The sequence below is a fragment of the Cebus imitator genome, unplaced genomic scaffold (assembly GCF_001604975.1).
Source record: "Cebus imitator isolate Cc_AM_T3 unplaced genomic scaffold, Cebus_imitator-1.0 Scaffold41, whole genome shotgun sequence".
Classification (NCBI taxonomy): domain Eukaryota; kingdom Metazoa; phylum Chordata; class Mammalia; order Primates; family Cebidae; genus Cebus; species Cebus imitator.
The window spans coordinates 8,077,620-8,149,708 of NW_016107356.1; the positions used below are offsets into that span (position 1 = coordinate 8,077,620).

The 72,089-nt window shown below is 40.8% G+C and overlaps 1 long non-coding RNA gene across 1 annotated transcript; it reads left to right on the top strand.

Moving 5' to 3' along the window:
- The first annotated feature begins 18,309 nt into the window (after window positions 1–18,309).
- On the top strand, window positions 18,310–43,872 carry LOC108302448. The gene is made up of 3 exons (XR_005199786.1): window positions 18,310–18,456; window positions 18,974–19,326; window positions 43,665–43,872. It is a non-coding gene; the product is annotated as an uncharacterized LOC108302448 (long non-coding RNA).
- Window positions 43,873–72,089: the final 28,217 nt, after the last annotated feature.

Below are 72,089 nucleotides of genomic sequence, written 5' to 3' on the forward strand. Positions count from 1 at the left end.
GGTTCTTACAGGATGGGCTTTGCAATGAGAACTTAAATTACAAAGGAAAAAAATGCATTAAATTAATACCTAGTTTCTAAGCTACTTGACCAAATTATTTGAGGCTTATTGGTTTTTTTCTTGCTTAGTGTTGATATAGTACTTACTTAACTTTGCTATAATCATAAACAAAAACAAACAATTACGGCATGCTCTTCAAATTGAAAAGTGGCAGGTAGCACTCCCCATCTTCAATAGTAGGTACCTGAATCTGTATCTCTCCATATATCCTTTGAAAGCAAACTGATCAAGGAGGGTATTAAGAAATATCACCCCAATCCTCATGAACAAGAAAACTAGAAGACAAAGAATAAGATAGACATTAAGTTTAATGGGAAGAACTTCTCAAACTAGCAGAGCCAGTTTCAGACTCCAGACTGAAGAGAGAGATGGACAAGGATGGAAGAGGTGTAACTGCATTTGGGGATGTAGCAGGGAGGAAAAGAGAAAGCATCCCCTCAAGAGAATAGGAGTGTCCTGAGATGGGAGATATAGAGAGCAGGTTGAGGCCTTGGGTATCCATTGGCTACTCTGGAATTGAAAAAAAGAGGCTTGATGTTTCATACAACCAGAAGCATAAGTCTTCTAGGAAAGAAGAGGGCAATGTGGAGGCTTGTTGGTAAATTGAAAAACATAGCAAAAACCAGAATTCATAGAAAGAAGTGTTACACATCAGAAAGCACTGTGGCCACCTCTGCACAGTAGAAGGCAATGAAAAAGTATACCCTGCTTAAGAGGGCAACAGAAAAGATAACATACTTAAAATAAATGTTGCAGCCAGGTGTGGTGGCTTACACCTGTAATCCTAGCACTTCAAGATGGAATAATAGCTAAGAAAACCCTGAAAAGGAAGATAATGTGGGTGAGGGGGCAGCCCTAACCCTATCAAGTATTAAAATATAGCACTAAGCTGCTGCATTTAAACCATTCTGGAAATGTTCTATGAATAGACAGACCAATGAAACAGAATAGAAAGTAGATCCAAGTATATAAAAAATTTGTGTTCGATAAAGATGAATGCATCCTTTGTTATATACAAACTTCCACTTGGGAATTTGTAAATTTGGGGAAATTATGAGCTTTCGTTAATTACTGGAGAAATTATGAACTTTCAGTATTTATTGGGGATATTATGAACTTTCTTATAAATGATGTTGAAACAACTGATTTCATTTGTAAGAGAAAAATGTGGCCCCATACTTCAAATTATACTTAAGAGGAAATTCTAAAATATCTAAAATACAAATGTAAAACTGAAACCACATCATAGTCAGATAAAACAAAACTTTGAGGGGAGGAAAATACTCAAAATACAGAGATAATAAAAATAAAAGAAAGAACTAATAAATTCTATTTTCTCTGTCTCTCTATATGTGTCCATATGTTTTAATATAACAAATAGAACAGGATAAATAATCAAAGCTAAAATAAAAGAACATGTTTTCACCTGAAGAATCTGAATCTGTGAATCAAAATACTTCATCTATTTTCAATTGACTCAAACCATAGATCAGTACGTGGACTCAGCTTGGTAAAATTTATAAATCTCAAGACAAAAGCTCACTCTTCAGGTATTTTAGCAGAAAAGTCAATCTACCTACAATTTAATAAAAATAATATTTGTCTCAGACTTTTCCATAGCAATGAACATCAGATATAAATAAAAGTAACATTTACAAAGATTTAAAAAAGAAAGGTTGTAACCCAGGAATCTAGACTAAACAAATTTTCACTCAACTGTAAAGGTAAAAGTAAACAGTCAAGGCTTTAGGAATTGGTTCACCTCCATGCCATTTTTAAAAGAAAAATGAAAAAGAAACCCAAAATTGAACATGTATTGCATCAAAGCAAAGTAAAAAACGTAAGAACACTCAGGTACATTTTTAAAAGTTGCAATTATTGGAAATACTCTTAAAACCATAGTGTAAATACTTTAAAAATGCTCCTGAAAAAGAAAGGAGTTTCCAGTCTTTCCTTTTCTCTCACGAACACACAGCTGCAAACCACAAACACATTTCTGCACTTTTAAAATGTTAGATTATTGCAACCGAAGTTAAAAATTAGACAGAGAAGGCCAAGGAATAACAAGCAGCCAGCTTCCTAATTTTATATAAAGAAGCATCAGAAGAAACTGTCTTATGTTGGCAATAGTAATTAGATAAATATTGGTTCAAATGCATGTTTTAAGATTTGAAGAAACTTATCAGATAATTAAAAACAAAATATACACCTATCTAGTTATTAGAGGTACAAAGACATTAAAAATAGTCAACTTACAAAAAGAGAAAACAAGAAGAAAAAATAACACAAGCCGGAAAATAAAGATATGAAATGGCAACTTCCTAAAGTCTATTTTTTTCTCATCTGTAAAATGTGGGTTATAATAAACCTAACCATAGGTTAATTTTGAAGATTAATAAGATAATGTTCAAAAGGTATCTGTCAGTGTCTGGCCCACAATCAAAGCTCAAATAATTTTTATTATTGCTATTTATAATAAAATATGACAATTATAAATTATAAAAGTAAATTTAAATAGTTAACATTTAAATAAAATATTTAACCTTTCTTATTAAAAGAAAAAATTAATACAATAAATAAAATAACCAAGACAATTAAAAATTTAGGCGTGTGATAAAATATCTCAAACAACACGAACCAAAAGAAAGTAACAGTGTAAAATTCTAAATAAAAAAGCATTGGATAATGCAAAGATGATCATTTTATATGGACACGTTTTAAAAAATCACAGTGACCATAAGATTGTCATGAAATTTAATTAATTAAAAATTATCTTTAAAATAAAGTATTTTAAAATACAAGGGATAAGAAAGAATTTTTAATGTTTTATTCTCAGTATTTATAAATCAAGAAACCAAAAATAAGGAAACCCTCTTTTGGGAACCATGTCCATGGTGGAGAGCTTTCTTCTTTTGCTCAATAAACTCTCGCTCCAATGTCAAAAAATAATAATAATAAATAAAATAAATCAAGAAGACCAAAAATATACCGAAGATGGCAGAGGAGGTCTCAGAGGCAACACAATGTATCTACAACCATCTGATCTTTGACAAACCAGACAAAAACAAGCAATGGGGAAAGGATTCCCTGTTTAATAAATGGTGTTGGGAAAACTGGCTAGCCATGTGCAGAAAGCAGAAACCGGACCCCTTCCTGACACCTTACACTAAAATTAACTCCAGATGGATTAAAGACTTAAACATAAGACCTAACACCATAAAAACCCTAGAAGAAAATCTAGGCAAAACCATTCAGGACATAGGCATAGGCAAGGACGTCGTGACCAAAACACCAAAAGCATTGACAACAAAAGCCAAAATAGACAAATGGGACCTAATCAAACTCCACAGTTTCTGCACAGCAAAAGAAACAGTCATTAGAGTGAATCAGTGACCAACAGAATGGGAAAAAATTTTTGCAGTTTACCCATCTGACAAAGGGCTGATATCCAGAATTTATAAAGAACTAAAACAGATTTACAAGAAAAAAAACTAAGAAGCCCATTCAAAAGTGGGCGAAGGATATGAACAGATACTTTACAAAAGAAGACATACATGAGGCCAACAAACATATGAAAAAATGCTCATCATCACTGGTCATCAGAGAAATGCAAATCAAAACTACATTGAGATACCATCTCACGCCAGTTAGAATGGCGATCATTAAACATCTGGAGACAACAGATGCTGGAAAGGATGTGGAGAAATAGGAACACTTTTACACTGTTGGTGGGAGTGTAAATTAGTTCAACCATTGTGGAAGACAGTGTGGCTATTCCTCAAGGACCTAGAAATAGATATTCCATTTGACTCAGCAATCCCATTACTGGGTATATACCCAAAGGATTATAAATCGTTCTACTATAAGGACACGTGCACACGAATGTTCATTGCAGCACTGTTTACAATAGCAAAGACCTGGAACCAACCCAAATGCCCATCGATGATACACTGGACAGGGAAAATGTGGCACATATACACCATGGAATATTATGCAGCCATCAAAAACAATGAGTTTGTGTCCTTTGTAGGGACATGGATGAACCTGGAAACCATCATTCTCAGCAAACTAACAGAAGAGCAGAAGATCAAACACCGCATGTTCTCACTCATAGGCGGGTGTTGAAAAATGAGAACACATGGACACAGGGAGGGGAGCACTACACACTGGGGTCAGTTGGGGGGAAATAGGGGAGGGACGGTAGGGGTGGGGAGTTGGAGAGAGATAGCAAGGGGAGAGATGCCAGATGTAGGTGATGGGGAGGAAGGCAACAAATCACACTGCCATGTGTGTACCTATGCAACAATCTTGCATGTTCTTCATATGTACCCCAAAACCTAAAATGCAATAAAATAAATAAATGGGAAAAAATAATGTAATTAATTAGATTTACCTAGTGCATATTAAACAAAATACCTTTCCAAGGTTTCGGAAAACCTTAACAAAAACTACATCTTACATAGTCCACAGGATTAAAAAAAATTTCATTTGTACGTAACATAATCTATCATCCTTACGTAATAAAAATAAAAACTAATGAGAATAAAACATTTCAAAAATCCAGTAATTTGAGAATAAAAAGCAAACCTTGTAAATATCAGCTAAAAAGAAAAAGCAAATGAAAGTTATTACTATGAGCCATTTAGAAAGTAATGACCATGTGAAACTTTATGTTAAAATTTCTGTACTCAAGACAAATCAATGGGAAAAGAAAAGGCCTTTTGGCAAGTGGAACTGGAAGAACTGGATAACCACACAAGAAAGAATGAGTTGAAGTCCTATCTTACATACAAACATTAGAATGGAGGAGCTGAAACTCTAAAACTCTGAGAAGAAAAGAAGTATAAATCTTCATGATCTTAGACTGGACAATGGTTTCCTAGATAAGACGTTGAAAGCATAAGCAACAACAACAACAAAAATACATAAATTGGACATCATCAAAATTAAAAACTTTTGCGTTTCAAAGAATGCTATCAAGAAAGAAAAAGGAAAATCCACAGAATGGGAGAACATTTTTAGGCATCTTATAAGGCAGGGGTCCCCAAGCCCAGGACCACAGACTGTACCCATCTGTGGCTTGTTAGGAAGCAGTCTACACAGCTGGAGGTGAGTTGGGGGAAGTAAGCATTACTGCCAGGGTTCTGCCTCCTGTCAGATCAGTAGGGGCATTAGATTATGTGAATCCCCATTGTGAAACTTCATTATGAACTGTGCATGCAAGGTGTATTAGTCCATTCCTACACTGCTATGAAGAAATACCTGAAACTGGATAATTTATAAAGTAAAGAGGTTTAATTGACTCACAGTTCGGCATGGCTGGGAGGCCTCAGAAAACTTACAATCACGGTGGAAGGCAAAGGAGAAGCAGGCACCTTCACGGGGCAGCAGGCTGGAGAGAGTGCAAGCACTGGAAATGCCAGACACTTATAAAACTGTCAGATCTCGTGAGAACTCACTCACTATCACAAGGACAGGATGGGGGAACCTCCCCCATGATCCAGTTACCTTCATTGGGTCCTGCACTTGACACATGGGGATTACAGGGATTATGGGGATTATAATTCAAGATGAGATTTTGGGCAGGGACATAGCCAAACCTTATCACGAAGGATCTAGGTTGCACACTCTTTATGAGACTCTAACGCTTGATGATCTGAGGTGCAACATTTTCATCCCCAAATCATCTCTCCACCCCCTGCTTCTTACCCCCAGTTCCAAGGTTGTGAAAATTCTCTTTCATGAAACCGGTCCCTGGTGTCAAAAATGCTGGGAACCACTGTTATAAGGGACTTGTACCTAGAACATATAAAGAATTATTACAACTCAATAACAGAAAGATAAATAACTGATTTTTAAAAATTAGGAAAGGATTTGAATAGACCATTCTTTTAAGAAGATATACAAATGGCCAGTAAGTACATCAAAAGATGCTTGACATCATTAGCCATTTGCAAAATCGAAATGAAATCACAATGAGATACCGCTCCACACTCATGATGATGCCTATAACAAAAAAGATGGATAAAAACAGGTGTTGGCAAAGATATGGTTGGAGAAACTGGAATCCTCATACACTGCTGCTATGAATGTACAATGGTGCAGCCACTTTGGAAAACAGGCTGGCAATTCCACTCCCAGGTATATACCCAAGAGAAATGAAAACATACATCCACATGAAACCTTGTATACAAATGTTCATAGTAGCATTGTTCATAATAGCCAAAAAGTGGCAATGACCCAAATGTCCATGAACTGATGAATGAATTAAAAAATGTGATATACTCTTATAGTGGAACGTGCTTCCATGATAAAAAGAAATGAAGCATCGACATGTGCTACAACTGAGACAAACCTTGAAGACAGGATGCTAAGTGAAAGAAGCCAGTCACAAAAGACCCCATATTGTATGAGTTTGTTTATATTAAATTTTCAAAATAAAGGAATTTATATAAAATGAAGTAGATTAGTGGTTGCCTTGGGCTAGAGGGGCTGGAGCAATTGAGGATGATGTTTCAAGGGATGCAAGGTTTATTTGTAGTATGATGAAAATGTTCTAAAATTGATTGTTGAAATGATTGCACAACTCTGTGAATATACTGAAAGCCATTGAATCATATATTTTAAATGAGTGGACTGTGTCACATATGAATTATTCCTTAATAGAGCTGTTAAAAAACAAACTTGTGCTATGATTTCAACTTCCAAGTGGAATGTAGATGTCACGGTCACCCAACGTTCCCAACACAATTACTGGACAAAAAGCCAGATAAATGACAAAAATCTTGTTTCAAGGCACCATAGAGTTGTAGAAACAATAATTAGATGAACTGGAATTTCACAGGAGGAGACTTCTAGGGCAGTAGGAATTTTGCTAATGCTTAGTAAGCCCTCATGATCAGATTTGGCCCACACCAGGGAGAGAAACCAGAGACATTTTTGTTGGTCACTCAGAGCAGGTACTGGCACAAAAGATTATACAACTTGAGAAGCACAGACTTAATTAGTCTTTTCTCCAAGAAATTTTCTGTGTGCTGGAGAGGAACATGGAGGACTCAAGAGCTAGGCTAAGTGTTCCTAAAAGACAGAGTAAAATCTGCTTTAATCTCCAAGTACTTGAGAGACTGTGTTTCCCTAGAGAGAGAGGCCTGCCATTTGGTCCTTCAAGAATTTTGCCACATTTTAAAGCTGCAAGATAGAGGAGCTAAAGATCAAAGCTCAAATCTAAGAGGTAGATTTGACACAGTCTTCCATGTTTGAGGGAAAGTGACCCACTGGTCTCTCAGTCCAAATCCTTGATGGGTATTCCTTAAGAAACAGGAAAGGACCAGAGATGAATGAATCCTAGTAAAACTACATATGTGTAATGGAACTAAGAGGGGAAGATAGCAAGGTGGGAGAGAGACAATGGGGCAAAAGCAGCAATTGAAGACATAATGGCCAAGCATTTGCCAAAATGGATAAAACATTAATTCATCAATTCAAAAATTCAAGAAACCCTAAGTAGCTCAGTAAACCCCAAGTAGTGTATAAGAAAAAAGATCATACTAAGGTACATTATAAACTAAAACTTAGCAGATGAAGTCAAAAGTTTTTTGTGAAGCAAATTCATATGCTTAAATGGCATTATTAAATAATAAATATTTAAAATTTCAAACTACTTATTCATAATAAGAAATTCAGAAAATAACAAAACCTAAGATTCACAGGAGATTGGGTTACTAAAATTAAATGCTGAAATTTAGTCATCAGAAGAAGAAAAAATAAATAAATTGACATTAATAAATCTGAAAGGTGGTTATTTTAATAATAAAACCCAACAAAAGACATACATTTACTTTCAATGTTTATTATTTTAATTAAATAAATTTGATTCCAATTAAAAAGCACAAATGTGAGAGTGATAAAATGACATGACTACAGATTCAAAGGAAACTACAGAAATAAAGGACAGTGTAAAAATGTGCCTTTCGTAAATAAATTTGAGAGTTTTAATGAAAAGCATAATTTCTGGCCAAGTATAAATTATAAAATTTTACTTGAAGCAGAATACCTGAATAGGCCTATTACTGTGCATATTACTGAAAGGATTATTGATAAATTTTAATATTTACTCTAAGACTTTACAAGTTCAGTTGTATCATATAAAATTACTTTATGCTATATACAATAGAGTGCATATGCGTGATAATTGGCTATGTTTGAATCTCAATTTGTTCTTGATATTAACTTGTTACCAACACTTGAGAAAGCACTGCAGCCATGCAACTAAAAACAATAGCACATGCTCCACTCTTACTTATGAATGTAGGTGCACAAATTCTAAAGGAAATTCTAGCAGCTCAATTTCAATGCTAAATAAAAATTAGACCATATCATGTTAAAGTAGAATTAGTCTAGGTATAAAGACTCACTTCACACTAGGAAATCTGTCAGTTTAATTGATATAGCTACAATTTAAAGGGAAAACTTCACAATTATTTCTACCCATACTGAAAATGCATTAATAATTAAGATACATTTAAATATCAGTAAGCCTTATTTTTTAGAGTAGTTTCAGGTTTACAGATATATCGAGTAGAAAATAGAGAGTTTCCATATACGCCCTCTCCCTACCACAGTTTCCTCTGTTATCAATAGCTTGCATTGATGTGGCACATTTGTTATAATTGATGAGCCAATATTGATACACTATTATTAATTAAAATCGATAGTTTACTTTGGATTTCAGTCTTGGTATTGTACATTCTAGGGGTTTTGACAAATGTATAGTGATGCGTACCCACCATTAAAGTATCTTGTATAATAACAGTGTCACTGTCCTAAAATTCCCTTTGATCTACCTATTCATCTCTCCCTGCCTCCAGTCCCCAGTAACCACTCTTCTTTTTACTGTCTCCATAGTTTTGCCTTTTCCAAAATGTCATGGAGTAGGAATCATACAATATGTAGCCTTTTCAGATTGGCTTCTTTCACTTAACGACATGTGTTTAAGGCCTCCTCCATGTCTTTTTGTGGCTTGATAACTCATTTCTTTTTATTACTAAAGAGTATTCCATTGTATGGATGTGGATGCACTATAGTTTATTTGTCCATTCACCTATTGAAAGGCATCTGGGTTGCTTCTAAATTTGGGTAAAAGGTAAAGCTGCTGTAAACATTCATGTGCAGGCTTTTGTCTGGATATAAGTTTCAAATGCATATGGGTAAATACAAGGGAGTGTTGCTACTGAGTAGGAGAATGTCTAATTTTGTAAGAAACTGCCAAAATCACTTTCCAAGTGGCCATACCATTTTGCATCCCCACTAGCGATGAGTCAGTGGGTCTGTTGCCCCACATTCTCATCAGCATTTGGTGATATTGAAGCTTGGGATTTTGGTCATTCTAAGGGGTGTGGCGTAATACCTGGTTTTAATTAGAAAGTCTCTAATGATGTTGAGCATCTTTCCATATGCTTCTTTTCCATCTATATATCTTCTTTGGTAAGGTATCTGTTAAGAGCTTTTGCCTTTTTTAAATTGGGCTGTTTGTTCTTATTGTTGAATTTTAAGAGTTCTTTATATATCTTAAATGCCAGCCTTTATCTGACATGTGTTCCACAAAATCCTCCCAGCCTATGGCTTATTTTTTTCATTCTCTGAACAGCGTCTTTTGAAGAGCAGAAGTTTGAAATTTTAACAAAGTCCAAGTTGTCAAATTTTTTATGGATTGTGCTTTTGGATCTAAGAAGCCATTGCCAAATTCAAGGTCACTGAATATCATCATATTCTCCTATTTTATCTTCTCAGCGTTTTACAAGATGTATTTTGAATTAAAAACAAATGGACACTGAATCAGTCATGGACCCCACAAAGATTTTTAATGGAGACTATGATGAAGGGACAACTTATAACGAGTGTGGCAAGGTTAAGGAGATATATAAGGAATAATGCTAGCAGCCATGATAAGCTATCACCATCCTGGTCAACAGGAAAAAGGGGAGGAGCTAGTGCTTGGACCCAGTGTGAAGGCTATGGTGGAGGGTCTATGACTGTGAGCTACCACTGCAGGTTTCACACCTAGGCAAGAAGAGTGTGGTGTCCTGAGAAGTTGATGGATATCAGAAAGGGGCCCTAGCTGGCAGGAACAGAAAAAAGGATGGGGGAGAGCCATCACTCTAAAAAATGACTGACAAGTCATTGTTCTGAGAAACAGTTAACTACAAACAACCCATCTGCACAACACCCTGTTTCCAAATACCTTGTTTTGCACATAAACCCAGCAGCATGACCCTATCAGCATGTAGCCTCTCCAGCACAACCCTTTAAAACTTCCCTCTAGCACCTGACTCTTTTCAGCCACCTTCCTCTCTGCTGTGCTGCTCATTGTTCTCTTGCAATGTATCTTTGAACTTTCTACGATAAATCTGCCTTTGTTTACTCATGACTGTTTTATATTCTTTCACAGCCTGCGATGCTGCACCCAGCCAGTTGCACCAGCCACATTTTGGTGGTCCACATGGGGACCTCTCCCCTATTCACCCCTTTTCCTCTTCTCCAACTCCAACCTCTTAGTGGACAGCATTCAAACCTGGAGACATCTGATGGTCCCCCAGAAGGTACAAGTGGAAAGACATTTGACCATCACTGCCCTGAATGAGTGAGAGTTCAGAGTTTCCTTTCCAGCCATCTGATGGACAAACTCTAGTATCCCTCTGGCAACTGATGGCAACTGGCCAGGGCCACTCCCCAGTGTAGCCTAAAGCCAAGGGGTAAACAGATTTGGCTGCCTTGCTTGGAGGAGAGGATGGCTGTCTCCTAACCTTTCTGGTCAGAATCCCCAGTCCCTATATGTAGCGCAATAGGCAGGGGCAGCTTGACCAGGGCAAGCCCATGCATGTTTTGGAGAACTCAGAGCCCCTCCTTCTTGCTCTAAATTTCTCCAGTGAAGAAAGCCAGCCATCCTTTTCTAGACATTTTAAGCAAGATGATGCCAAACAGCACCAGAACAGTGAGACTTCCCTCATCCTTTTTTTCTTATATTTGAATTCAGCACCCAGTATAATTCGTACCTGGACTGACCTGGGCCTGCTAACCCTCGGTTCATCCATCCAGTGTAAGGTTCTTGTCCTGGGACGTCCTTTCCAATAGGTGGGATGCTTCTTTGGAAAGTGTCTCTCAGGGCTCCTTAGTGGACATAAGTGGAACCCCTTTTCCTTGGCTGGAGACCCCAAGAGAAATTGTGGTTTGTGTCCTCAGTAGACATTTATTTCCAATCCCACCATGGGACAAATGCTTCCATTCTCTCAGACTCACCTCTGGGCTGCATTCTAAAACAATGGGATAAATTTGAACCCCAGGCTCAAAAGGAAACATTGAATTTTCTTGTGGAATACAGCATGGCCACTTTATAAACTTCCAGCTCAGGAATTCTACTGACTTCCAAATGGGACCTTTGTCCTCAATATTGTTTTACAGCCTGATCTCTTCTGTCATAATTCCTCTGAATGGCTTGACATTCCTTATGTCCTCGGTTGTATAACTCTTTCTAAGTCTGCTCTCCCCTCCCTTACATGGTTCCTTCCTCTACTAGGACCAGCTGCATTTATACTTCTACTTCTCCTCCTCAGTCCTTTGTCTCTTTAATTTACTGGTTAAGTTTGTTTCTTCCAGAATGTAGCAATTCCACTACAAACCCCTAATGATGCAAGGATATCAGCCAATCACTTCCAGAGACTCCCATGAATCTCCTCTAGACTTACTGGATATCAATCCCATACTACCACACTCTTTCTCCCTGAGTTCTGTCCTCCAGCAGCATCTAATAGCCTAAGTCCCATAACTCAGGACGATAATCCACAGGGTCCCCTAACATAACAACAACCATAGGTCAGACCCACACTATGCCTACAGTCAGCAGGAAGGAGTTGGAAGATAAGACCTCCATACAATGCCAAAGATTTGTCATCATTGTTCTCTCAGGCGGGAGCATGGAGTAAGTTGATAGATACAAGAATGGGGCTCTACCTGGCAGGAACAGGAATGAGGGCTGGGGAGAGCCGTTGTTTTAAGAGAAGGCTGACAAGCCATTTTTCTGAGAAACAGCTAACCACAAACAACCTACTTGTACAACATCCTGTTCCCAAATACATTGTTCCACATGTTAGCCCCAGCAGCATGACCCTATCTGCACATAGCGTCTTCAGCATGACCTCATCAGACTTCTCTGCTGTGCTGCCTGTTGCTTTCTTGCAACGTATCTTCGTACTTTCTCTAATAAATCTGACTTTCTTAACCACAACTGTCTTGGCAAATTCTTTTACCGCCTGTGACACCAGCCCCAGCCAATCACACCTGTGATGGATGAAGAGGATGAAACACCTTTACTTCCCTCTCATCACCCTCAATAGCATGCCAGTGACCCTCGCTGGCCAAACACAATCAGAGGGAAGCCAACAAGGGGGCCTGGGGGCTGTCGTCTGCATGGGCAGTCATCCCGGGGGCACAGGCAGAGCCAACACAAGTTTGCCATCCCTGTGATAGGGGGCTGATGAAGCATGATGACCACAGCCCTTTGTGTAACCACAAATTAGTTTGCCACACTCCAGACTCTTGCAGACCAAGGGTAAAAGCTGAATTCTAGCAATCATTGGAAAGTTGATGTCTTTAAGACTCTGCTTTTTATGTGTAATTAGGATTAATAACAGTGCTACATTACAGATACTGAGATGATTATTTATATTAAATGTTTGTGAAGTATTAATGAGTGGTCAATAAATGCTAGCTGCTATTACTACGGCTACCACTATGACCAAGACTACTACTGCTATTGCTACTACTAAAACCATAACTACTACTATCATTACTATTACCACTACCATTAGTACTACCACCACTACTATCACTACGACTACTACCATTACTACTACTATTACCATTACCACTACTATCATTACTACTACTATTACCACCATTACTACTACTGCTACTATCATTACTACTCCTACATCTACCATTACTACTAGTACTACCACCATTACTACCATTACCAGTACCATTACTGCTACTACTAACATTACTACTATCAACATTGTTACTACTACTACTATCATTACTACTACTATTACTATTATTTACTCCTACTCCTACCATTACTACTATTACTATTATTTACTCCTACTCCTACAATTACTCCTACTACTATTACTATTACTCCTACTCCTACCACCACCACCACCATTACTACTACTATCATTGCTGCTATTACTATCATTACTACTAGTAGTACTACCATCATTACTACTACTACTACTACTATTATTTTAATTATTATTAGAGGAGAGGAGAAGCAGGCAGCATAACAAGGAACATGAGCATTGTTTCTCAATATGAGAGAGAATCTGTATATTAAATTAATAGCCAAAGCCATACATGGCCATGAAATATTAATGTGTTCTCACTAAAACCAAAATCCAAATAACCAGAGAAAGATCTCTACCATCATTATCATTGAATGTTCTGGAAATTTTAGCTGACATATTAAGATATGCAACATTAGGAGAGAGAACAAATCTAACTTTTTATTGGTTAACATTTACACAATACGATGGTTCTCTGCCCAGAAAATTACTCCCCCTATTTAACAATTAAGTGGCTAAACACAAAATGAATATATAAAATTTAATGGTTGTTCTAAAAACCAGGATAAAGCTATTTACAATATTTAATGAAGACAATTTTCCATTCATAATGGCAACACAAACTATTAAGTGCCTAAATAGCTTTACATAGAATTTTGCAGCAATATAAAAGGCTAGTAAAAAATAAAAACAAAAGACTTATAGCTACATTAAAAAAAGGATAAGCTGGCCACAGTGGCTCATGCTGGTAATCTCAGAATTTTGGGAGCCTGAGGCAGGAAGATTGTTTGAGGCCAGGAGTTTGAGACTAGCCTGGGCATCATTGCTAGATCCCATTTTTACAAAAAACAGAAAAATGCAAAAATAGAAGAAATAGAAAAATTAGGCGGGCATGGTGGCATGTGCCTGTAGTCTATCTACTTGGGAGGCGCAGGGAGCTGGACTACAGTAATGGCAGTAGTAGTAATTGCAGTAGCAATGGGAGTAGCAGCAGTAATGACATTGGAAAAATGTCAGTTCTCCCCAAATTCATTTATAGGGTTGACACAATTGCACTTAAACTTCCAGTGGGATTTATTGTTAAATGTTTTCAAGTAAAGCTAAGATTCATCTAGAAGAATGAATTCATAAGCAGAGCTGAGAAAAAAAAATTTAATGCAAAATAGGAAAGATTAGCTAGTGAGATTTGCCCTGTTATATATAGAAACATAACATTAATATAGACAAAATATGTGGTTTTGGCACAAGACTAGATTTTTGGAACAATGAAGTGTAATAGAAACTCTAGGAAAAGAATAAACACATTAATATAATGAGGTAAACCTAGACATATATTCTGACACATTACCCTGAAAGAAATACCAGGCGGGTTAAAGATTTAAATGCCAAAAATAAGCCACCATAAAAATCTTAGAATATGCAGCAGAATATTTGTGTATCTCAGAAGGAGAAAAGGGATTTACAAGTATAAAGGCAATACAAAATAGACAGAACAGGAAATGGATATGACAACATGAAAGAAAACCTTTTATATTTAAAAAGTCAGCTTTCAGTTTTTTCCCAGTATCAGCCATTGCTGCTAAACATGGAGTCTATGTTTCTAGGTTTGTACTGGAAGAGGATTAGAAATGGAATTATGCTACCCATTGGATTACTGTGTAGACAACCTCTAGGATGATTTCTCCTTGGAATGAGACTTAAGATACCATAGTTCTACTTCCATTGTGCATTGATGCATTAAATCATTTATAACATTTCCCAGAATTCCAATCCAGAGAAGTTCCTTTATCTCCAGGACGTTGCTTTTGGAATTCAGGGAGGCCTGGGTTCCGAATGGGAATGGGAGTGAGATGGTCCAATGAATGGTAACAGTCACTATTATTATCCCTATTTTACAGAGGAGGAATATTCTGCTTCTTTATGAGCCAACATTTACTTTCTCTGAATTAAATGTTACTGGTTTCTTATTTATAGAAAGCAGAAATTGACTGGGCACACGTTCCCCCACAGTTTCCAGGACTGTGTAATTATATGCAAAGTAGTTCAATTGAATTCAGTCTAGATGAATCCATATTTCAATAAGGATATTAGTGACTTATCTCAAAAATTAAAATTCGATATGTTAATCCTGTCATGCTTTCCATTCGAATGTTTTTCCTGAAGAGCAACAACAACAAAAACCTGACTTCCTGATAGTCCATTTAGCTTTTATTTTATGCCATTTACAAAGTTTAGGCAACATAAACACACATTATGCATATCTCAGTCCCATATTTCAGTCTATGTAATTGTATCTAGACAACCTAGATAATGATGGGAAGGCTGAATGGCAGAGCGGAAAAACACGTCTTCATGGTCTGAACTATTGAGAATAAGCATCCTCTCTACCACTTAGCAGCTGTACAACTCTGGGAAGATGTGCTGGCCAAGCCCTCTTGATCTTGCAGCCTCACCCAGTAGTCAGGATTTGTTGCAAGAATACAGTGTCAGGTGTGCCCTGGCTACTGCTCTCAGGGCAGTGTTCCCTTTCTCTTTATATATTCTAATATTTCTCCCACAGCTACCAACCAGCCCGTTCTTCCAGTCCTTCCCTGTTCAGATCCTAATGGAAGAGAGGTGATGGTCTTAGATAATCACCGTAATCCTTTTTGAGCAGATTTGTTGTAGAAGCCAAGCCACTTTGAAGGACACAGGCTGCCTGATATTCTGCACTTGGGTCAGATGTCATGCCTGGTCAAAGTGGTGCCAGCTCTTTCTCAATGATTGCTTAATTCTCCCTCCTTCAACAAGCTTTAGATGGCAGCGTTTCCCTTAGAGGGACACAGTAGGCAGGGCAGCAACAGTGGATGACATGCGTATTACAGCAGTGCTGGGCATCATCATAACCAACGTGAACATGTGGATCATTCTTACAATGTGCCAGACGTCTCATGAAACATTCAATGTTTCTTAATTCACTCTCACAGCCAGAATGAGGTAAGTGTTGCTATTGTTATTTGATATTTTATAAAGAATGAGAAGCTTACAGCAGGAAATAACTTTCTCAAAATGATAAGATCAGTAAGCGGAATAATCTATTGGATTCCAGAGTTTATGCTTTTAGCTACCAAGCTGTACTCTTTCTCACTATATTTCCCTGAGCTTTGGTTTCCTCATCTATAAAACTGGAATTGCACTGCCAGTTTGCCTTTAGAACTATAGGCAATAAATGTTATGCATTGATCATAATAAATAACATATAGTAGAGCAAAGCATGGAAATTCAGGAAGTAACAAAGAGCAATCATAGGAATGTATGTGGCAAATCTAGATACATAATACTTGTATAAATAATTAACAGTAGTGCTTTTAAAACACGCATCAATAGCACTTTATTAAGACAAGAATGCATGTTGCATCTATTACCAGTTTTTAAAAAACACATAAATAACAAGCTAATAGAAGAAGAAATGTAATTATAAAAATTAAATAAATCCAAAAACCTTAAGGAAGGACACAAAAAATCATAGAACAGACAGAGAAAATAGGAAACAAATAGTAAGATGGTTGTTAAACCCAAATTACAGTAAATATAAACAGACTAGGTATTCAAATTGAAATATAAAGCTCATCAGAGAAGGTAAAAATATCAAGCAAAGCTAAACAAGCTGCTTAAAAGAGACACATTTTAAATATAAAGATATTGACAGGTTGAAAGTAAGGAATGGTAAAACTACTATGCAAAGCAAAAGTTACAAAATGAAAGCTAAGGGTGGTTTATTTCAGAGTAATAAAAGTTTCAGGTTTAATAGGAAGCAATCTTAAATTTGTTTACACCTAATAATATTGCCTCGAAATACATAAAATAAAAATGGACAAATGTACAATCATGTTGAGAGACTATAAGTCAGATTTCTCCAGAAAAACAGAATCAAAAGAATATATACATTAAGAAATATATTAAGAAGTTTATTTTAGCATATTGGCTTACATGATTGTGGGGCTGGCAAGTCCAAAATATGTAGGAGAAGCTGGCAGGCTGGAACTCGGGCAGGAAATGATGTTGCTGTCTTTAGGAAGAATTTTTTCATCTCCAGGAAAATTCAGTTTTTGCTCTTAAGGCTTTCAACTGATTGTATGAGGCCGACTTACAGTGTGAAGAGTAATCTTTATGTAAAGTCAACTGATTGTAACTTAATCACATCTACAAAATACCTTTACAGCAGTACCTAGATTAGTGGTTGATTAAATAAATGGGCACTAAAGGCTGGGTGCAGTGGCTCACATCTATAATCCCAGTACTTTGGGAGGCCGAGGCAAGTGGATCACCTGAGGTCAGGAGTTCAAGACCAGCCTGGCCAACATGGTGAAACCCTGTCTCTACTGCAAATACAAAAATTAGCCTGGCATGGTGGTGGGTGCCTGTAATCTCACACACTTGGGAGGTTGAGGCAGGAGAATCACTTGAACCCGGAAGGTGGAGGTTGCAGGGAACGGACATCGCACCACTGCATTCCAGCCTGGGCTACAAGAGCAAAACTCCATGTCACCAAAAACCAACCAACCAAACAAAGAAACAAAAAAGGCACTAAAGCCTGGCCCCCATGATGATGCAGGAAACTAATCGTCATGGAGACTTTATCCACAGTTTTGAATATATGTTACATTTCAATATTAAAAAAAAACACACACAATCATAAAGCAATCAAAAAATTAAACAGAATCCTTGGTAATTGCTGGATTCCCTGGGAAGCTGACTGTGAGAAGAAGATGGGCATGCAGGACATTTCTTATGGGTTGTTCTTGAGATCAGCACCTAAGGAGAGGAGCAGCTGAGGCACGATCAGGAAGGGAGGAAGTAGAGTGCAGTGCTGGGGAAGCAGCATCACTGTCTGGGGTAAAAATCCTGGGCTCATCATCTCACGTTGAGAAGATTAACAACATGGATACATACGGGTCAGTTAAGGAGCAGAAAGTTTAACAGGCAGAAGAAAGAAGAGAGGAGAGCGGCTCTCTCTCGTGAGAGATCGGCGCCCTTAAGGGAAAGGCTGGCCCATAGCTGACTGCAGCAGGTTTTATGGGCCAGCTTGAGGAGGCAGTGTCTGATTCATGTAGGGCCCACAGATTGCTTCCACCAGGGGTGTGTTTACATTGCACAGGGAAGGCTGGTCACCCCACCCTAATCTTATTATGCAAATAGGCTTTCCACCTGGCCAGGACTATCTTGTCCATTCCTTACCATACGTGTGACTGGCAAAAAGAGAAGATGGAGCCTCCATTCTGAACATGCCTAATCCCAGGTAGATATTTTTATTGGCACAACTGCCATCATGCGCCTGTGCAAGCTTCCAGGTTGCTTGTCTATGTCTGCAGCTCGATTTACAGGCTGCTCTTTGTTAGAGAAGAAAATGATTTGGAAGCTGCTTTTCATTAAAAGGAAAACCTTACTGAGGACTCCCGTACCCTCACTATCTGCCTAAGTGCTTTCATCTTAACTTCTGTATCATTGGGTCAGCAGCAACCCCAGCCAAACCTCAAGGAAGGCTGAAGATGGGACGATCTGTCAGAGCTATGATGAGTTGGGGCAAGAGTGTTGACCTTTATGGATTGCAAATCAGTGACTCATGGGAGGTGGGGCAACCTGGAAGGAAGTGTGGCCTTGGGCGAGGCAGCTGTCTTCAGAGGAGGCAGTCTCTTTGTATCTGGAGGGGCAATTGTTAGTGTTCCCCTAAACTGAAAGGTGAGTTATGGAGAAATGGGAATAGAACGGTTTGTTACAATGATTTGGTTAATGACTTATTTTCTCTGTTTCCTTAGCTCCATCTTGCTGAGCAAAAATGAAGGAACCTGGACCCATTTTTGTTACTGTGAGAAAGAGTCTTCATTCATTCAAGATGGCATTTGTTAAGCACCTATTATGAGTAGATGATTTCCTGTCAACAGTTAACAAATCCTCAGAATATTGCATCATGTACAGTTATTGGTAATGAGTAACTCACATTCTCTTAATTGTAATGCTTCCTTGGAAAGTCATCGTGGAAGATGAAGGCTGGCTCATACATTTTCCCAGACAGGAATTTGGCTGCCAACAGGGAGTTCTGAACAACTGAAAACTCCAGATGATGAATGCACAACATAATGATGGTTAAATTAAAAAAAAAAAGAACACAGTAATAAAATTTCCACGAAATATTTTGTGTAAGCCCAGTCATTTTCTTTGTAGAATTATTATTTTTAGATAATTTAGAATACTTTGTTACTTATGATATATGATGGGCAACTATACTATGATTCTTTTGAGTGACTCAATTGTCTTATTTTTTCACATTTAATGACTTTGTTTCTCCTGAGTGCACAGATAGTATATTAATCAGGGTTCTCTGGAAAACTGGAACCAATTTATTATCAGACACTGATTCATGTGATTGTGGAGGTTGAGAAGCCCTATGATCTGTTCTCTGCAAGCTGGAGACCCAGGAAAGCTGGTGAAGGTCAAAGGTCTGAGAGCTGGAGAGCCAATGGTATAGATTCCAGCCCAGATCTAAAGGCCTGAGAACCAGAAGCACAGAGGAAAGAAGATCAATATCCCAGCTCAATCAGGCAAAGAGAAAAAGTCCTCCCTTCCTCTCCATTTTTCTTCTATTCAGACCCTGGATGGATTGGATGAAGCCCAGCCACACTGAGGAGAGCCATCGTTTTCAGTCAGTCCACCAACTCAAATCCTGATCTCTTCCAGAAACACCTTCACAGACACACCCAGAAATAACATTAAATGGGCTAGGAACTTCCTGTGGCTCAGTCAAGTTGACACACAAAATTAACCATAATGGATACACATCGAAGTTAAATAATAATAATATAGACTTTGGCAAGTTGTATTTTAAAACGTAGTAGGTTAGTGAGTCTGGTTTAAGAGCACTAGATGAAAACCACAGATAAAGATATTTTTGAACATTCTGTGTCTGACTCTCCAGATCCCCTGCCTCCCTGCCACCGTGTTCTGAACCCCAGAACGCTGACCTCTATGAACAGCCCCAGCTGAACTCCATTACCTTCTGGCTTCCCATTGGCTCATGGAGGCACAGAGGGAAGGAGGCAGGAGGACAGAATGGTTGGGGTACCAAGGGCCCTCTCAGGCCACGGGTCGGCAGGGACTACGTTCCTATGTGAAGCTCACTGCCCCACAGGCCTTTCCTCTAGCTCTCTGTGGGGCCTGGTGACCTCTCTCCTTACAGTTCCATCAGTCCTAGGGGAGGTAATGGCTCTCCAGCAGCTGCTGCCCGTGGGTGTTTCAGTGTCTCTGGCTGGTCCTCATAGCCCCACCCACACCTGTGTAAACAGCCCTTCATTAACCTCAGTGCGGTTGCCTCATTTGAGTGTACCATCTGTTTCCTGGCAGCACTCTGACTGATACAGCATTTTTGGTATAGGTCTACATCACATGTATTTACCTTTGTGTCCTCTGTATTCCTCAGTGATCAGGGTTGTAAATCTTCTCTTCCTGTGACACTAAATTGCCCTTAATAAAGCTTATTGACCCTAAAAGTCAGGGCAAAATCAGTGCTAGTCTCAATTTCTTAAAGGGAACGTTATACAGAAGGTTAGGAACTATTAAATACAAATATTCATACATGTGTTCCCCCCGCCAAGCTAATAAACATACATATGTACATTTTGAAAACCATTGTAACCCCAGGTTGTTTCTGGCTCCTAGTGGGTGCTGGTCAGAGCAATGACTTCCAGCTCAGCACTTTTTGTAAACTGAACATGAGCTGTTCACATCTCTGCATCAACTCGGGTTTCCTTTTGCTTTTGTTTAAATTGAAGTTTTACATTTAATATAAGATTTAGAGATTTTTGTCTCAGAGCTCCCCAGGATTTGCTACTTTTACCTACTGTTGTTTTTAATCTTCAAACTCTAGGGTTACTTATAATTCCAAGTATGAATCTTAGTTCTGCTTTTATCTTCCATTTTACTGCATGGGAAGAGGGGAACATGTACCAAGTTACTGATTATTTTACTTCCATTGTTAATACACATTGGAATATCACACTTCTTGTGTACCTGGAACTTAAAAAAATTTTAGTTTAAAAAAATTATAATCATGAGGTCAGAAGTTCAAGACCAGCCTGGCCAACAGTGAAACCTCATCTCTACTAACAATACAAAAAATTAGCCGGATGTGGTGACACACAACTGTAGTCCCAGCTACTCGGGAGGCTGAGATGAGAGAATCACTTGAACCCAGGAGTTGGAGGTTGCAGTGAGCCAAGACCACACCATCGTACTCCAGCTTGGGAGACAGAGTAAGACTTCCTTTCAAAAAAAAAATTATAGTAAAAATATACGTAACATTAAGTGTATCAATTTAACCATTTTTAAGTGTACATTCTAATGGCATTAAGTACATCTGCATTGTTGTGGAACTATCCCTGCCATCCACCTCCAGAACTTACCTTCCAGAATTGGAACTCTGCACCCATTACACAAGAGTGCCCCATTCTCTTTTCCTGTAAGCCCCTGGCATCCACCATTCTCCTTTGCTTCTAAAAATTTGACTACTCTAGGTACCTCATATAGGTAGAATCATGCACTATTTTTCCTTTTGTGACTGGCTTATTCCACTTGCCATAATGTCTTGAAGGTTCATCCATGTTGTTTAACAGCATGTATTGGAATTCCCTTCCTTCCTTCCTAAGGCTGAATAATATTCCATTGTGTGAACAGACCACATATTGTTTTTCTATTCATCTGTTGTTGAAAACTTGGGTTGCTTCTACCTTTTGGCTGTTGTAAATAATACTGCTGTGAATATAGGTGTACAAGTATTTGTTCAACCTTTGCTTGAGTTCTTTGGGCTATATGTGCAAAAAATGGAATCCTGGATTATACGGTAATTGCATGTTTAATTTTTGTGGAACCTCCATATTATTTTCCGTGGTGGCTGCACCATTTTATATTCCCAATAGCAGTGCACAAAAGTTCCAGTTTTTCCACATCCTCGATAGCACTTGTTATTTTCTGTTTTCCATTTTGCTCTGATTTATCTTTTGACATGGAACATTCTTATATATGGTTACAGATCCATCGTGATGGTCTCTATCAAGTTAGAGGCTGCAAAGCATCCATATCATTCATTCTTCTAGGGATAAAGGCATTTGTAAAATATCAAATTCAGTTAATGTTGCTAAACGTCTTAAATTGTGTGTGGGAGGGGGTACCTACTGGATTTTATAAGTGCTTATTACACTTAAAGATGACACACTTCTTTTCCATTGAACATTTTAAAGAACAACTTAATTCATCCCAACTAATATTTTCTGAGGGCCATTATGTACCAGGTTCTGTTACAGGTGAATGGACCCATCAGTGAACAAAACCTTAAAATAATCACAAATCATTTGGAAATCCACTATTTCAGTGGCTTCTTTAGGAATGATACTGTTTTCCTATATGCTAACTAGGAAATGTGCTTCCTTCCAAACTCACTATTATGTCTCAAGCGATTAGTTCATGGCTTAGAAGAGACGTGGGTGATAGGCACTCCTGCTGCCCTTGCTTTGTGCTGGTCTGTGGCATTCACCACTTTCGACCTTGTCATTCATGTGCTTGTTTTATTTTCTTACAAGACTTTGAGCTTCTTGAGAGAAGATTTCATCCGTATTTGATTTTCGGCAATTATCTGCAGAATTTTTGTATAGAAGCATTCAAAAGATGCTTATTTCATTTGCTGAATAATAATGAACCTGGCTGTTTTGTATTCTTTTTATGAGATGATCAGTCACAGTCACATGTAGCCACAGAGGGGATACAGGGGAGGCTCAGGAAAACAGTGTATTATACTCACAGGTCCTACAAAGAGGAGGCACACCACGCCACGCAGGACCACATGGGAAAAAACACCAGAGTGATCAGGAGGCAGGGGGCAGGGGCTCTGGAAAGCATTCAGCCAAAGTCTGTACTGGAGTTTCCTTGGGGGAAGTCAGGTGAGCAGCCTAGGGTGGGCTAGTTTGAATTATCCTGGTGGGCTCTAAGCTCTAAGGGTAGTCCCTAGCTGTTTAGCACCCAGCTCTGGGATGGTTATGGCAGAGAAATACTGTCTCCTGGGGGTCAGGTAAGGAGAACTTGGGCTCAGCCAGAAGTTCTAAGAATTGAGTAGCTCCAGGAGAGGGCAGTCTCTCCCCAGCCAGAAAGGGCTTTAAGATGTCAAAACATCATAACATACAGAAAATCTAAAAAATATATATGTATACAATATCATACACACATATATACAAAATAATCTATGTATGTGTTGTGTTTGTGTACACATACACACACACACACACACGGCAACTCCATGCTAGGAAGCATGGCGATTCTAGACCTCCGGAACTCCAGAATGATGGTAAAATAGGTAATCCAAGTCACCTCTGCACCAGCTCCTGACTTGGGTGGCTCCCTCAGTGGGTGGACGTTGTTGGTCTGCACTTTGGCGCCCTCTGGGTGAGAACACGGCATAGACCATTCTGGTCTCATTGCTGCAGTTTGTATTTTTCACAGGAAAAAAATTAGCAAGCTAACCTCTGTTTTGGAATGCCTCAGAAGCTAGAATAGAAGCTCACTCACTCTCCTATAGTCCCCCATTGCCCCCACACACCTGTCTTTGCCAGGTAACAAGCAGACGCGGCTGCAGACACAGAGCATGAATTCGATTAGTACATTTACCTTGTGAAATGCAGCTCCACCATCCTCTAATTTGGCCTCGAGGGTTGTTTTGCTATTTTATGAGTCTGCATCTAATTAGTCACAATTAAGATCTGAAATCTCTAAGTGTATTCGCAGTCCAATTTCATCTGAGGCAATGAAAAATAAATAACTCACCGTGACTTTATTACTTCTGTTTCTCAGCTTAGGGGAAGAAGAATCGTGAAGTGGGTCTCTTCCACAGAGCAGCTAGGGTCCACAGCGGGTTGAAAGTCCCACAGCTCCAGTTCAGTATAATAATGAACCTGGCTGTTTTGTACTATTTTTACGAGATGGTCAGTCACATGCAGCCACGGAGACACAGGGGAGGCTCAGAAACTGGATTGTCAACACAGTTTAGACTTAAGGGAGCAATGCCCAGCCATTATTTGTGTGCGAGAATCTCATTTCATCCTTCCAGAGAGGAAAGGGGTGAGAAAAAAAATGACTCCCAAACCCTCCAGTTACCATCCTGTCTCCACTTCTGAGCTCTGCCATTGTTTACGTCATTTGTCTGTATTCCAGATTCCAAATGGATATGAAAGATCTGCCTGAGATCTTGTAGCATATTTCCAGCTGGCTCTTGGGAATCAAGAATGTATACAAAGCATTGTTGACAACGAATGCTTAGCTTCTCTGTAGGTGATTTCACCTTCTGTGTGAGTCAGGGTTCTGCAGAGAAACAGAACCAATGGGATATGCATAGTGCTGTGGTTTGAATGTGTCCCCCCCAACTTTCATGTTGAAACTTAATTCGTGTGGAATCGGTATTAAGACACAGAGCCTTTGGGGAAGTGATTAGGCCATAATGGCTCCATATTCATAAAAGGATTGGTGCCTTATAAAAGGGCTGGAAGGAAATGGCTTAGGCCCTTTTGCCCTTCAGCCTTCTGTCATATAAGAATACCACCAAAAAAACACCACTGATGGAGCAGGTCCTCACTAGATATGGAACCAGCCAGCACCTTGATCTTGGACTTTCCATTCTCCAGACCTGTGGGAAATAAACATCTGTTCTTTATAAACTACCTCATCTTAGGTATTTTGTTACAGCAGCACAAACAGACAAGACAGACAGAAATACATGTAAGAGGAGATTGGCTTATGTGATGATGAAGACCAGGGAGTCCCACCATCTACCACCTGCAAGCTGGAAAACCAGGTAAGCTGAGGGTTTAATTTCATCTAAGTCTGAAGGCTTGGCAACCAAGGGTGCTGCTGGCCTAAGACTCAGAGTCTACAGGCCCAGGACCAGGAGCTCTGATGTCCGGGGGCTGGGGAAGATGAATGTCCCAGTTGAAAAAGAGAGAGACAGAGAATTCCTCCTCCCTCTGCCTTTTTGTTCTACTCAGACCCTCAATCAATTAGATAGATGATGCCTGTCTGCACTGGTGATGGTAGATCTTCTGATTCAAATACGAATCTTTTTAACCATCACAACTTGTACGTTCTCACCTTTCTTCCATCCTAGCCCATCTCTTCTAATCTCACCTTGTCCTCCCTAATCTCCCTCCCTTCCTCTCTTTCCTGCACGCATTTTGTGGAAAGCCTATGTGTTGAGGGTAGACACAGCCAAAATTGTTTATCTGTTCGTGGAACGTAGATACTATGGCAGCAGCTACTGCAGAAACCATTGAGCACTTGTCAAGTAATACACAGGATTTTTGCCGCTTATAAACACAACAAAGCTCAAAATCTACCATCATCATTTTCTCCTTCCTGTTACTCAAAGTCACATCAAGAGGATCAATTGATTTTGTCCTCAGAACACCTTGCCATGTCTCCCAACTTTCCTGTATAACTGATGGCTATTACTCCAGATTTTTATTAGATTATCTTCAGTGCTGTGGTTTGAAATGCATTCTCCAAAAGATATGTTCAAGCCCTAAACCTGGGGATGGGACCTTATTTGGAAACAGGGCCTTTGTAGATGTCATCAAGTAAAGATGAGGGCTTCCTGGAGTAGGGTGAGCCCTAATGCAATGACTGCCATCTTCAAAAGAACAGGAAGATTTAGACACAGAGACACAGAGGGAAGGTCATGTGATGACTGAAGCAGAGTTGGAGTGTCTACATGTCAAGAAATGTCAACAATCCACAGCAACCATTAGAAGCTGGGTGGGAGGCACAGAACAGACGCTCCCTCACACCCCACAGAGGGAACCAACCCTGCAGATGCTTTTATATATACAGCCCCTCCAGAACTAAGAGGGGCTAACTTTCTCCTGTTTCAAGCCACCCAGTTTGTGGTGATTTGTTAAGGCAGCCCTAGGAAACTGGTATACCCAGTCAGTGCAATAACTTCCAAACAGTTCTGCTTGCCTCCAATGCTCACACTCCATCTTCTCCCATCCTTGATCCCTGTGGCATCCTGCACATTGCACTCAAAGCTGGGACAATGTGAGTCAAGAGAACTCAGGAAAGGAGAGACGTAAGAGAGAAGAAGACCTTAGTGAGAGTGGTTTTAAGACTGGAAAGTAATCATATAAGCCACTGGATACTTGCAGAAATCTTGAAGTAGTCTCTGAACTTCCCCCAGAGCATGAAATGGGGGACTTCAAAGGACAGAGAGGCTCCTATTGCCTTCTGGATGGTATATAAGCAAGCTCACTGAATCCTCTCTGCCACTGCATGGACTGGAACTACTACCTGCATGCACAGTGAGGAAGCTGAGGCTCTGTGGGGTTGTCTCTTGCTTAAGAATGACAGACTGGACTGACAGCCATAGAATCTGAACCCAAGACATTCTGCTCTATAGTGAGTACTCTTCCTTGACACCCTTATATCTCTAAATCAACAAACTGGGTTATTTGTTTGTTTTGGCCCTACCTTGCTATTTATCTCTCTGGATTTCCTTCCCTTTCCCTCTGCTCCTGGTCAAAAGCTGCTCATCCTTCAAAGTCCAGTTGAAATTTAATTGTCTCTGTATAAATGTTCCTGAGCACCTTAGCCTGAAGAGACACGAATCAGTTCCACTGAACAAGACTAGCTGACATGCATATAATTTAATTTGCACAATTGAACACATCCTGAGTTATCTCTTCAGTTATGGACTTGGTCTTTGCATCTTTTGTTCGCAGTTATTTTTTTCAGACTGTTGTAAGCTCCTTGGGCAGAGGTCATAATTTATACGTCTTTGTATACCTAGTGGGTCTCAGAACAGTTTCTTGCATACACACACACACACACACACACACACACACACACACACACACAAAGAGGCAAAATGAAGTCAGATGCCTTAGTTCTCAGTCATCTGCTCTGGATTCGTTAAGTCTGGGATATTGAATGCATGTCTTAAACTTCCCGGTCTCTGTCTCCTCCTCTTTGACAGGAGGGTTTTGAACCAGCAAATGTCAAGTTCCTTCAGCTCTGTTGGGCTGGGGCACTGCTCCTTTGGCTTAGGGATGTGACAGGAAGAGGGAACATGGGACTCCTCTGGCCCAATTTCCAGGCACCTGGGGCACCAGCAAGTTTACCTTGTCAGATTCACCAGATGGTTGGGCTGCAGGCATGACCTTGGCATTCCTTGCAGGAAACAAAGGTCATGTGTGATGCCGGGAGTGTGTCTGCATGTCTCAGGAGTCGTTCTGACGTTCCGTCTGGGATACATGTTGGGAAATGCCAGATCTCAACAGGACAGATCAAGCCACATGTGCCCAGAAAGGCTTTTGGCAACATCACATTCACAGACGAATTGTGGTTCACAGGGGGCTGGGGAATGATACTCTGAATAGTGACAGAAATAAATGTTCTTATTCTTGTTTACAGTGCCTTTTTGGAAAAATGGGTGAAATAAGGTTGTGTTTGTGTGTGTGTGCGTGTGCCTGTGCGTGTGTGTGTGTTGAAGCAGGGCTGGAATGGAAACATAGGGGGTATATTTGAAGCTCTGCTCTATCGTTCCTTATTGAAATAAGACCCCTCCCCTAAGTATAAACTTGTGGATGGCTTCCCCAGTGCAAGTTTATACACCCCAAGCTCTACAGATTAGACGTATGGGCAACTGAATTTTTATATACCAGCAGAGGAATTTTGAGAAATTTAAAGCATAATTATGTACATCCAAATGCTGGTGGTTTGTGCTGGCTTAAGAAGTGAGAATATTCCTTTGCTCGGTGTAGCTTTTGTCTTTACTGAACACCATTAAAATAGCAACAACCAACTATACACTTTAGAGAAAACTATCTAGACGTGGAGAGAAAATAATCAATTTTGTCTGTAGGCAACAATGTCTGGTAGTATCCAGATAATATTACAGCCAAGGAACTTTCAAGGGAGTGGAGTAACGGAGATTTGGTTCTTAAAGAGAGATCAATTAATTGACAATCATGTTTAACTCTAGGTATAATTATATAGAAAACAGGCAACATGAGATCATTTATTTATTTTTATGAGGGGATAATTTTATTTTATGCCCATGTTACTGAGGCCGATTTCTTCTCACTCTCCTAAGAAGTAAATGTGAATATGCCTATTGTGTGTATTTGCAGAGGAGATTCAAACATGATATCTTTGTGTCAGAAGCAAATGCTGTTAATGTTGCTATTTTAGAATGACTTTTATAATAGTTATGGATGTTCTCATTTATTCACAAATATATTTAAAGCCACAAAAAAGGAATCCTTGGGGATTTGAATAGCATGTTTTCAGCTTTGATTGCATTCCGTATTTAGAATTTAAAGGGATCCCTGATCTTTGTCCACTAGACGTCACATTGTTCTAGGCCTGTGGTCCTAATCCACAGATTTTTACCTCTTACCCCTACCCCTCCAGGGGACATCTGGCAGTTTCTGGGGACATTTTGATTATCACAATAGGGAGGGTCCCCTGGTACAAGATTCTAGTAGGTAAAGGCCAGGGCTGCTGCTAGAGAGCCGAAAACACACAGGACGGTTCCCGTCTATGAAGAATAATCCAGTCCAAACTGTCAGAAGAACTGAAACGGATAAATCCTGCTCTAAAAGAAAAGAAAAGAAAAAGAAAAAAAAAAAGAAATTTTATTTCCTTCTTACAACAACCCACAGTTAATCTCTGAACCCCGTTTTGTCTACCACGGCACGGTGTTGTGACCTAAAGCTTCATCTCAAAAGAATCTCTCGTTCTTATCAGTGAGTAGAGAAATTGTGTGCAGCCTAAGTGTGATTTGTCACTTTGGTACTCTGTGGTAGGCTATTTGGATTTCATGCTTCATAGCCTGAAATGCCCTCTCTTGGTACACCCTTCTGACATTTTGGAGAGACTAATATTTGCCTAAGAATGCTTAAGTGATGGCCAGATTTTACTCTGCGTAATACTACCTCCTGGAAGTGGGGGTGGGTGGGGGGGAGAAGGAGGAAAAAAGTGGGGAACAAAGTTAGGTTTTCATTTTAAACATTTTCAAAGCTTGATTGGCTTTAATAAGCTATCGTTAATTAATTCAACAGCCCTTCCTAAGGGAATGCAAGTGTTAAAAATCACAACTATCAAATGTTATGGTATCTGGGAGCCCTAGTGCTTGACTACTTAACATGATTTTTTAGGACAATTCAATTATATCTCAGCATAATAAACTGGAAAGACATGAGCAAATATCCAACTTCTTCCCTTCCTACTCCCACCCCCTGTTCTGGAAAGACGCCCTAACACGTCTAATGCCACACTGCTGTAAAATAAACTCAAATGTTGTGATTATTTTACTGCTATGCATTGAGCACTGTTATCTGAAGATGCTCTATGCTGCTTCATTACACATCTTTTGTACTGGGTGGGGAAACTGAGCCACAGGGGATGATTAAAAGAAGGAAGAAGTCAGATGACTTTGGATTCTATGTGTCCCTGAGTAGAGAACACCTTAGAAAAAGCAATCCTTCATCCGCAGCACACAGAAGGAACACATTCCCAACTTCTCAGTGATGAGCTCTCTTTCTTAACAGTGTGAGGTTAATGAACCTCCTTATTTTTGTCAGGATGACGAAATGGCAAGCAGAAAAACCTATCAAAGAGAGCCCGGTTGCAAGGCTTTAATTGCTTATGTGACTGTTAAGAAAAGAGCCCCCTTCTTTCACAGCAGAAGGATACAGTTCCCAAATCTGGCAGCTATTCTTCAATTATAGAAAGAAGAAGGAAATTAAAATGTGATGGATTAAATAAGAGGGCAAACTGATACTCATTTCCTAACTAGAAATGACCATTTTTGTGCTTTTAAATTGATAATTATCAGCTCCCTACTTCATTCACTTTCGTCATAAGCTCCTGCCTTTTAATTAAAATTGAGATGCTTCACATTCCTTGCCTTCCCTTAAGAAAATCTTTCAAGTGTTTAAGTCCCTGATATTGGGAAGCTTTAATTACAGCATAGAAAAAGAAAAGTGGGAAGAGCTGGAGGGGGATATGTGCCTTCAATTCCCATGAACACGATCACACTGAGAAGTCAGGGAGGTCTGGTGCATTTGTCAATTTGCCAAACATTGTTCATTAAAGGCCAGGAAGTATCCCTGGGGGGCAGATACCCATGAGCTCATTTCCAACCATTTTACCTGCTCTGTCTCGTTTCAGAGTCCAGTCACATCATCACCAGACTTCTCACATTGCCCTAAAAAATGTGTATTAAAACAAAGTCACAACAGACATCCAGGTGTACACCTGTATCACACACCCGTGAGGAACACTTTTATATTAGAATAAGGCAAGGTTCTCCAGAGAAACAGAATATATGTGTGTATTCACACACACATGTATTTTAAATTTTATTAAAATTTTTAAAGGTATTTTAAGAAATTGGCTTGTGTGATTGCAGGGGCTGGCAAGTTCAAAATCTGTAAGTCAGGTCAGCAGGCTGCAAACTTAGGCAGAAGTTAATGCTACTGTCTTGAGGCAGAATTTGTTTTTTTGTTTTATTTGTTTGTCTTTTTTTTTTTTTTCCTCTCTTCCAGGAAACCTCAGTTTTCGCTCATAAGGACTTTAGCTGATTGAATGAGGGCCATGCACATGATCCAGTTACCAAGGATAATCTCTTTTAAAGTCAACTGTCTCTTTTACTTTAAATCAATTGTCTAAAAAATACCTCACAGCACCTAGATGAGTTTGATGACATAAATGTATATTATCTAGCCTAGCCAAGCTGATACATAAACCTCACCATCACAGGCACCACGCTCAAATGTTAAGGGTCGCAGTGGACTAATGCATACTGAAGCACCTGGATGACACCCAGAAGGGAAAAAAGCCCTGAGCTCCCCACCCAGAATGCCGCCACCTCCATACTGATGGTGACTCTCTTTCTGTTTTCAGGGTCTAACCCACGTATTCTGGCTCTGATCTGCTCTATTTTCTCCTTTTCCTCCTAGAGTAGGATTGAAGTAGCAAGTATGTTGAGTCATAGGACAGATTTCACTATTCCTTGAAGGCCGGCAGAACTCAAAGTCTATGTCCCGTGATTTTTCACTTAATTTCCATTTTTATGCTTTGGATAATGAGGTTAACTTGCCTCTCTATTGGGAACATAAATTCCTGGAAGGTAGAGAATATTTCATCTTATTTTCTGTGTGTAGAGTTCACAGTTAGGGTTCAGGTGATACTCAGATAATACATTCATAATTTTAGAGACGCATGGAGTTGAGAAACTAGCAAAATAATAATCAATTCTTTTTTTTTTTTTTTTTTTTTTTTGGGACCGAGTCTTGCTCTGTCACCCAGGCTGGAGTGCAGTGGCATGATCCGGCTCACTGCAACCTCTGCCTCCCAGATTCAAGTGATTCTTCTGCCTCAACCTCCTGAGTAGCTGGGATTAGGTACCCACCACCATACCTGGCTAGTTTTTGTATTTTTAGTAGAGACGGGGTTTTGTCATGTTGGCCAGGCTGGTCATGAACTCCTGACTTCAAGTGATCTACTCACTTTGGCCTCCCAAAGTGCTGGGATTACAGACATGACCCACCACACCTTCACTTCAAGTGATTAAGTCATTCATTCATCTACTTTTAGTACATCCATCATCATTTGTCCTTCCTTCCTTCCTTCCTTCCTTCCTTCCTTCCTTCCTTCCCTCCCTCCCTTTCTTCCCTCCTCCCTCCCTCCTTTCTTCCTTCCTTCCTTCCTTCCTTCCTTCCTTCCTTCCTTCCTTCCTTCCTTCCACTTGTTCATTCAATAAATATTTACTGTTTTTTTTCTTTTGAGAGGTATATGACCTAACCAAGAGGTATGGAAGTTAAATGACTTGTGGGAAATGAGAATGGTTTATTCTCTCACTTCCCACAAGTTATTTATATAGTTGCTAAAATTTAGTAACTGTAATAAAAATACAAGATTGTGGACAACATATCTCATTTTATTTGCTTCTAATATGGATATCAGTTTGGTTCTCCTGCTTCTGAGTTTGAGTTTGAACTCACAAAGAGGTAATAACAGCTCATTGAGAATTGGTCATTTACAACCAAAGTTTGTGAACTAGCTTGGACAACTAATTGAATAACTGGGTCTCAATAGGAGGAGGCATCTTAAATTACTAAAGTTACATGATTTTGGAAAGGCTGGTTTCATTTATTTAACTAAACTACCCAGTAATACCTTATGTTTCCAACTTTGTTTTTTGTCATTGAGATCTGGCTTCATATCCCTCATGGAAAAGATGGATAATTTAGACAAAAAGTATTTAAAAAGATAAAGTTTAAAGGAGAAGTGTATATTTTATGTATTATTTATTTAATTAGTACATGCACCAACCATACATCAGCCTTCAGAAAATACCTTTCTGACAAAATTAGAAGAGAGTAAAGGAGACATAGGGTGTAGGGAGGAGAGGGGTTAGATGGGTAAATTTAGGCAGTGCCAAATAAAAGTGGGACCCTTATAAGTGGGGTGCCTGGGACTAACTTTGGCAAAAACCACTGCAGCCTCGAGCCAGCATCCTTCTGCTGAGGCCTTGGCATGGTTGATAGAGCAGTCCCAAAGATGTAAATGAAGCAATTAAATATCATTCAATTTATAGTGCTCTTGGCAAAAAAGAGCTTTCAGAATTCTTCATCTGCCCTTGGCAAACCTTCAGAGGCTCTCCTTTTGTTATTTATACTTGTGGCAATTTTCCGAGAAGAAAATCCAATGAAAAGAGTGTATTTTTCAATCCAAATTGAGCAAGTGTGGAAGTAGTCTAGGATTATGGTAGGAGTTAAAAATCTGGTGTCAGGCTGCCACAGTGCAAAAACCCGGACCACCACTCCCTCCTCTCTACTAAGCAGGAAGCGGGCAGGTGTGCACAGGTGGTGGCGGGGTGGGGGCGGAAGAGGGGTGGGTTAACCTTGACTAAGCTGCTCCTCTGAGCTTCCACATCCACACTTGTAAAATAGAGTAATAACCATCCTTACTTGGCAAAGTGGTTGGGAGGACTAGATGAGCCACTTCTGAAGAAACACTCAGTGCATAGTAAGCAAGAGAAATGTGAACTGTTGTTCACATGGGTACAGTGAATGGGACTATTACATGAGAATCACATCAATGAGAATTACATTTCTATGATTTTTCCTTTTAACTCACAATACCATTAGGTATTTAGCTGAAATGCAACATATTTTACTAAATAGATATAGTAGTATGCTATTTAATAATGATGTATACTTTGTTTTCTTGTCCTCAAACCAAATGGAGCTAAGTGCAGTGGTCCATTCATTCAGGAGGCTGAGTTAGAAGGATAGTTTGAGCCCAGGAATTTCAGGTTAGCCTGGACAATATAGCAAGACCCTATCTTTAAAAAAAGTCAAATGGAGAAAATTATTAGTCCATATTCTACGTTGTAAACAAGATACAAAAGAAATTCAGATTAATGCAAGTTAACCAAGTCTATAAAAATTCACAGAATATTATTATTCCAGCTGCCTTTTCTACCACTACTACATTTATTGACTCTGCTTAGGCATTCTTAAAAAATTCCATAAATATGTGAAAGTATATTTATTAATAGATATCCATCAACATCAGGAGAGAATCTAGAACAACTTATCTCCCATTCTTTTATCCAGGTGTATTTTCTTTAAAGCCACCTATCTCTATCTGAAATTGTATTACACAGTTAACATTTTCTTGTTTATCATCCCTTCCTAAAATGCATACCAGAGGAGGGTGGGGACTCTTTCAGTCTTGCTCACCAGTGAGCCTCTGGTGCCCTGATAAAACTCCATAAATACATGTACAATGAATGTCAAGTAAATAAATTCAGAAGATGGGCATTTCTGTTATTAAGTTGAGTATGTATTCACAATTCCAGTTAATACCCACCTGCTTTTATTATTTCTCTAGTGAGATATGACATTTACAATGCGAGACTTACCTTACTGAAACCATCATTTGCTGAATGTGTAATTTTAATCAAATTGTACTTTAGTATTAATCAGATGAAAAGAATCCTCTTCTAAATATTTGTTGACCTTGAGCTTCTATCATGTTTGCATAATGAGATTTAAGTAGAACATATTTTAAGTAGTGCAGAGCTATTTTCTCATATTCTATGTTACAGAAAATACAAAATCAGATTAATGCAATAAAACAAAAATTAAAAGTCAAAAGATAAAGAAAAAGCTGTTTGTTTTTAAGATCAACAAAATGCACAAGCCATTGGTGTGATTATCCCAGAAAAAAAAATACAGAGCACATAAAGAAATAATATTAAGAATGAAAAAAGTTATCTAATACAGGATTAATAAAGATTTTTTTTTTTTTAGTTGTACTTTGGGCTCTGGGGTACATGTGCACATCCTGCATCCTGCAGGATTGTTGCATAGGTATGTACATGCCATGGTGGTTTGCTGTCTCCATCCCCCACCAACCCCCTGTCACTTACATCAGGCATTTCTCCCTGTGTTATCACTCCCCATCCTCCCCGCCCTACCCTGCTGTCCCTCCCCTCCTCTCCACCCCCCCAACCTAGCCCAGTGAGTGTTGTTCTCTAAAGATTTTTAATATCATGAAAGAATATAATTCCAATAAGTTGAATCTTGATTTAGACAGTTTTCTAGCAATTACACTTTTACAAAACTAACTCAAGAAGAAATAAAAATGTAAATAAACTACCAATTGTCAAAATATTATATACAAACTCATTGTAAGCCTAGGAAAAAACTGGAAGAAGCTCTCAACTTATTCTATGTAATTGGTATAACCTAGATACCAAAGCTTAAATCTCTTTTCATGAAATATTTAAAAAATTCTGAATAAATCATTCATTAATTGAGTATTTTAAAACCCAAAATACATCATGACTCAAGAATAAGACCTGCCTTGACATCAGGAAAATCTTCTAATACAATTCGCTACACTTACAGAGCAATGTAGAGACGCCACACGATCACCTCAAAAAGTGCCAAAAAGGCAATAAAATTCAATAGTTATGGCTCGTAAAAACTGGAAGTAAACTTAAAACAGATGGAGACTTTTTCTTCTGATAAAGGGTACCCACCCAAAAACAAAAATAAAAACAAACATAAAACAAACACAAACCTGTGGGTTTCTCACTCTTGGGTACAGACGTGTAAGTGCAGGGTCTTTGGCAGCTTATAGATCTGGAGGAGCCCTTGCCCCTGTGTAGGACTTAGAACTTTAAGTACAAAATTTCCAGATATGTTTAACTGAAGAAATTGACACCAGCTTTGGAAAAAAAAACTGAACCTCTATCACAACCATCTTGGATTACTGAGCAGGGATCTTATTACAAGATAATTTTTTAAAAAAGATAAAACAACAACTCATATAATGTTTCAGTGAACACATATTAAAGATTTAACCCATTCATTAATGAGGGAACTAAGATCTTATAGTCAGTTCAAAGAAGAATTCAGAACACATAGATGTGCACACAGAAAATAAGAAACACTGAAACAAATTTACAAATAAATGCAGTATTAGTCAATATTTCCAGGGCAACTGTGAACTACATCTCCACTGGGTGCAATTCCTTTGAGATATTATGGGCAGGAACCAGCTGCATGACAGTCGGTTTTTGTAGAGCTGTGAAGTAGTTCAAAGACAACAAAAGGCAGAACCCATGCAGAAGGTACCACCCCACCATCCGCTTGCCCATTTTAACATCTTTCACAATTTCTGTTAACAGTTTTATATTTTGGTGTTGACCTTTTTTAAATACTTGATTAGGGAATAATGTTTTTTATTCTCTGATGTTCCTGATTGCTTGGCTTAATAGAGTTCTCATTTTCTTATTTCTCTTTAAAACACAAAATCAGTGGAGTCATATGCCAATGTTAGCTAGGTACGTCTATGGGAAGTCAGACCGTACTCCTGTCGGGCCCCAGCCAGCTTACCTCAACTGCTAGCGGAAGGCTTGCAAGGAAATATGAGGAGACAACCTAAGCTACATAAACCATCTTGCTTTTTTCTGACAACGTAAGTTTTCAAAGCAATGTCTAAACAAAAGACGATCTTTTTTTTTCCCAAGTAAAGATCAACAAGCTTCCTCCCAGCCTATCTTACTCTCAAATCATGTCCTTGTTATTTGCTGGTATCCAAATGTCTACATGTGGGAGCATTTCCTGTGGCTTAGGGTGTTAGTATCTAGGAGTCTCCTCTTTTACGAAATGCAAACATTCTTTGAGCACAACTGCAACATCAGTGGTGACATTTACCTAAATGTTTCCCAAGGATAACTGGCCTAGGTCAGAGCCCTGAGGCTACAGGATGTAGGGTTTGACCAGCAAGAGATTGGAGGGCAGACAGGTATCCCATGAGAAAGAAAGTATCAATTGTTGCAGGACATGGTGACCTAGAGGTTAGAGGCAGCGTTAGAAAGTAGGGATCCCAAAAAGAGACAGGAAGGTGCTAAGGACAAAGCTCATCTCTGTGTCTATGCCCAGCCTGGTCAGTGACTGCCAGAATGATCCAGTTCACAATTTCCAATGCTAAAGACAAAGAGGAAAGATTTGGGGCTGCAACTGACCTATGTTGTTTGTTGAGATACAAGACATTAGGTACCCTGGGCCATTGACCTCATAGAGAACAGGCAGCATTTGTCTGCAAATTCTAGATTCTTCCAACAAGCTGCAGGCATCAAAGGATTAGATTTTTGTAATGAAATCAGTCCTTTAAGCTACTCAGAAGACTCACGATAGGGATCACTACCCAGATTAATTTGCTGCCATATAAAGAATGAGAGGCCAAGATAAACAAGAGAGAGCAGCCAGCTGGTAGGGTTTGAGAAAAAAAAAAGCCATTCGTTTTCCTTTTGTTCTTATATTTCCAACTGAATTATGATGGCTCACCTTTTCTAATCTGATATGAGCTGAATTTTTTATGATTTAAATTTGCTCATTATATTTCTATTGTTGAGTGGTTCTCTGACGAATGAGCCTGCTGCTTGCTGTCAGGGTGCCATGGTGGTACTGCACAAAGCCTCAGGGCAGCTTCCCAGGGCTGCTGTCAGCCTGGCTCATGCCCTTGCCACTTGGTAGTCCATGAGGATCTCTAGGACTGTATACATAATTTGAGGGGCCCAGTGCAAAATAAAAATGCAAGGTACCTTGTAAAAAAATGAATTAAGAGTTTCATGAGAGCAACAGGGGCCTTCTGAGTCCAGGGCTCAGGCCACAGACCCATGAAATTGACCCTTGAGGTCTCAGTGAGGGGATAAGCAAATCCTTTCTCACTATCCATTATATAACCTGTTTTGCCAGAGACTGAAAGCTTACAACCTGGCAGACTCATACACTTTGTAGCCCAGAAAGCTGACTTTAACAGAAGTAGTGCATCTAGAAGAAAGCTGTCTATTTGTAGAGGTGGATTGATATGGTTTGAATTTGTGTCCCTACCCAAATATCATGTCAAATTGCAATCCCTAATGTTGAAGGAGGGGCCTGGTGAAAGGTGATTGGATCACACACAGGGAGGGACTTCCCTTTGCTTTTCTCTGGATATCAAGTTCTCACTAGATCTGGTCGTTTAAAGGTGTGTGGCACCTCCCCTAACTTTCTCTTTCTCCTTCTCCAACCATGGAAGACATATCTGCTCCTCCTTCACCTTCTTCCATGATTGTAAGTTTCCTGGGGCCTCCCCAGCCATGCTTCCTGTACAGCCCATGGAACTGTGAGTCAACTAAACCTCTATAAATGACCCTGTCTCAGGTAGTTCTTTATAGCCATGCGAGACTTGACTAATAAATGGATTCACCTTAGATTTCTTGGAATCTATAAGTTGATCCAAATTGCTTGATGAATGCATTCTCTAAGGATCCACGAGAATTCCATGAGAAACTCTCTTTGAGAAGTTTTTCTCTTGTGGCTTCACTTAGAGTCTACCTACCTTTACATATGTACATTTATATTGAGGTAATTATTTGGGTAACAGCTCTATGCATACTATGATATGCTAGGGTCCCCATTTGTGTTAGGGTTTGTAATTCTGTCAGCGCAAAGCAATCATTTCAACTGACAGTATTTAATTTTTAATGTAGAATTTATCTAACCAGGTTCTGTAGGGGTGTTCTTAGGGTTCCCCAGTGCTCAAGTTAAGGAAACTCTGCTTTAGGTCTAAGTCAAGTTCTAACCCAAAGGTTTTGAAGTCTTAATGATTTATAAGTTCTGTGCCCCTACTAATGACCATGTGTAAATCTAAATGCCATATGCAAATCAAGTATTTGAAAGAATTGATAGAAAATGGCAATATTCATTCAGATAAGATTTAGCCTAGTGGTTAAAAAATAATTCCAGATAACCAAATATTGAGGAAGAATCATGTAGCAACAACAATAGTTTTGAGTACTCATGGTATGACAGATACTTTTGATATATTTTTCCAGTCCTGTGAGATCAACTTGTGAAGTTGATCCTACATTTTTCAGATGAGAAAAATGAAGCAAGAAGAATTCAGTAACTCACCCAGATCTCCAGATGGCAGGTAGCAGAAGAAGTCAAATTTAATTCCCTAGAATCTGACTCTAAAGTGAGTGTTTTACCCTCTCAATTTCATTTCTCTCCACACTTGTGCTGGAAAATGCATGGAAGTTTGCGTCATTTCAAACTTTCATATGAGCATGAAGATCAGCAGAATTTATAGGGGCATGATTGTTTTAAATTGCAGGCTTTATTATTATTTGGGCGTAGTGATTTCAGCTAATCAGGAGATGACTGCCGTTGAAAGGATGGTTTATTCACCGTTCCTGAGAAGAGGAGGCAGCCACACCATGCAGAACCCTTTGGGGAAGTGCCAGCGTTGGTCAGGAGGCAGAGGGACTGGGAGGAAAACATGGGCACAAGCCTTTATTATGGTTTCTGTGAGTAGAAACAGGTGAGGCAGGATAAGCAGACTTAGGATTGTCTGGTTTGAATAATTCCAAAGGGTTCTGTGCTGCAGGGGCTGTCTCTCATTGCCCGGTATCTGGCCACGGTGTGATTTGGGCAGGTAGATGGTGGTGGAAGCTTCTGGGATCCTGATAAAGAAGCTCTCTGGGGCGTGAGCTCTGAGCTAGTTGGTTTGCCTCTGGAAGACACCCTTTGAGGCAAGTAATCTGCTATCTTTAGGAACTGGCTATCCCTGGGAGGGACAGTCTCTCCAGGATCAGCAAGGCCCCAGATTTCAAAGCTTCAGAATAAGAAGATGTGCTTAATGCAGTGACCTGGAAGACCTGGGCTGACAAGAGGCATATGGACTGCTGCCTGGTCTAAAGAGTCACCTCTTAGGACCAGTGTCCTCCCCTTTATTAAAAGAAGACAAAGAGTCCTTGAAGAATGATCATAAAAAGATAATGCCACAGTGTCTTGTGGAGAGAGCCTCATTCATCAGAGCTATAGCCATATGTCTCAAAGATGTAGACTTGTGGGTAAATGGCACTTGAAGTAGAAAACAAATGTGACACTTAATGATTGTTAGTAATCAAGATGACACTTCTTGGTAATTAGGCAGAGATAAGTAATTTTTTAAAAGCTTCAAATGCCTACTGCTTTTGATTTTCTCTCCTCTCTTTGTTAGTCTTCTAATGTCAATAAGCAGAATTCATGCTGGTGACACCTCCTGAGATCAGTCCCTTCTCCCTGGCCCAGCAAATGAATGAGAACATAGAAGACGCTGCCTGGAAAACTGGGTATTGCCTCTCACCTGCAGCACATGGGACAAGCTTGGTTTCTTTGGGATCCACATCAGCGGTCTCTTTCCACTAGTACCTGGACCCAGCCCACTTGCTTTTGGCTGAGTTCTGGAGCAGACTTCCAACTCCTTCTTTATTTCTGTTTGGATTCTGGGAGACTTGGTGGTTGAAGACATAAGGCACCAAGATGTCTGGGCTCGGAGGGGAAGAGTCTGGAGTTCTAAGAAGGGAAACAAAGGTCTAGAATTGAGAAGTACAAATGGAAGACAGGAGAGGGACAAGCACGGTGAACAAAAGTTGGGGCTGGCTTTTGTACAGCCAGAGGTTCTCAATGAATGAGTCTCCATCAGCCCCTGAGGCTCTCTGTCTCTCAAGGGGCAGGAGAATACCTGGGGAAAGTGGGGTAAAGAGGTCATGGAGATTAGCAGTTTTTCACCCTTTGGAAGTGTTAGGCCATGTGATGGAGCCTCCAGACCCAGGATCTCATTTAGTCCTTATACAACCTGAAAAGGTCTTCCAAAACCTTAGTGACAAGCACATCCCATCTCTTTCATTTCTTCTCTCCTGCTGAAAATGGGTTTATCTTTCAAGGGCACTCGAATTTGGAGGTCCAGTATCTCCCATTTGATGTTCCCTCCTCCTCAAATTGTCCACAAACCTGAGGGCTGATGTGGTACTAATGGACCCAGGTTTAATCAAACGTTGGCCCCAGTGAGAGCTGGGCTTCGGTTGGTGCTCTCTGCCACATGGCTTGAGCTGAGTGCTGGTCCTATCCACCTGAGATTCTGCCAGTCAGCTGCTGACCCAAGCTCTTTCCCAAGACATTGTATTCTTTTAAGAGTGGCCAATGATACTCACTTGGAGCTAAGCTCAGCTAATAGGTTGCCATCACTTGAGGGCCTCTGCCTTTAGAGCGCAGCCACTAGAGCAAAAGGTCTCTCCCCAGCCCCTACTTCTAAGGATGGACTCCTTACTACTAGCAGGGAGCCAGACAGTATTCTTAGACGTTCACCCTTAGGCAGCTATACCTCCCTCCAAGCTCTTTTAGTATCTTGAATTTGCTCTAGTCTCCTTCTTTTTTCATTTTCAATATATTTTATTTTTAGAGCAGTTTATGTTCACAGCAAAATTGAGAAGAAAGTACAGAAAGTTTCCATATATCCCCCAACTCCATACATGATAGCACCACCCTAGACAATGGTCCACACCAGAGTGGTGCATTTATACAAGTCTGCATTGACACTTTGTAATCACCCAAAGCCCATAGTCTAAGTTAGGGTCACTCTCAGTGCCATGTGTTTTATGTGATTTGACTATGGATAATGACAGGTATCCACAGAGACACCTGTATGACAGAGTGTCACATAGAACGGTTTCATTGCACTGAAAATCCTGTCATTCTGCCATTAACCCCTACCTCCCACCAACCTCTTTTCACTGCCTCCGTAGTTGTGCCCTTTTACAGAATGCCAGACCATTGTAACAATACAGCATGGAGCCTTTTTAGGTTAGCATCTTTCCAAGTGTTGGAAATCATGTAAAAACCTGCTATGCCTATCCCTGAGAAGGTTTTGATTGGATATACGTTTTCAACTCACTTGTGAAAATACCAGGAAGCATACTTGATGAGCTGTATGGTAGGATTCTGTTTAGTTCTGTAAATAACTGCAAAATGGTCTTCTGAAGTGTTAGCAACATTTTTCACAATCACCAGGAATGAATGAGAGTTCCTGCTGCCCCACATCCTCCCCAGCATGTGGTTTGGTCAGGGTTTTATACCTTGTCTGTTCTAATAAAAGTGTAGAGTCATCTCATCATTGCTTTGGCTTGCAATTTTCTAATGACATACGATGTTGAGAGTTTTTCATATGCTCGTTTGCCGTCTTTATATCTTCTTTGACAGGGTGTCTGTTCAGGCCTTTTTTCCATTCTTTAATTAGGTTGTTTCTTTCTTTTTGTTGACTTGCAAATATTCTTTAGATATCTTGAATAATACTTCTTTCCAGATATGTACTATGAAAATATACTTCTCAAGAGGATCCAAGATGGCCAAATAGGAACAGCTCTGGAGTGTAGTTCCCAGCGAGAATGCAGAGGGTGAGTGATCACCGCATTTCCAAATGAATTTTTACTGTCCACAGACCAGAAGATTCCAGGGCGGAAAAGCGCAATAAGTATCCAGCATGGCTGTTTCAGCCAGCGCAGCAGGTCTCCACACAAAAACTCACACAAATCTGGGCGCCATTTCAACTGGTGCCTGTAATGCCTGGGAGACAGAGTCACCCATTCAACTGAAAAAAAGGGGGCTGAAACAGGGAGCCAGGTGATCTGGCTCAGCAGGTCCCACCCCAACAAAGACCAGCAATCTGAAACGCTCTGGATTGAGAGTTTCACAGCAAGCACAGCTGGACCCGGGACAGTCCAGCTCTGTGGGGGGAAAGGCATCTGCCATTACTAAGGCAGTCCACCACTACCAAAGCAGTCTGCCATTACCGAGGCAATCCACCATTGCTGAGGGAGTCCACCATTACTGGGGCAGTCCGCCATTACTGAGGCAGTTGACCATTACAGAGACAGTCTGCCATTACCTAGGCAATCCACCATTACTGAGGCAGTTCTAACTATACCTCTATAAACAAAACTGCAAGGAAGTCCACACAGCAGCTGGGCAGAGCCCATGGCAGCTCAGCAACGCCTTTGCTGGCAGACTGTGACTAGGCTACCTTCTTGCTGGGCAGGGCATCTCTGAAAAAAGGCAGCAGCACATCAGGAACTTATAAATAAAGCCCTGCTTCCCAGGACAGAGCACCGGGGAAAAAAACGTGGTTTTGAGTACCGCTGCATTAATTTGTTTTTATGTATTAATTTATTTATTTTCTTTTCAACTTATTTTAGGTTGAAAGGGCACATATACAGGTTTGTTACATGGATAAATTGTGTGTCATGGGAGATTTGTGTACAGATAATTTTGTCACCCAGGTAATCAGCATAATACTTGACAGGTAGCTTTTCAATCCTTACCATCCTCCCACTCTCAATGGTGAACTGAATAAAGAAAATGGGGTGCATATGCACCATGGAATACTACACGGTTATTAAAAAATGAGATCATGTCCTTTGCAGCAACAAGGATAGAGCTGGAGGTCATAATCCTAAATGAATAATAAATAAAGCACTGACTTTGAATGCAAAGACACTGCATTATTTTATTTATTTATTAAAATTACTGGACAGTCAAAATATATGCACATATGCAGAAATTGAGGAGCAACCTCCAACAAAATATAAGCAAGAATAATAGTTATTATATGTTATTTCTGTAAGTGCTAGTGGCAGGAAGCAAGGAATGAATTGTAAAATTGTGAGAGGAGAGGTAGAGGAGTGCTTTTTGAAACCTATTTTTCATTAGATCTTTAAGAAAGTTGAGAACATAGATTTGTGGAGAAGTGAGGGTGAGTATTCTAAGGGAGGTGGAAGGAAGGTTTAATAACAATGCAGAACAAGGAATCAGTAAAGCCTGTTGAAAACATCAAAAAACGTAGGGGTAGCTGGAGCAGAGGGTTAGAGCTGGGAGACCTGAGTGAGGGTTTTGGCTTTCACTCAGTGGGCAGTCAGGATCCACCTACTGTGAAATCACGAGGTTCTGGAATGGGCTGATACAGTGAAATATTTGCCCATGTCAGTGGATCCATACATCATTTTCTACAAAGTCATCTTGTTTTGTTTTTCAGACAAACCTTGGAAATCAAGAAAGTTCTGGAATGATGAAGCTGTTCATGCCAAGACCTAAAGCCCTGGCCCAGTATGAGTCCATTCAGTTCATGCTGTGGTAATTTTCCTGGAACTTCTTTTTACTGTTAGTTCTCATTTGTTTCCATATTTAGTGAGCGTACACTTAATTGCAAAGCTGTCATTAATAAAAATTCTTATAGTACCTCACTGCACAAATATCTTTCATGTGTGCTAGGCATTTTCAAAAGTGGAATAATGCTGCATCTGATTTGCATCATCTTATTTAAACCAAGGCAGTATTGGCCATACTGTCTACCAAAACAGGCTGTAAGAAATTACAATAATCTTTGCAGCTGTAGAGTAACAATCTATCTCTTCTGGGTTTCCAGAAAGTGTTCTGCTCTATATGATTTTAAGAAAACTGGGATATTGGTGAGAAGTTAGTGGTTTGGAAATGCTTCTAGGATTAAGAAAGTTGAAGTTGAGGCTGGAGGTAAGTTTAAAGGAATGGCTGAAGTATCCCATCAAGACATCATAGTATCATTAGCATGACCATGTTCTCTTGTGACTCCTCACCAATGGTATAGAATCCTTTGATTTCAACTCCTACCACTCTAGGAAACTCCAAGGCTTGTGCTCCTGCATCAGCCCATTTCATGGTACGTTGAAGCATGCCTCCCCGTGGGATTGCCGGATTCCCAGCCCAGGGAGGTGGTGATCAAGCAGTGCCTTCAGAGGAAGGATGGCTGTACAGCCTGGTGAACGACTTAATGAGAAGGTAATTGATGCTTCACCTTTTCTTGTTTTTTGTAAAGTAGGGGAATAGGACTCTTCCACCCTGTGGCATTTTTTATTGCAAAACAATAAAAATTATTTAAGCTTCTTGGAGGGTAAAATTTTCTAGAAACTCTGAAGTTTTTAGGAGTGGTTGGTGTCTGAGCAATCCAGAGAAATATAGATGCAAGCTCGGGGGAGAAGATGAAAGGAGCTCAAGAGGAGTTAGGATAGTCCTATAAAGAAAAGGTACGCACATGCACGCACGTCCACACTGAAACTTACACAAATCTTGTCAAAAAACTTAACAGGAAGCTGGAGTTCTTAAATCCCCAGTGCACAGACCTTTGGGTGGGTAATTCTGTTAACTTAAAAGGAAAGGGTACTCCTCTGTAATGAATGCACTTCTTGTGCACACTGAGCTACTGTGCTCTAATGATGTCCTACTAAGCTTGAGGATCTGTTAGGCAGAATATGCTGATCTTCTATACCCTGGGTACTTTCTCCAAGTGAGGTCTCACTGCCGCCCAGCTCAGTTCTAGGAATGCTCTGATGATGCAATTTTATTCCCTGTCCAGTGATTTAGAAAACACAAGGGTTTTGAGTTTGGGTTCTTTCTAATGAATCCATTCGTGGTTGTGGGTTCCATTGCTTTCTTCCTGATGATTTGTCTTCTCTTTAAAACCGGTGCTATTTGAGGCTTAGTGATATATACTTGTAAGGATTTTGGTCTGATGTTTGGTCCATCAGCCAGGTCATCTGCAGTTTGGGATTCTTAGTAGGAAGTAGCTTTCATGGCTGCTTTCAATCTCTAACCCCTTCTCCTTCTGACCTCATTCTGTGCATGCTGTTTATTTACAGGATGAGCTTGGGCCTCTAAATGTCCCGACAGCCACTGGGCTTTCAACAAATATAACTGAATGAAAGTTAAATCTTTCATGTGCAGATTTGCCTGCTCTAAAACACAGAGTTGAAAACACCTCTCATTACCTCCTTAAAATTAGATGGTTGGCCTCCTTTGAAGCCAAGGTATGGCTTTTCAAGCCAGTTGCCCTGTGCTGGCCTCTCACAGCACAGGTGAGAGGTTCTGAAGATGGCTCTCACTACGGCCACACCTAGTGCTGCTGAAAGCAGCAGGAGCTCGGCGAATGTGTGTGATTTATCTGTAGCTGCCTGAGGCAGGGCCTTGTATTCTGTGGTTGCTCAGGGGGACACTTGGGCATGAGATGCCTGCAGATCAGCTTTGTAGTGGCCTCCATCATCCTGGTCTCAGCCATTTTTCCTTAGCACCATCCAGGCCGAGCTTAATGCAGTAAGGACCAAGATGTCCTCACCCTCAAGCATGCCTGCCTCATGCAAATAGAGTGAAGTCGTCTCATTTTCAGCATTTTCCTTCTGAAATTAAATTTTCTTATGGAAGTATGTTTGATATGACTCTAGGCAAAACCCTACGGTTTTACACAAACCATTTGTAATTTGGACTTAATTCTTGCCATTTAAGCCCCTGTGGTTTCTACGATATTGAATAAGACATGGTGGTCCTCACCCCTCCATCAGGATGGATTGGGTGAAGAATCTTGTCTAAAATTCCCAGTGTGCTCTAATGGTCCATCAACAATTCAAATCAAGCAAGTGACCTCCACTACCTACAGGATAGACTTGGTGCAAATCTAGTTTTACTGTGAAAAGCAATTTCCATACAGACATAGAACATAAAGGGGGCTTCTGTAAGGGTCTGAGCAATAGCTCACTGTGTGTGACTAGCAAAGCGGGGAGAATAAAACAGAGAAATCCTGCTATGGCTGTAGTGTTTTTGGTTTTGTAGAAAGAGAGAAAAGCAACTCTTTTTTAATCAAATCAGCAGGCACAAAAAACAAATGCTGCCAGAGCATTTATCCCTGGAAAAACTCAGTCCTGAGGGCTCACCACGCCATAGGTTTCCTGGTGCCACCTGCAGCTCATCCCAAGAAGGGGATGGAGAAGTGCCAGGAGCCTTCAGCAAAGGGGAAACACTCTGCAGGCGGGGCTGATTTGGCAAAGTGGCACCCCCAGAGAAATGCGAGGTGCAGCTTCTCTCCCTTTCCTCCTTGCCACGTGCTGAGAGTTATTGACCCCAGGATCTTTCTGCAGTCCGTCCCCTCTGGTGGCTTAGACAAGGAACTTAACTGCACTTCAACTGCTGAACAGTAGAACCCTGTCTCAGATTTTGAAGGATTTAATGAGACAATCCATGGGAAATGCTTGGCACACAGTATGCCCCCAAGTCAGTGAAGTTGCTTCCATTCCCAACCTCGGTCCTCAGTCCCTGGTCATCTCACAGGCAACTGGGGACGCAACTCGAAAACACGAATTCAAAGGACATTGCTGATTTCAGGGACCTCCAAGACTAGGGAAGGTCCTCTTGGCCACTAGGGGGCACCAAGTACATGGAAAAGGAGGATTGGGATTCGAGGACTCAGTCCACTGCCCTGCAATCTAAATCCCGTAACTCATTTAATTTTCTTGGAGCAGAATTTGGGAATGGTTGATGCAGATGGTGCTAACTATTTCTGCTTGGGAAGGTGGTCACATTTTTATGCCAAATGAAGAAACTTCTTAGCTCCTCCCTGTGACTCACCAGCTCTATCTGTTATGAACTCATACTTCAAAAAAAGTTTCCTATTCAGCCCCTTTTATTTTCAGTCCTCTTTCTTTCGTATTCCCCAGTTCCTGGGAGGACGGAACATATCCTTAGTTGTGTGAAAGAGGAAGAAGAGTTATGTAGAAGAAAGAAGCGCCCTCACTATAAAATGTTTCTGACTTTTTGAGCCAGCCACATCTGGATCAGATTTTTCCGTCTGGAGCCAGGCCTTTTAAACCCGGCTCACGAGAGGACCTAGAGAGTGCAATGTCCCTGAGATATCTAGGAAATCATGAAGAATTTTTTAAAATCAGAATTAACTCTCATTATTATTATTTTTTAAGGTAACTAAATCCTAGGAAGCATGAGATGCCACAGGCTTCCCAGAACCCATAGCAGGTGAGAAAGAACTGGAATGCAGGGTGAGGTGTGATGAATTAAACTGCTTTACCTAGAACACAGAATACAGCCAAGGTATGAAAGCTGTTCCCCAGAGGGGAAAAATGTACACTGCCGATGAGGGTGCATCCAGGAGCCTGTAGGCTTTCTTGAGCATTGATTAAACCAATATGCCAGGCATCACCTGCTTTAGAATTACTAGAGATGTTTGTCAAAAACCGCAGGTTTTGAGTCCTAGCTTAGAGCTCTGGAATTAGACTATGTTTTTATTATTGTTAGCTATTATTATACTTGAAGTTCTGGGGAGAATTAGACTATCTTGATGTACATCTCAGAAATATGCAACTAATTTGAGGTAGTTTTACATTTCCTAAAATTTAAGAACCATTGCTCTAGAAGATTCTACCTCCACTGACATTGGAAATACGTGTAAGGATGTCTCTGTATGTCCTTCCTCACAGCAAGTTGACATTTTCTAGAATCACTTAAAGGAATTATTGCTATAAAAAATTCAATCCAACGATAAAGGCCAAGGTGATCAGAACTGTTCATCCCGCAACTCTTCATGTCCCAGAAACACACACGGTGTCTGATACACCTGCTAGAGTGGATTCCTGTGATCAGTGACACTCTAGCTTGTGTGCCAACAAGGCTTAGAGCTGCAGGCTGGAATTGCTGGGCTGCAGTTGTCACATGATATCTCAATGTCAAGAATCAACCGTTCCAAGGAGCCAAGAGGGTGTAGGTTGTGAGTGGTGGGGTGGAGGATCTGGTTGCAAGATGGTGTCATGGAGTCCTTCAGTGGCATTGAAGGAACAAAGGCACAAGGACACAAAGGACATAGCACTTTGTGCTGCTGGCACTGTTTATACATTGAATGACCTCCCCAGGAAATCTCCACTGAAACACAAGGTGAATTTTGCTAGATTAAAACAAGATAATTCCAACGAGCTTATAAGGAAATGGAAATGGAGAGCTACATTGGAAATCTGTTTTCAGACATCCTGTGTCCATTTCTGTTTCTGGAAACCACTTCTAGATGAACCTTGGACTCAATTCATTTTCCCTTTGTTCTATGTTCTCTGATTTCCAGGCAATAAAACAAACAGGGTTATATTTCACTGGGCAAGACCCTCCCCTGTCAGCAAAAACAGAGAAGCAATCCCTCCCTCCAACACTCAGCAGCTTGGAGAAGTGGCCCATTGGATTCCTTCTTCTAGGGCTGTACTGTGAGAAAATGTCTTTCATTGCATCTACCCAGTGCTCAAAGTTACTTCTTATTGAGAAGAAATCATACATTTGACAAAACTGTGAGTGAACACTAAAGAACCTGTCTTCTGGAACGTACCTGTGAGGTGCATCTTCCTAAAAGTATTTCCTACCCTGACAAGGAAAGGAACTCATGTTTGGTGTGAGGACTGGCAGGATACAGAGTGGGCTTCATCAGTGTGCGACTTGTGCCCTTGCACAAGGACCCATGCTCTGAAGGGCTTTGCACATGGTTTAATGTCCTGATGGCACTGAAATTTGCATTTTGAGATGGAGTCTCACTCTTCTGTTTTCCAGGATGGAGTACAGTGGTGCAATCTTGGCCCACTGCAACCTCAGACCCCTGGGTTCAAGTGATTCTCCTGCCTCAGCCTCCTGAGTGGACTACAGGCCTGCACTATCACACCCTGCTAATTTTGGTATTTTTAGTAAAGATGTGGTTTGGCCATATTGGCGAGGCTGGTCTTGAACTTCTGGCCTCAAGTGTCTCAAACCACCTGCCTTGGCCTCCCAAAGTGCTGGGATTACAGGCATGAGCCACCATGCCTGGCTGGCCATCCTGAAATTCTTAATACTGTGTGAAGAAGGGGTCCTGTATTTTCATTTTGTCCTGGGCTCTACAAATTACACAGCTTGTCCTCGTAGGACTGCATGATGGGGTGTGAAGAGCTCTGGGTTTAAAATCAGGCAGTCCTGGATCAGATCCTGCTCTTCTACTTAGTGACTTAGTGTCATCTTAGACAAGAGGTAGTATCCTTCCTCCTAGCCTGAGTTCTCCCATCTACAAAATAGAATTACTAAACCTTTCTGGTGGGATTGTCGTTAAGCCTGAGTGAGTTTACCTAGGACATGCAGCTAGCCTTGGTCCTGGCATGAAGTCAGTAAATGCAAATGAATTGTACTCAATTTAAGTAAACTGCGCCTAGTTCTCGAAATACATGGTACATGCAATTTAATATAGTAAAATATGTATTCCTTGAGTTGCTCTTACATGTACTACCCAAAAGTTTATATTTACAATGCATTATCATGGCTAAATTGTAAGTCTGGGAAAGCCAATTAAATAAGACTTTAAATGAAGAATCCATGTCTAGTCACCTAACGCTTACTAGGCATTTCTAATTGAGAAGTCAGATTATCTTCTATAGTCTCTGGAGACTAAGAGCCTAGCCCAGGTTCCTACACATCCAAGAACAAATGTGTCCAGGACAGATGAATGAAAGAGTAAATGGGCCCCTCAGGAAAAGAGCATTTTCATCACCCTGAATTAACCTCTCAATGCTCTTCTAACAGGGAAAGGTGTTAGGACGCTGGGGCCTTAACATTGGCTTGCCTGCTCACTGAGTGATCTTGACAAGTTACCTAAACTTTTTTTTTTTTTTGTTACAGGGTCTCACTCTGTCGTTCAAGCTGGAGTGCAGTTGCTCACTGCAGCTTCAACCTCCCTGGGCTCAGGTGATCCTCCCACCTCAGCCTCCCAAGTAGCCGGGACTACAGGCATACACCACCCTGCAGAGCTAATTTTTAATTTTTTTTTAGAGATGGGGTTTTGCCATGTCACCCATGCTGGTCTCAAACTCCTGGGTGTAAGTGATCCATCTGCCTTGGCCTCCCAAAATGATGAGATTATAGGCATGGGCCACTGTGCCTGGCCAACTTAAATATTTGGACATCAGATTCGTTATTTGTGAAATGGAAAGTGAAGTAATCATCTCTTTCATTGGATTGGAAGGAAGATTAAATAAACTTATAATAGGTGAACACTTTTTGTAAACTCTACAGTGGTGTACAAATGGGACGTGTTAGCTTTCTGTACTGTTGTTGTCAGTGCAGGATTCCCAAAAGGTGACAGGGAATCCTAGTGCCTCAGGGATAACAGACAAACCCAGTATCCTTTTTAGCCACAGGACTTTTCAGAGCCTTTGATGTGCTAATGAGCACTGGACCTCTGCAAGAGGGGAACATGGTTTGTGGCATTTCCCAGATACATTTGTCCAGAATCCGTTCTCACAGAACTCCTTAAAGGATTCATGTTTTGCTGGGAAACAAAAACCCACTGGAAAACACCGGGCTAGCATGTGGACTGGGTCTACATGGGTTCGTCTGGTACACGTGGTGCCCTCCTCACCCACCTTCTTCTCCTCTCTCCCCGGTCATGCAGGCAGTGGTCTCCTGAGGAGTAGCAATGAAGAGATGGGAGAAAGTAGATTATCTGTTTCTTATTTGACTGGCTCTTTACCTGTCAAATAACCTTCCTGCACAGTTCTCTCTAGATTTAGTGTATTGAGGGCAAAATAATTGACCCAGGACTGATTTCTGCAGTTATTATTGGTGTTCTCCTCCTCCTTCTCCTCCTCCTCCTTCTCCTCCTTCCTCTGTCTCTTCTTCTCTACCTCCTCCTTCTCCTTCTTCTTCATCTCTGTTTCTTCTCTTCTTCCTGCTGCTGCTTCTTTTTTTTTAAACTCAACTATGTGATGATCTCTTCTTTGAGAACAATTTTATTGTCACAGTTTGGCATAGTTTACAAACTTCCAATGAAATACAAGCCCTAAAATTTAAAATATTGCTCTTAGCATTTTAAAAAATAGAGTCACTTTTAAGTGCAAAGGGCCATATTATCGAAATTCAATTTTGAAGCTTATGTTTGTACCTTTCCTGGGTTTGGGGGCCATTTCAGAACATGGTAATCATGACAATGTCTGATGGTACCTGTGGCCACTTCAATAGCTGCTAGCCACAAATTCAGCAAGTATAGGATACCTGCCTCCTTCTTGGGACTTTCATGACATACCCCTTCTCCCAGTAATGCTGTGTGATAAAAACTGAGGTTCAGAGAGACTGAATAACTATTTAAAAAATCATGTAAAAAAATATGTCACAGAGTTGGTATTTGAACAAAGGTTTTCAGACTCCCAGGTATTCCCTGCAAAGAGAAGGTATGAGGAACAACCCCCTTTGTCTCTGTGACCCCACAGCAGCCTCTGGGTCCCCAGTTTCTGATTCTTCCTCCTGTTCCTTTTTGTCTTTGATCTGCTTCTATTTCTCCTCTCCTTTTTTCTCTTGTCTTTTGCCTGATCCATGCCTATTGTGCTCTCCAAGATGAAGAACCTGTGATCCCTTGATTGTTGACAGCCTGAGAACATTTCTTGCCCTACCCAAGACAGAAGGAAATGACACAAAGAAAAATGTGATTTGCTGGCTGAAATGGGACTATTTTTGAGCTGCTTTGTTCAACATCAGTGAGGTTGCTCAATAAAGAGAAGAGGAAACCTGGCATAAAAGAAAACTGGGCTTCAGCTTTGCATGAATATGCATGTTTATTATAGCACTATTCACAATAGCAAAGACATAGAACAAACCTAGATGCCCATCAATGGTGGGCTGGATAAAGAAAATGTGGTACAATACACCATGGAATACTATGCAGCCATAAAAAAACAAAATTATGTCCTTTGCACCAATATGGGTGCAGCTGGAGGCCATTCTCCAAAGAGAATTAGTGCAGAAATAGAAAACCAAATACTACGTGTTCTTATTTATAAATGAGAACTAAACATTCGGTACATATGGATGTAACGATGGGAAGAACAGACACTGAGGACTCCAAACACGGGGAGGGAATGAGGAGAATAGGGATTTGTAAGCTACCTACTAAGTACTATGTTCACTCCCTGGATGACATGTTCAGCGGAAGCCAAAACCTTAGCATCACGCAATATATCCATGTAACAAACCTGCACATGCATCCCTAGCACTAAGATTTTAAAAATAAAATATAATGAGAACTCTTTCCTCCAAGAGACAATGTCCTCACTTGGTTTTATCAGAATCAATTCTTCCTGAGGAGAGTAATGGCATCTTATTGGGAAGACTTCATCGAGAACCTAAAGTTTGCTGCAGGAACATCTGGTCTGTAGGGCCTCTGTCCGAGGAGCTCTGGGATCAGTTTCTGATACTGAGAAGTGTGACGCTGGAATTCGACTTTAGCTTTGTTATGCTTGTGTGTGCATGTCTGCATTTATTGTTAGGGGATTCACAGGTGGCTGAGGAGAGGAGACACAGAAGACTCCCTTTCTTTGTAATGTACAAAAAACCACAGAGAATAAGTAAATGCAGATGATAGGGAATATAAAGAACTTACTGTCCTTGTGGTTCAGAGGTTTTAGAACAGTTTCATCCATCTTTACTCAGCCACAACCTGGAAGGCCGGAATTCAGAGGCACACTTGACCTCTAAGCCTACGCTTCTCATCATGCCGTCTCACACCTCCCCCTGGATAAATAAAGGCGACCTGTGCCCTGGCCTTAATAATGACACTGAGGACAAAGTCGGGCTCCAGCAGTGTGGGGACTGTCTCTGGAGTCTGTCTGGGCCCTGGCGCCTGAAACAGCCTGGCTGGTCCTTAGGCCGGGTGCCTCGCCTGCCTGCTTTCTGGTTTCTTTCCTTCCTGGGCCATCTGTTTTTCACCTGCCTGATGTCTGCAGTCTGCTTTCCATCTGGTCATCGTTCCAAAAACATGGGAAGCGGAATATGACAAATGATGATAAATGGAAAGAAAGGAGCCACAAAGGTTTCAGCGTTGATCATCAACAGATTTACCAGCAATTATAAAATTTGGCTCCTTCTTATTCATTTTCATCTGCATGCCAAAAGCAATCGATTGCAGTAAAGACCCACATTCTTTGTATATTTTACTTGCCAAGTCATTTGGAGTCCAGATGGTGACACTGACCTTTGCGAAGTTCCTCATTCTTCCCAGGAAATGTATATTCGAGGAAAAGTCGAGCCCCTTACCACTTTAGTGGTACCACTAAGAGGATAGTTAGGGAACTTGGATTCTTTTAAATGCACACACACACACACACACACACACATGCATACACACACACACACACACACACACACACACCCCAAGCCTGGAACATGCTGCTTGCTTTTATCAGAGTTATAATTTTGGGCTGGCTGGTACCACTAAGAGAGGGTAGTTGGGGAACTGGGTTATTTTAAATGCATACAGTCACACACACACACACACACACACACACACACACACACACACACACACACCAAGCCTGGAACATGCTGCTTGCTCTCATCATCAGAGTGTTATAATTTGGGGCTGGCTGGAAAGCAAAAGCTCCAAGTTAGAACGCAATCTATTCCAGCCCTGGCCCCTCACCCTCCCTGAAAGCAGGCAGCTGCAGTGCCTCTTTCTCCACTTCAGACACTCGCCAGGTTGGAGCCCGTTAAACTGCATCGGCACTGACTGGACCTCACGGAGGCCTGTGTTCTGTGCCCCTCTGGACATGCTTATTGGCTTTTGGATGCTTTCCTTGCTACTCTGAGTTCACCAAATGTCGTGATAGTCCCTTGTAAGGTCACAGGAGTGCAACCATGAGATAAAAATGCCGTGATCCTAAAACCGAACCACATTCCTGCATTATCAGGATTTTTCCATTTTCCAGTGAGAGTGGAAGAGTGAAGCCTTTCTGCTCTGGAGCCTGGCTCCTTTCCACGAATCTTAACAACAGGGGGAAAGGGCAGACCCTGCACCACCAGGAGGAAGAGGGTCTGGGGAAAGACAGAGCTGGAGTTAACCTCATGCTACTAGTTACAAAGAATGATTGGAAGGGTCAAAATCACCCAAATTAGCTATTTGCCAAAAGCTGCATATCTATCAACGGAATACCACACTCTTGTTTCTGAAATAGTTTGTGTTTTCATAACTCCTGTTCTAATTCAAGAAGATGCCATTTCACGTGAACCTCCATCAGGTTACAGCTCTCCAGGCACGAGGGGTCGCCGGCTAAGAATTAAGTTTCTTCCTTCTCACTTTTCTTTTTGGTTGCTTATGGATGCAGAACGTTCTTTCCTTCCTTCTCAATTCTGTGACTCTGGGGATTTAGAAGAACAAGAGCCAAATCCTTACTTTGTGTCAGGATCCGTAACGATGGCTTCACACATCTTAAGGCATTGAGTCCTCAGAGCAAAGGCATGGAGTTGGAGATACTATTATCATCCCCATTTTACATATGAGGATATCGAGGCACAGGTAGGTTAATTTGCCCAAGGTCACAGGCAAGTATGTGTGGATTTGAACCAAGGCCATGGAGCGCCAGGGTTTGTGCTCCTAAACACGTTGCTGTGGTCCCCCTTAGAATGTAGAGCAAGAATTCTCAGTGGGGCAAGGGCCCTTTACTTTAGCACTGTCTGGAGACATCATTGGTTGTCGCAGGTGGAGAAGCACTCCTGACTCTAGTGAGTGGAGGGCAGGCCAGAGATGCTGCTAAACATCTTATAACACACAGGGCAGTTCCCCTCAACAGAGAACTATCCTCTCTCAAATGTCAGTGGTGCTGACACTGAAAAACCCTGATGAAAAGAAAACACCAGACACATACACACATATATATATATACAGATGTATAAATAGTAAATCAATCAATCAATCACTCGTCTGTCTATTGATACACCTATCTAGCCAGCTAGCTACTTATGTCTTCCTCCTGCTCCCAGAAGACAGCTAGAAGATCTACTGTTTTGAAAGGGACTTTATTCACTATTTTGAAAGCTTTTAGCAGTAATTTTCACGTGAGAGTTATAGAGCAAAGTGATTTACAAGTTATTTTTCCTTGAAAAGATAGCAGTGTATGTGTGTGGTGGGGTGCTTCCCACTTTAGTTCCTGTGGACTTTCCCTTTGGTGGTGGAAAGTCCAGGTCATTCCCTGAGACCTTGTTGTACCTGTGATTTTGTCTCCTCTTGGCCTTTGAGAAAAAAGTTGGACCAGGACAGATCATCTGGCCAAGGCCAAGTTCTCATAGTCATTCTAATTCTAATTACATCCAGCTTACATCACCCATTATGTTAATATCACATTCCATCATGTTACAGCAATATACATTATGTAATATATTAATAGACATTATTCTGTTATTAGTGCATTACATATTACATTAATACACTTTATACTAACATCAAATGTTACATCAATACACATTACATGCTACTTAGACAACACATTACAAGTTACATTAATAACACATTACAAATTACACTAATACATACTACATATCACAGTGATGCACACTAGATATCACATTAGTAACACCTTCCATGTTACATGATTAACACATTACACATTATATACATTATATATTACATTAATCATGCACTCTATATTACATAACACGTGACATCCATAACATGAGTCCTCAGAGCAAAGGCATGGAGTTGGATATACTATTATCATATGTGCATAAGACATATTGCATACATATTCTATATTATATGTTGTTACGTATTGCAATAATAACACATTCCATATTGCATAGTACATTAGTGCATGTTACACATTATATTAATATGTACATCCTGATGCCTGGTTGAAGGAATCTCATTCTTTCTGGAGTCTCCAACTTTAATATTCCTGGTCACCTCCAGTCCTAGTTGTCACCTGCAGCTAATCTAGACAGTGCTGGTTCCTCAAAGAGCTGACGGTTCCCTCAAGGGCAGCTCCCACCCAGGCCGGCACAGGCTCCTCGGCTGCCTGGGAAGTTCTGCAGGTTCTTCATCCTCAGCTTGCTTCATGGCCCATAGACATCCTCTTTGTGCTGTGCTTACCCAGTGGGGTCCACGTCTTTTGAGTTCACCCCCCACAGCTGCTCTACTGCAGCCCACACGCCTGACCAGGGAGACGGGTGAAGTGATGTCAGTGCTGGACAACTCACAGCACCCAGCCAGCCATTCCTCAGTGCTCATCAGCACCCACGAGAACCAGGCTCTGGCTGGGTGAAGGAGATGATGCAGGTGCAGATCAAGACAGGGGCCCTGTCCTCCCGGAGCTTGAGTCTAGCAGGCGAATGGAGTAGAGGTAAGACTTTAATAAAAATACCCATGGATAACTTGGAATTAAGGATGATGTGCTGTTGTATCTAGCTGTAGAGAAGAAATCATTTGGTTTCAATTCTTTGGCCTGGGTGCTGAGCTTGGGAAAGCTTGTCCAACTCCTCTCTCCCTTCTGGTGAGCTCTGTCTTGAGGCTTCTCTTCCGTTTATTCCCCCTGCAGTGTGGTTTTTAGGTGCATTGCCCATCTTTCAGGCAGGCCTGTGTGAATTAACAAAAGGTGCTTAAAGCTTTTCTCTCCATGAAGCCTCATCTGTCTCATGAAAGCAATGAATATAAGTGGACATTTGGGAGGAGATGCTTGATTTGCATGCTCATAGCTGGATGGCTTATTTGGATGGAGACTGCCCCAGACATCCATGTAAGTCCCTCCTCTTAGTAGATGGAAAACTGCTGCAGCACAACCCATATTACATTAACAACACATCACAAACTATACTGATACACACTACATATCACAGAGATGCACATTGCATATTACATTAACAACACATCACAAATTATACTGATACACACTACATATCACAGCGATGCACATTACATATTACATTAACATCACAAATTATTCTGATACACACTACATATCACAGCGATGCACATTACATATTACATTGGTAGTGTCCTCCATGTTACATGATTAACACATTACACTTTTATAAACTGGTTTGTTTTACTCCCTTTGTAGGCATCCTCTGTCATTCCAAATTACAGAGGACCCTGGAGGTCAGCAGGCCAGGGGCAAAGGCAGCAATGACTCAAAGGCCCGGAGCTCAGGTTCAGCCACAGTACCTGTATGCAATGAAATTGATGGTATTATGATCGTAAAGATAGGATAATATTAATGCAGGTTGCTGTGCAGTACACCTACTAAAGTTCTGGGAAACAGAATCCACAAAACATGATGTATGCCTTATCCTTCATCTTCCTCCAAATAGTGCTAATATCTATCATCACCATCATTTAACAGAAGATGAAAGGAAGACTAAAAAATAACTTGCCTAAGGCCAGTCAGTGAGTTGGCTGCAAACACTGGGTTCTTCCCCATGTCTTCCTTTTCTCTACTCCATGTAATATTTTAGTCTTCGCCACCTGTTCACCCCACAATGCCCAGCTCTACCACTCCTCACTCACCAGAGTGCCAGTGCTCAGGTCACCAACTTTGCCTACCTTGCATACCCCACCTCTGGCTGCACCCACAGGCTCTTGCTGGGCAGGGAAAAGCACCAGTCATTACGCCCTTCCACAGCCAGGCTCATGCAGGGCTTTCTTAGCGGAGACTCTAATTCTGCTAGCTGACCTGGTAGAAGCCCCAGGCTGCAGCCCTGCTCTGTCCACTTCCACTCTGGTGCATATGGACATCCACAACATCCACACTCCAGGTAAGCGAATCTGCCTCCCAACTGCATTCAGAAGATGGTGTCTAACTGCAGGATGAACCACACACTTCCTTCTCCAAACTGGGCCACTTTTGAGAGTGAAGGAGGCATTATTAATAACTGTGCCAGGACCACAGATCCTCTTTGACAAACTCCTGTCACCTCTCACCAGCAGAGGAGGCCGTGAGACCAGAAGACTTGGAAAGAAGTGGCAGCCACTGATTGTTTCTAAGGGAGCTGGGTTGGGTCCTGGTTTTGTGTGGTTGAGAGGCTGGCATCTGGCAGTCCCCTCAGCCTAAGTGTGATGTAGCAGGGGCAGGTTAGATTTCTTCCCACTCCTTAGGGTCCTCATGGGGTTGCCATGGGGCCACTTTCCTTTTCATCAGGAAGGGAGCAGGACCACAGCTGATGACCCTCGGTCTGTCATTTCTGTGCAATTCAGGGTTTAACTGGCTGGGGAGGAAAGGGGACTGTTGCAAGATTCCAGCCTGCTGAGTCTTATACCTCGCCTCCCCAGGTCTCTGTATCCCTGGGGCTCAATGGGGACTGTTTCCATGCTCCTTCTGGAACCTTTTCCAGCACCAGGCTTCCCCAGACCAGAACAAGAGCATTGATCTATACCCAAGAGGAGCAGGAATCAGCAGAAACATGATGGAAGAAACTGACATGTCATCTAGTGAAAACAGGGGAAGACTCAAACGAAAGCCTCAGCTAGCCAAAATGATGCCAGTCAACCAGAGTCCAGTGAATCAAGCTTCTGACAAAAGTCAGCTCAATCAAACACCTCTGTGTTTCACCCTTGTTGATGACAAACCCTCAAACGTGAATGCTGCTTGGAAAGCCAAGTAAAGAAAATATGATGGGGCTGCTATTGGCTCATTCTGAATCAGGCATTTCCTCCCAGGTCAGCATTTGGCGTCAGAATTTTGATTACGTAATATTGTTGAAGGCAACAGAAAAGAACTGTTGACTCACAGGGTGTTAAAGCTGATAAAAGATTTCAGACTTAATCGACAAACATTTAGACAACATTAACTAAAGGTCAAGAACTATTCTAACCACCTTATAAATATTTATTCACTTAATTCCCACAACAGCCCTATATATAATCACTAGCATTATCTCCACTTGACAGATAAGGAAACTGAGGCGTGAAAAAGTTAAGAAACTGCTCAAGGACACACAGCTGATAACACATCACACCCATTTGGTCAGCCTCCAAAGCCGCTGCACCACGCCCAAGGTCACAGAGCAAGGAGTCCAAGCAGCGTTTCCCTTACTCAGAGATGTGAATAACCAGAAACTCTTAGGATGTTTAGTTTTACAATCCACAACCTCCTCCCCCACCTCTCCAAAAAGGTAAACTACTTTCTTTTTTCCTGGAACTTACCTAACAAAAATCTACAAAATAATGTTGTTTGTGGAAAAGGTACATTAGATTCAAGCTTATCTGCCTGAAGTTGCTTCTGCATACCCAACCTAGAAGTATAGTTTGTTTCCTTTTACAGAATCCCTACTATTAGTTCTTTTGATTGACTTTTGCTTTTTCCCCTGAAAGTAAAAAGCAGGAGCCTATACTGTGATTTATTAGGTTTTGCATCTGTGACAAGGAATGCCATCCTGGATAGGGTGGTAATTAGCTGATGTTCCTGGAATGCTGCTTCCTTCCCACCAGCCCCTGGAGGTCAGCAGGCCAGGGGTGAAGGCAGCAATGAATGACGTCCCAGGGACCAGCTCTGGCTTTGTCCTTCCCCTATGGGAGGCTGGGTTTCTGGACCCAGTGTCTTGAGTTTGCTTCAGGGCCGGCATCCATGGGGAGCAGGGAGCATCTGTGCTCCGTAGGGAAGAGGCATGAGGACAGGCAGCGGTGTCCTAAGCTCCTAGGGACTTAGCCTACTCTTGTCCTGCCATCACAGGGATAAGATTGGCCTGAGGGAAAGTCACACACCCTGGGCAGGCTTTGAGGTTTGGCTTAGTCCGAAGTTTTTAACCTCAGCACTATTGACACTTTGTCGTGGGGGCTACTGGATGCACTGTGGAATGTTAGCAGCATCCCTGGCCCTCCACCACTAGATGCCAGTAATGGCTGTAACCGTGATAGGTTCGCTGCCCAGTAGGCAGCCAGCAAGTCAGTACACCAAGACAGTCAGTTGCAGCAGAGAAAGAGGTCTGATTGCAGGTCGCTGAGTAAGATGGGAAGAAATCTCAAATTTGTCTCCCCCAGGAGTTTTAGGCTTAGGGTTTTTAAGGGTTTTCAAGTGGACCAAAATGTGGAGATCGGTGATTGGTGGAAGAGGGCAGGGTGAAGTCATCGGACAAGAAGATGAAGACGCTGTATTCTCATGCTGATTCGGCTCCTCTGTGAGTGTCTTCAGACTGGTTGGTGCCAGCTGTTCCACTGGAATTCCGGATCTGAAAAGCATCTTAAGCAATTTTTAAGCAAAAGGCTTCTGATTCTAACCTCAGAGATGCTATCTGTCGGAACAATGGGGATATAGACGGTCAGCGTCTAGGCCTGCATGACTTACTTTCTGTTACAAGAAAGTAGGTCAAAGTGCAGCCTCATCAATGTTTAATTATAATCATATTTCTGTATAGAATTCTTGTTAACAATTATTGGGCCCAGCATTGACCTAATTTCCCAAATTATTTAAGATTAATTATAACACGGCCTCTCAGATTGGCTCAAGGGTGGAGTGAGGGGGACCATGCACTTTGGGAAGAGCCATTCAGACATGTCTCATAGGCAAACACTGCTTTTCTCTACATCATTTAATATTCTTTACAGATTTCAGAAACAGCCTAAAATAACATTCCACACATTGAATGCAGATACTAGTTCACATTGAGGCCCTAGAGTAATGGAAGCAAAGCTGGGAAAGATTAAAATTCTAAATCTTCTACACAGTGAATGCAAACATGAACTGGACCCTCCTCATTTCTTCCATATTTCCTTTTCTACCACCTTTAAACTATTCTCAGCCTCAGATGGTCTGATGCATTACAGCCACCAGAGTGTGGATAATTTATGGAATTTGAAAAATGCATGTCTGGGAGCCATGGAGAGGGGAGGAAAGGGCAGTCCCACTCAGACCCTCAGTCTCCTCTTTGTCTTTCATGTGCTTTCTAATGTCTGCTCCATTGAGTGTACTCTTGGTACCCAACTCCTTTAATGGGAGAACCTTTCCGCTGTTACTCAGGGTGCTGCTGCTCATATGCACCAAAGCCATTAAGCACACTATCCAGGGGACCCTCACCAGCCCTCTTGGTTATTTGCATTATTGGTGGTCCTGAGGTGACCCCAAGGATGAGTTGTAGGAGTTAGTCAATCTTTAAAAGGGAAAGGAAAAACCTTTTCGGACGGCTTTTCTTCACTTTTGTTTCCGGAGGCATAATTTTCTTCAATGGTAGGCAGAATTCTGAGATGACTTGTGCCTTGAATAATGCCTTCCTCTTGAGTATGGGCAAGAGCTGCGGATGTGATGGGATCTCATTTCTGTGATTGTTTTATAACGTATGGCAAAAGGGACTCTTGCAGATGCAATTAAGGTCTCTGGACAGTTGAGTTAAGGTAAAGGGAGACTACCCTGGTTTGGCCTTACCTAATCAGGTGAATTCTTATGGTCTCAAAGTCTGAGACAGAAGTCAGGAAGAGGCATGTTCCTGCTGGCCTGGAAGAAGAAAGGAGCCACATAGCTAGAACCAAAGAGTGGCCTGAGTGCTGAGAGCAGCCCCAGGAGTCAGCAAGAAGATGGGACCTCAGTGCTACAATCACAAAGAACTGAATTCTGCCAGCGACCAGTGAGCCTGAAGAGGACCCCAAACCTCAGATGAGCTCCCAGCCCAGGCTCAATAACTTACATTGTTCTAAGTCACTAAGTCTATACGCAACTTGTCATCTGGCAATAGAAAATCAACACACCTTCATTTTATTTTGTTGCTAAATTGGGTATTCACTCTTTTTTCTTATTTGCTTTGTTCTTGATGCTCCGGCATCTAAGGCATTGTTGACTGGATAGAAACTGCCCTTCCCAAGGCTTGGTAATTCCCAAAGATAGTAAAGGGCTTGCCTTGGAGCATGCCTTTCACATGAAAACTAACCAATCCAGAGGCCTTACTTTGAACCACCTTCTCTGTCTCTTACACTCCAGGAGGCAGTGCTCCTCTGTTCTGATCATCTCAGGACCAGGTACCAGACAGCTAGAGACAGCCCCTATACCCTGGAGCCTACTGAAATTATTTGATCCAGCAGATCGTACACCTACCTAGTCTATTTACCCTGCCTCACCTGTTCCTTCCCATGAAAACCACAATAGAGATGTCTGCCTCTGCTTTCTCCATTTCCCCACTCCGCTTCCTTATGCACTCTGGCCCTTCTGTTTATAACCTCTCCTCTCGGGACCTGTGAATAACAAACTATCTTGCCAATGACAGTCATCTGCTGATGTGTTGGCCTCACCATACTGGAATAATAATAAAACCCATGTAAAACAAACTTTAGGGTCATTTTGCTTATGTATGTCTTCCCTATGTGTTCTATTGAGATGCTCCCAAACTTCAGAAGTGTCCAAAATACGAAATGCAGATTATTCAATCTTGACCTTAATTAGGTTCCAATGCATTTTTTTTAAAATTCTGTTTTAGTATTTAAAAAAATTCTTCACCTGGGATAACAGGCACACCTTGGCTTTTGTCCCTTCGTGCAGATTTTTAGTGAAAGCTGAAAGGGAAATAAAAGCATGGGAAAGATTTTGCCAGACACAACAGAACAAAAGGCCGAGCTCCGTGTAAAATGCCTGACTGGTGCAGGCAGCCAGTATCCTCTAATGGAAAAATTCACAAATGCCACACCAATAAATGGTGCATCACACATTATGTTTGTCAATACTTTTGTGATGATTTATCCTAGAATGGCCAGCCAGAGATTACCTAATTTTATGCCCTATGCTTTAAAACTACCCTCCCATACTTTCCTGAACATCTGAGGAGCTTGCAAAAGGACTTTTGCTTTGTTTTACTCAAAGAAAAGTCAACTCCTTCTCTTACTAACGATTTGAGCATTTTCCTCTCAGAAAACAAATAATATTTAAGCAAGTGATTTAGCACTACCCTACTTTTTGCTTCTAATATAAAAGGCCTATTACTTACAAAGAAAATCAAACTAGACATTTGTAAACAAATTATTTTATTGATAATGAGCTGTTCCTTTACACATCTTCTTATATTAATAGCTCTAGCCTATTGACAGTTTTAGCTCTCTCTATACATGATATTTTCTCTAAGAGGCAGTCAAGCATTTGGATATAATTTCCTGCAAGGATGTATTTCTTTAAATTTATAAACAATGGTATCACAGACGTGAGCATCTGCAAATAAATTGGTAACTGCTGTAGTTACAAATAAACACACACCCATGCGTACACACACAATCACGACCATATATATCCCTACGTCTCTCCCTTTTCTATGCACACCTCATACATATGGGGGTATGTATGTGTATACCTGTGTGTGTGTGTGCATGCATGTGTTTGTGTGTCATATTCTTATCAATTAAATGGGTAGTGGCTTTGTACTATGCAAAGATACCACTTCAGAAGGAGACATCCCTGTGACTGGCACCCATGCCACAGCATACTTACTTCATCATTGTAACTTTAGCTATTTCAACATGTTTGAGTGTTCATTTATTTTTACAACAGAAAGAATAATTCCTATCTCACCAAGTTACTAAGAGGGTTAAATATGGCTCCACCCACCTGAAGTGCTTTTTCTCCTGACCATCCACACTGATTTCTTCTTGTCACTCAAAGGTCACTCACTGTTTTAGAAAGTGTATCCCTGACTAATTAGCTAAAATATCCACCTAATGAGCATTACATCCCTTGATTCATAGCATTTGTCCATGCCTGCTTTGATCATATTCATTTAATTAAGTATATATGTGAGCCCCTCTGTAAGAGAACAAATGCTGTGAGAGCAGGACCTTGTTGTCTTGTTTACTGCTCTAGCACCCAGTGCCTGAAAACATGCTTGACACACAGTAGTCACTTGATTAATATTTGTAGGAAGGAGGAAGGAAGGTAGGAGGAAGGGAGAGAGGGAGGGAAGGAAGGAAGGAGGGAGAAGGGAGAGGGAGAGGGAAGGAAGGAGGAAGGGAGGGAGGAAGGAAAGGAAGGAAGGAAGGGAAGAAGGAAAGGAGGGAGGGAGAAAGGGAGGAAGGAAAGGAGGGAGGGAGGGAGGGAGGGAGGGAGGGAGGAAGGAAGGAAGGGAGGGAGGAAGGAAGGCAGGAAAGAAGGAAGGAAAGGGAAGGAAAGAAGAAGACAGGTTGAGAGGGAGAAGCGAAAGAAGACTATCAGTTCAACAAAGGAGCGTGAAACAAGACTCCCACGGCTGGAGTGTCTCCCACACTTTGCGCTTTCTCCGGAGAGACTCTTCGCTCTCTGCTGCCCTTGTCTTGGGGCCGTCCCAGTGGTTCTTCAAACTTGCCTGCGTATGTCTACATTCCACTAGTGAATGCCCACACACTTACCCACACAGACACAAAAACAGTCTCATTCCTCAACAGTGGTGCGCTAAGTCTAAGGTTACAAGGAACAGTGACACACAAGAAGCGTGTTGTCAAATAAGAGAGTTAGACAATTCAAAGGACAGCCGAAATGGAATCTAGTGAGGACCTGCATGGAAGGGTCCTGGTGTTTGTGCATGAACAAGGGAGGGACACTTAAGTCTGTGAGGCCTCAGGAAAGGCTTCTGAAACCAAGAGGCCCTGAACTGAAACAGCTGGGTGTCTAAGTGTTCTGTGGCTGGAGGCAAGAAGCATGGGCAAAGCAGGAATGGGGAAGTTGACAAGGGAAGGCTGAGAGGCAGAAAATACGTGAGTGAATCCAGAGCCCCCATCTAGCTTAATGTGGGAAGAACCTGGAATTCCACGTGGGGAGTGACAAGAGACCAAGCTGCAGCATAAGCAGAGACTGGGGCACTGAGGGCCAAAGCAGGAAGCTCAGATTTGGGACTGAAGGAAAAAAGAGTCTCTGATAGACTCAAGTTTCTCTCTCAGATTGACAGCTTCGTTTATAATCCCAATGTTGGAAATGGAGAATTGTCTTTGAATAACAGAAGCTTTCAGAATGATACTGCAGTGCTTTTGGAAGTCTACCCTGGAGGCCATGTAACAGAAGGGCAGAAACTAGAAGGGTCGCCTGATGAGGCTACTGCAATAGTCCAAGGGGATGATGGTTTGAGCCTGGACTAAACTACAGTACGGCAAGCAGGGATGGCGAGGAGAGACCAAGAGGAGAGCAGCAGGTGGCAGGGCCAGATGATGGCCTAAATCAAGGGGTACAAGAGAACTTGCACAGAATAAACAATCATCCCTTGCAGGGAGAAGAGAGGACGGGTTAAAACTACATGTCCTGAGGTTATTTGCCAATGTCCTTAGGAGGCAGGTAATATGACTAATGCAGCTTTTGGTCCTAGTTAGCCAAAACTGGGATCCTGCCAATTTTAAAGGCTTCCAAGGAACATGTTTTGAGGAGGAGTCCCCCGAGCTCAAGAAATGAATGATGGCCTGCCATCTGGCACAGGGGCAATGTCTCCAACCCTGTGTCATGCCAGAAGTATACTCCCTTGACTAAGCACATCAGTGTATCCAGGACTCATCATATTTGATCTTATTTAATCCTCTCCCAAACCCCCAAGTAGATGTACTTACTACTCATTTCACAGATAAGGAATCAAGGTTCAGGAGAAGCAAGGCCATTTTTCATGTAACTGGTAAGAATTCAAGACAGTATTCTCATGCTGACCCATCTGATTCCTAAGTTTTATTCTGTCCACTATGTACAATATCAGAGGGGTCCATGTGTCTCTCTTCTGGACAGAGAAAAGAGCCAGGAGACCTCAACAGTGGACACTAGCCTCCAGAATTCAGAATGAAGTAAGCTGGGACTCGGGGAAGAGGGAAATCACATTGCTTCAGTTAGGTAGCCTTTGGTGACAGGGATAATGAAAACAGCAGCAACTAATGCTTACTGAGTGCTTCATATGCACCAGACACTGCTCTAACTCTGAATCCGCCCAAAACCCTACAGAAATAGATATTGTCATTATGTCCAGATTGTTGAGTGAAGCCATTTTTCAGATGAGGAAATGGGCCCAGGAGAACGAAGTAAGTCTCAGTTGGCAAGGTAGTTGTGGAAGCCGCATGGACATTCAGGCATCTAGCTTTGGAGCTCACTCTGCTAACCACGGGACCACATTCTCTATGGTCAGGTTGAGCACAATAGTTTGCCTCGTGTTCCTTCATGGTTTGTGAATGGGGCTGAAAATTCCTACAATCACTAAGACACAACACGGCCAAGCTTTTTATTCATACTTTCTTCAAAAAAAAAGTTGATGGGAAAGGGTAATAGTACACACAGCGTCTAGCAATAGATCATTTTTTCCCCTTCCCTTTCACAGTGAAGGGCATAGGAATGAAATGAACTTTTAGAATTCCTGAAAATCAGGCACCCCACCCTAACCACAGATGCTGGAAACTGCATGGTGATATGTAGTACGTTCAAATGTGGGAACTTAGGGCTCATTTTCAGCAGCAGTTCAAACTGGGTGTAATTAAAACCTGCAGCATCCTAACCGTGGAAATGACAAAGAAGCTTGTATTATACTAATCCTCTCACAGGTGACAATTGTAAACTATAGCCAAGTTTAAAACATTATCTGAAGGCACCAAAGAAGGAAGAAATGCAGGCTGAATGTGGAATACCGTCAGCCTTCAGCAAAGAAAACTGCACTGTATGTAAATGGATTTTGCAGGGCTTTTGACCTGAAAACACATCCCCGTCTGCACAAGATGAAGTGGCTGAGCTCCTGCAGAAAGATGCAGTTGTCCTTGTTTGAGAAGTCAGAGAATGGAGTTCATAACTGGAAAAACTTCTGGAGTGTGAGTGGGTAGGAATGCCAAAAAGAAAGATGTCAAGGAGAGTGGACCCCCCAAAATCTGTGCACAGACCTTGCCCCAGCTCCCGGCTGACTGCACATGCCTAAACTGCGCATGCATGTGGAAAATGTCCAGGGTCCTGGAAGGAGGCAGCAGATGGAGGACAGAGGGAATTGAGAGGAGATATTGACTGCAGTCCCCCGCGTAGAGGCAGCCAGCTTCATCACCTTCTAAGGCAGAGCTCAACACTCGACCGAGTTTCGAAAACAAAACATTTACAATGTTCATGATAAAAGAAAATATCAGTAGACACAGGAAGAAATAGAAAAATGGGGGACCCATAAAAAGAAAAGCAGTCGTTAGAAACCACTTCCAGGGAGACCAGAATTTTGGAGTTAGGAGAGAAGGGCTGCACAGTGCTTATGACAAATACGTGCAAAGACATAAAGGAACAGGGGGTCATAACGAGGGTCAACTGGGAGTCCTGGTAGGAGAAAATAAAAACATATACATTGGAAAATCAATTACAGAACTCAATATCGAAATGTCTAAGATGAAAAATTCAATTATTTTCCTTAAGAGCAGATTGGAGAAAGCAGAATAATAAACCGATAAGACACATAGAAAACAAGTAAGAACTTGATAGACATAAATCTAATCCCATATAATTTATTGCATAAATGTAGATGGAGTAAACATTTAAACAAAAAGGTAGAAATGATTAGACTGTACAAAAATATAAGACAAAGCTATATGCTGTTTTTATTAGTGATGGTTCTCTAGAAAAGCAGAGCCAATAGGATGTGTGGGTGTGGGTGTAGGGGATGGGGCGAGAGAGAGAGAGAGAAAGAGAAAGAGAGAGAGAGAGAGAGAGATGGAATCTGGCAAGTCTAAAACCTGCATAGTAGGTGGTCAGGCTGAAGACCCAGGAATAGTTCATGTTGGTTAATATTGCAGCTCTGGTTCAAAAGCAGATGGCAGGCAGAATTCCTTCTTCCTTGGTGGGGAAGCTCCATCTTTTTCTCTTAAGGCCTTCGATTGATAAGGGGATGCCCACTCACATTATAGAAGAGAAATTGCTTTATTTAACATCAGCTAATTTCAATGTTAATCTTATCCAAAACTGTCTTCACAGCAACATCCAGACTAGTGTTTGACCAAATATCTGGGTGCCATGACCTTGCCAAGTTTATGCTATAGCATAAAATTACAGAACCTTTTTATCTCCTTATGGTCCTAGCTCATCTTTATGTTTTTAAATCTCATAACTGCTTCTCTCTGATCACAGCTTGATTCACTGATCTTATTGCATGGAGACATTGCCTTCTTGTATTCTATTGAGAATGGAAAATTGTTTCCAAAATAATTTATTTCTGGTTTCTATATAAAACATTTTGAGAAGTCTCTGTGCTTCTCTGAGTCTTCAGGGATACTGATTCTTTCAACTTTTTGAATATTTTACTCAAATCAGGACAGTATTGATTTTTTTCTTTTAGATTCATTCTTCACAAAAGAAACATTTATCTAGACTTGACAAAGGCCTATGGAAAAATGTGTTAATTGCCCTTTCATAGTTGATTAGGTCACTGGTTATATTGTTGAAGGCTCATAGTGGAAGAAAGCAGAATGCACTGTATTTGGTCTGAGAAGAAAGTGATGTATCCGATGGAATGATGAACCTTACAGAATCTCAGTGAGACCCAAGGTTTGGTTATCACATAATCAAAAATACAGCAATCAAAGGACATGCCCAACCACCTATGGAACTATTTCTGTTGCCACCACCTACTGCTCAATACCTAAGTTTCTGGGAATCAGACTTTAGAAACTGCCAGATTTGCACCAGGAGAACCAATGTATCCATCACAAACCATGGCTACTGGCTCCCATTGCTCACACCCTCCTGGTCTCATGTGGACATCTGCTTGGCAAAAGCTAAGCTACATGCAAAATCCTGGCTCTGCTAAGTAGGGTTTTTGGTATCCAAGCATCTGTTATACTAGAAGTTTCCATAGAAGGAAGTGGGAATAGCAGTGGAGTGAGCCAGTGAAAAATCTGCTATACTAAACAAGATTAGTGTTGGATGGAATACCCACACCTGTAATACAAGGTCTAGAAGGCCTTCATCCATGGTGGCTTAACTGTGAAACAGTGGGTCTCTCATCACTGATTTTCTGGGACTCTATACTAAAGAAAGATTTTTAAAAATCATAATCCCTTCTCATACCAACTCTAGGTCTCCTCCTTCCTGCATCTCCCTCCACAAAGCCTTATTTTCTTAAACAAAATGTGTCACCAGCAATCTCTCCCAAACCTTCAAGACCACAACTTACCACATCCACGAGATTTTGAGTGAAAACATAAATGTGTGGGGAAAAAGGAAATGTGAATTCTGACCACCTACATTGTAGAGAATGAATCACATGGTTTCTGAGCTGGCAGAGATTCTGGGTACATGAGCTGAGGACAGAATTGATGCAGGGATAGTTTTGGGTAAATTGTTTGACCTGTTTAAGAATATTTGGAATATGTTACCAATAAGCAGAATTCTAGAGGTAATACCTTATATATTTTATAAAATCTGGAAGTCACTGATTTACATATTGGAAATTTTTTTCTTGAAAAAAATGATGCATGACTTCAACAACTTCAACAACTGCTAGAATAACTGGATATCTATGTGCAAAAGAATAATGGGGGACCCTTTCTTTATTCCATATACCAAAAACACCCTTCAAAATATTCCCAAGACCTAGATGTAAAAATTAAAACTATAAAACTTTTAGAAGAAAACATAGAAGTAAATATTTGTGATTTTGAGTTAAGCAATAGCTTTTTAAGATACAACACCTAAAACACAAGGGACGAAACAAGAAACAAAAATTGCAAATTGAACTTCACCAAAACTAAATGGGACCACTTGTTTAAAAATCACATATCGGATAAGGGACTTGTATCCAGAATATATAAATGATACCACTTGCAACTTAGCAATAAAAAGACAACCCACCTAAAAACAGATAAAACATTTGAACAGACATTACTGCAAAGAAGAGAGACGAATGATTAATAAGCACATGAAAGATGTTTAACATCATTAGTCTTTCAGGAAATGGAAACCACAAGATGTAACTTTACACCCACTAGAATAGCTCAAAAAGAAAAGGCAGACAATAATAAATGTTGTCAAGGACATGGTGAAATTGGAACTCTCATTCATTGCTGGTGGGAGTAAAAGAGTGCAGTCAATTTGGAAAACAGTTTGGCAGTTCTCCAAAAGTTAAATATAGAGCCACCATATAATTTAGCAATTCTCCTCCAAGAACACTAAAAACATATGTCCACACAAAAATTCACACATTTATGTTCATAGTAGCATTATTCATAATAGCAAATAAATGGAAACAGCCCAAATATCCATCAACTGATAAATAAATGAAAATGTGTTATATTTATTCACTGAAATATTATTTAGCAATAAAAAGAAATGAAGTACTGATGCATGGTGAGCATGGGTGACTCTTGAAAACATGATGCTAAATGAAAAGAGCCAGTCACAAAAGACCACATATTACATGATTCAACTTACATGAAGTGTCCAGAATAGGTAAATCTATAGAGATAGAAATCAGATTAGTGCTTGACAGGGGATCGTGGAAGAGGGAGCAATGGGAAGTGGTTATTAATAGATATGGTGTTTCTTTTTGGAGTGATGAAAATGTTATAAAATTAGACAATGGTTGTAATTGTACAACTTGTGAATATACTCAAAATCACTGACTTGCACACTTTAAAAAGATGAATTTCATGGTGTGTTAGTTATGTTCCAAAAGGCTATTAGGGATTAACTTGAATTTCACCAAAATAATTGCTCATTTCATGCAAGTTCATTCATGATATTCTCGTTGTTTGAAGTATGAAAGTTTATTGTTTGAATTAAATAAAAATTTAAAAAAATATCGAAATGTGTGAGATACAGCTAAAAGAAATCTAAATTTTTACTTTAAGATGTGGGAAATGCAAGTAAAAAAAAAATAAAATTAAACCCCCAAATAGAAAGAAAACACAATAAACATAAAAGTAAAAATAAATGAAATAAAAAACTAAATATAATGATGATTGGCGATGATGATGATGATGATGATGGTAGTAACCTGAATGAATCCTGCAGCTGGATATTTTTATTAAAAAATCAATAAAATTGATATAACTCTCACTAGCTGTATCCAGAAAAAAAAAGAAAGAAGACACAAATTACCACAAGAGAAGCATCACTACAGATCTTATGGACTTTAAAAGGATCATAGGAAATAGTCTGAGCTACTTTATTCCAATAACTTCAACAACCTAAGTGAAACAGATAAGTACTCTGTCATGATGTTACTTTGCTTATACTGGAATGTGTTTATTTTCAAGAGATCCATGCAGAAATACTAGATAAAGTGCAACTCATGTTCAAATGGCTCAGCAAAATGTCAATAGTTGTTGAAACTAAGCAGTGAGTATAAAAATTTTTATGATATTATTCTTTTATTTTACCTTTTCTATATTTTGAAACATTTTTGTAATGCAAAATTGGGAGAAATAAATCAGGTATGGATGCACGTTAGTAGAGAGTCTTTCACTCCAGGTTAGTCATTTGAAGCAGGGCTGATGGTGAAAAGGACGATGTCATGACCTTTTCACACAAAGAGCAGTGTTGTAAACTTCCTTTTGTGTCTGGATAAAGCTTCTTGGTGACACTGGCAGGCTATGGAGACTCCCAACGAACAAGCACAGAAAGCAGGGATCTAGATTGCTGGACAGTCAGTCTTGACCTTTTCATTAGCTGCAAGGGTCAACAAAAAATATTGAGTTGCTTTGCTTTGTCTAGTCATCCAGCAACTAGGAATATTACTCATAGACTGCCCAGGATAGTCAGCATTGCTTTGTAAACAGAGTCCTGACCTACTTAACTCTTCCCAGAGGTTAAAAAAACTCATACAGACATGAAACCTTGGCCTAAGTAGACACTAATTGTATACTAATTACCCTTAAGAGCTCGGTTAACCCAAACTTCCCACAAACCAAGCTTGGTATGAAATAAGAAAATGTGTAAGGAAGCAAAATGCTGCTAGAAAAATGACATGACCAGATTTATCA